This window comes from Triturus cristatus, chromosome 4_1 (assembly GCF_964204655.1).
Source record: "Triturus cristatus chromosome 4_1, aTriCri1.1, whole genome shotgun sequence".
Lineage (NCBI taxonomy): Eukaryota > Metazoa > Chordata > Amphibia > Caudata > Salamandridae > Triturus > Triturus cristatus.
This window is the reverse complement of record NC_140585.1, coordinates 256062138-256134226: the sequence shown is the minus strand read 5'-3', so window position 1 is coordinate 256134226 and position 72089 is coordinate 256062138. Positions and strand designations below refer to the sequence as shown.

Below are 72089 nucleotides of genomic sequence, written 5' to 3'. Positions count from 1 at the left end.
GGGCACGATCTTGTAAAGAGAGCAGAGCAGTCTTTCCAGTGTGTGAGAGGAAAATGTAGGTACTTTAAGTTAGAGATTCTGACTTGGCTGACAGTGAGCACAACAAAAAGCTTCTAGCATGGAGATGGTACTCACAAAGTGTAAGCCTGATGTTCAACCTCTTGTGACCCTTCTCCTGCAAAGTAGAGCAGATAAATTGAGGAGCCTCTGTCATTGAAGAAAATGCTGAGCAGAGTTGTGTCAGCAGTAAGTGTGCACTAGGTATGCACCACTGTGTCAAGCAAACCCTGAGCTGGGACTGGTGGGTTGCCCTGCCTCCTATGGCAATATTATTCAACCCCACATAGTGTCAGTTTTGAATTGCATTGTAATCCAAGTCTTCTTACATAGCGCTCACTACCCCTGACGAGGCATTGAAGCATGTTATGGTGAATAGCGCATTACCAGAACACACGGTTAGTGGTTATTTTAGTATTTTTTATAAGTGTGCTTAATATAGTATTCTCAGATTCCATATGTACCCTAGTTTGTTTGTCATGGAATCAGAGGGATTAGATGTGATAAACAATGTGCCGTATTGTTCTCTAGATGATAACCCACTGCATCCGAAATATGGGTGAGAATCCCATTACACGGGCTGCTGATGAAGGGGCACTCCCACAGCATGTTGACAAAATCTGCAGTGTTGGCAGAGCAACAGGGGCAGGCAGGCATCTCCAGTGCCTGGGTACACTTGTGCTATCCATGTGGGGGTGAGATAGGTGGGGTGCAAATAATTGAACTGGGTATATTTAAGTCTCGAGTTGGTTCCTTCCCACACACCTGTTATCTCTGGCTCAATACCCCCTACCCTCACAGCTTCAAAGATCACTCAGCATCAAGGAATTGAACAAAACTATCACCTAATCCGGATTTACAAATCATTTTAGTCCGATACATTAGGTCAAGTGGTGGTTCACTAGAACAAACCAAACTACACCTCCTGCATTGCACTGATTTCATAAATTAAAACTCAAGACGGGATTCATGACGTCCTGCCAACAGTGAGAAATCTGGCAACTCTTGAATTAGTTCAGCTAAATCCTAGCATCTCACCTGTCTTCCACACCTAAAAAAAAATTCTGAACACTTGTCATCTCATTCTAGCTCTAGAAGCCAACATTAGAGAATAATTATCAGGCGTGTCCCTGTTCAGAATTTACCACAATTAAACGTTTTCTTAAAAAGAGTCTTGTTCTCTGGGGCCATGCAGCTGACATTATTGAGATTATCAAAAGGATGAGGAGACTCTCCCTCTCCAACTGTTTTTCCGGCTAGGATCTTCAAAAAGTACCTCAGTGTCTTAGCTCCACACCTCGGAGGGGCAAATACTTCACGGTAATTTACCATCTTCCCAGTTACCTGAAAGAATCAGTCATAAACCCCTCTTAACAATGCAGAGTGTCCAATCCCTCCTACTATTGACCTGTTTCGGGCTTCCCTTTTGCTGGCTAGATTATGGAGGTAAACGTTAAGAACTTTGGGGCATATTATCAAGCCCGATTTCACCGCTTTATCGGCTGTTTTTGGCCAAAAAGCCACGAATTGAACATCGCCCTATCATTAAGCACACGCTAACGTGTGTTTCCGTGTGACAGCCGCCGTTTTGAATACGCCTCGCATCTCTAATGAGATGCAAAGTATGCATTCCTCAATGAAATACATGTGAATACCTCCCATAATCAGCTTCTCCATATTTACAAGGAAGCCACAGACCCGCATTGCGATAATGGGAATCGCACTAAAATCCCATTATCGCCTAATCTAACATCTGCTGAAATCCGGATTTAGCAGTATTCCCTATGGGAGGTGGATTGTATGTTTACATCCACACTCCCATATCAGCGAGCTGATCGGTTAACGCTGCTCGCTTATCTCTGTTTATGTGGTGATAAGGGGCTTTTCCGCCGCTATCACTGGATTATATATCGCCCTCGAGTGTGCATTGATGATAACGTGCTAACTCGGCAATTTAATTTAGCGATAGCTGGCGTTAAGGAGATCAGTGCTAGGCGTGCTGGGCGATAATTATCGCCACTCGTTGTTGATATGCCCCTTTATTTAATGCGTTTGGGTGAAATTGTTGAACAACTGGATCGGAGAGATATAGACTGGTCATTGGCTTTAAGTCTCACACACTTAGACTTACCTACAACATTTGACACAAACGTCTTCTGGGTCGATAAGTATTTTGGGCAATCTAGTGCTAGTTTCTTGGAGCGATAAGGCTTTTATTCAGCAAGAGATTATTCATATCCTGTCCCTTTGAGAGAACAGTCAAATGTTGAAGTAAGCAAATAAATGGTGCAGACACTAAAATACAGGAAGGACATCATAGACTTCAGAGAACAATATGGGGAGGGAGGGGCTGCGAGAAAATGGCTACTTAACCACTGGGTGAATGCCACAGGAAACTGGGTAGTGTTTGACCAATTGTTAATGACAACACGTCTAGTTCTGGCTGATGGACAGACAGCTGGCTCCAGCTCTTGAAGCTAAGTGGCAGGATCTGCATCTAAGTTGTTTTAAGCAGGAGAGTACAACTTCTAAAGCCCACTGCTTGATTCTTCTTCACTCCATTTATGGAAGATTCTTAAACTTAGGGGCCTATTATGATCATGGGCGGATCGCCAACGCCGGACAGGCGGTGGCGATCCGCCCGCCAAATGACCCTGTTCCACCCCCTGCCATATTAGTATGACGAGGGGCACCGCGGCAGAGGGAAAGACCATCCGCCTAGTTTCCACCAGTCAGCAATCATTACGATTGCCGGACGGGCAGAAAAGCCCATAATATGGTGGCGTGCCTTGCAGGCACCGCCATCCATATTATGATGTGCAGTTGTAAAGGCCTTTCCATGGCGGCGATGCTGCCATGGAAAGGCCAGCAGAAACTGCTGTGGGGGTCCATACTTGGGGGTACCTACGGTACCGCCCTTTATTGGCATACACAAGGTGGCAGGCACCACGCGGTGCCTGTCACGTTGTGAATGCCAATGCACAACATGATTATTTCACATTGCGGCAGGTGCTGCTTACAGCACCGCCCGACGCAATGTAAAATATGCGGGATGCGACCGCCAGGGTGGGGGTCGCATCTCAATTGCCATAGCGGGACCATCGCACCTCTGGCGGTCGGTCCCGTTTACCGTTACTGTGGCGGGTGGACAAAGTCCGCTCACCATCATGATGGGGCCCTAAGTCTTTTGAGCCACAATTTTAAGTAGTTTGAAAGGCTACAAACCATAAAAGGAGTGTTCACACAGATCTAAGTACAAGCAATAACCAGTAAGGTTAAGGGCAGCTCTTGCTTATGTCCGGAGGCATTTGCAAGTCAGAGGGAAGGCATCTATGCTGGTTGAAAATCCAGCCAACAAGGCCTTGGGTATAGTTTGCCTCCTTAGAAAGGAGTATAAGAAAGGTATGTCTCCAGAATGCAAAACAGGGGCCTCCATTGAGGGGCCAGAAACAACCACTAAGGGGGTGATCTGGCTGAAAATGTAGATTTAATCTATACCAGCCATACATTACAGAAGAACAACAGAAGAAGGGGCGATGGTGTTGTCTCTAGGCAGGATCCATCCTCCATTTACCAAATGTCCATCTTACAGAAAAGTAAATGTTCTTGTTCATTTGTTTAATTTGTAAAAAAAGGTGTATCAGCGCTGCAATATATAAAGCTTGCAGACATCACATTTATTTAAAAAAAAATGCAAATTAATGATCTTCTGCCCCATGTTTCCGGAATAGGCTTACATGGGAAGGCTATTAGGCCACTACTCTGGCTGCAACTATGCACCCCACATTCATACATAAGCTACCTCCAACCAAGGCACATGCAATATGTTCCAGAGGGACTACAGTGTGGGAGACCAATTTGTGGTCTCCTGTCTCAGTGCTCATCAACGAGAGTGACTCTGAGGAGCAACAACTGGAAGGATTTCCTTCACCACCTAAATCGAAATCTAGCCCTTGCACTTATTCTTGATGAATTTTCAACTGTGATATGCTTTGATAAGACCCCAAAATAACCATTCAATCATCCTGGATTGTATACCTAAATCCTTACTGAATGCTTTCTTTCTTTATCTTAGTTGCACTATTTTTACACTGTGGCAGTATCATGAGTCCAAAGTAATGCCCGACCCTGCTAGAGACAGTGTCTGTGGCTGGATCAGGAGTTACAAAGAAGGCAGGTCTGTAACTCGTAGAGTCTTGGTCTTGAGAAAGGTCAGGTTTAGCATGTTAAGCCTGTTCTTCCATTACTCTGTGGCCAGTGCCTTCTTCGCATTGGCCACTAGGGATTCGTTTTCAGAATTAAAAGTGGCACAAAGCAACAGCTCTGCTAAATCAGTCAAACTATGTCAGTGTGCCTGCATGAAATCATGAATATGCTGATCCATAAATATTGTATGACATGCATCAATTGGTGTAGCCCTTGTAAGTCTGGATTTAAGATGTATGTCTTTAGCACCGATGTGGGATTCACTGACGTACCAGTGAATGTAGGGAATTAATAAAAAAGTGGAAGAGTGCTTGTGACAACACCACTAGATGCTGCTCTGTAGATCCACCGGTGTTTCCATCGCATGGCACATGTAAAACCCAAATTGGTTGTCTCCCAGAATTTCACGCTCATTGAAGAAGTACTCAGCTTGTTTGGTACTGGGGTTTAGAGTTCTTCAAATTGGCAGGAGAATGGATGAGGCTCAAGAGAGCTTTCTTTAATGAGTGGGGTAATCCACTGATGTTTTAATTACCTTTGGCTTGTAGCAGAGAGGAAGTAGGCATCGATTATGAGATTTCATCAGATGTGGTATCAAGGGCAGCTGTATGAAGATACTGATACTGATTTTGCGACCAGAATCTAATTTTCAGAACTGATTAGTGGGTCGCTGTCCAGCCTACTTCATTAATATTCACAAGGTAGGTTCCAGATTGTCTCACTCTGATTGGTGACAATCACAAGGATGGTGACCTGCAGACCACCATGTCTGTGGTTCTTTTGTAAAGATTCATTTTTTTAAAGCAGCCAAATTTCTTTTAAGGAAAGAAATACATATTTATTTTTAAAACTTCTGTAAGAGTTGAGAGTGGTCCTCTGGCGATTTTTCCAGTTGAGTCACCTCTCTCTTTTGCAAAGGAGTTCCTACTTCAACTGGGGATTCAATAGATTTTTAAAGGTTTGGAATTTGGAAGGGATACTCACAACATGCCCCTTCCAAGTACTACATCGCTATCCATCCCCAATCCTATTTTATATACTCGTAAAGGTTTTACCAACATCTACAATGGCATTCTTACATGGCCTAAAAAGCATTTTTGTGGTCGTAAGCTCTAAATAAGTGTGTTTGAGACTGCTAAATTGTTCCGTGCGCCTGATCCCTAGTTCTCTAATAACATAGTTGGCAAGTCACCGAGACAACAAACAACTTGAATGCCAGTGAGAACAACAGGATTGTTTTCTTGGTTTACTATATATAATGCATAGAGCTGTTCTCTAAGCAAATTCGTCTTCTCTTGTCTCGGTTTAACCTGTATTTATACCCGGCCAAAACCAGTTGATAGATAACTGGAGGTTTCTCACACTATAACAGCTGATGGACATTTCTTACAGAGAGATAGACACTTGATGGACATCTGGAGGTTTCTTGTAAGGAAGCATCTGATGAGCTACTGGCATGTCCCTCTACGGGGGCATTGGATAAACAACTGGAGTTGTCTCTTACCAAAGACATCTGATGGACTCTGAGATTTCTCCTACACAGAGACCTGATGGGAATCTTGAGACCTTTCAAACTAAGACATCTGATGGACAGCTATTGATTTCTCATGCAAAGGGGTGACTAAAGGACAAGGGAATGTTTTGTAAAAACAACTTGAAATTTCTTGGAGCGAGCAGGCTTTTGTGCAGCCAAAGATTATTCATCCCCTGTCCCTGTTGGTGAACAGTCAAACGTTGAAGTAAACAAATAAATAGTGCGCCATAGACTTCAGAGACCAAGATGGAGAGGCTGCAAGAAAATGGCTGCTTAGTCGCTGATGGATGCTCCAGGATACTTTATCTTTTATGTGTAGTGAATGCTAAGCCCCCTCCAGCAGCTTGTTTATTTTTAGTTCATCATTCTTTACTCATGGAGTGAGGCCATACATGATGCACAACTCCTCGCATGAGTGACGTCTGTAGAGCTCATATAAGTACAAGTGTAAGGATAGCATTGGTATGTGAGGATCTAGCGTCTCGCTTTACTACCAAGCGCTTCAGTTCTGCAATGAAATGTAAGGCCTCCCTTCACACTGCTTTCCTAATATTCCTATATAGTATACTGCACAACTAATCATTAAGAACTCACACGAGGGAATTACAGATGATGATGTACACTCAGACACATGCATTCAAATATTGAGTTCCCCACTTGGCCACAAACATTTACATTCAGACAGAAAAATGCAACCAATTCACAAATCTATTCCTGAGTATGTAAAGTAGTACTTCTGTAGTACAACTTTATCTGCTCTTCAATGTCTTGGTGAGGTGGCCGCAAATCATCTATAACGGTAATAAAGTAGGAATATTCAGGAAATATTCGTATACATTTAGTACAAGTCGAAAAGACTGCGCCCTCCTTGCACTTTTACTAATGGAGAATTGGTCATTTCAGGTCCTATTCACTAAGACATTTATGAATGTGTGACGTAGTACTGCTATAGTAGTATGTATATATAAATGCCTTTTGTAAATTGACCTCATGACCTACAGTTATGTACATTAATACTCCTAATTAAAACATGGATGTCGCACACAAATGCACACTTGAATAATCACTACACCCCAGCCCTTACAGAGAAAAATAATTACTTAATCAACAGCACGTACTACCACATACTCAACTGATGTGCCCAGAGACACATATAGAGGTTTAATATGATGGGCAGGGCAAAGTTTACACCTCAGCTCTGTGCCCAACCAGCCGCCCACCAATGACCTGGAAAAAGATGCACGTTCATTCTCTATACTGTGCCTAACTTCATTTTTAGGTATCGCCTACTGATAGATTATAGCTGTATCTTGTCGAAGACCTATTGTGGACAAAAAAAAACACTAGTTACTTTGGGGGCTTTGAGTCCGCCTGTTCCTTACCATTGGTTGGCTTTCATGTCAATCTTATTTGCTTGCTCCTTATTCGTTGACTTTTCTTCCTCTTTTTCACTTGCCCCTCCCCTGGATCATAGCATATTTGCCATCCTTTTGATAATTTGCATCTTTCCACTACTCATATTTGGGAGACTATTTGTTTCTTTTGCTTTTAACACTCGATGAGAGTACATACATTTCCTTGCTGTCTCTCTTCGGTGCTGCTTCCCTCCACAAATCCCGACCGCCAAGCTCTTCATGTTGCTTACACCCTCACCCCACTTTGTCCATTGAATACCTTTATAAAATGTTATTTTTCAAGCCCTTTCCCTCCCTACCAAACCTCTCCTCCGTTGTTGCCTGACTCAGACCCTGATCCCGGTTGCAAGCAACCCCCCTGCTCCAATGCTGACTTTTCTTTGAAACTTACTGCTCCAAGATGGAAATCTGTCATGATGGAATGTTAAATAAACAAATGGCAGATGTGTCATGCCATGTGCACATGGTAATGTGTGCACGCATATATGTGAACAAGCTGGGGCACTGGAGAACCAAGATGCATATGCGTGTACACATCATTGCGCCTTTTCTCTTTGACAATGCTTTTCAGCATTATCAAACAAGCATTTTTCGCTGAGCTTGCCTTAGCAATGCCAAAATGCTTGACTTCTTGGCTTTGCCAGTGCTTATCAATGCTAAACAGGCATGGGGACGCTGTACTTTCAATAATTCATTAAAAATTTTATTAATTTATTTCAAACATATAAAGATAATTAACCCCCTCCCCCCCCCCCCCGCCCCCGCCAAAAAAATGATAAAACTAAATAGGGTGGTCATTTAATAGCTGGAGTTGTATTTGAAAATGTTAAAAGGGTAACTCGATCTGCTCCTCAGAAGGGTGCGGTGATTTTTAGCTTCAATTTAAGACAAGTTAGCTTGACAAAGGCCAAGGCTTCATTGACTGTCCAGATACACTGGTACTTGTCGCCTTCCTGTCTTAACATCATTGACATGAAGAGCAATACTATGCAAGTGGGTGACACTAAAGATAGCCACATTTCAAAATACCAGGTGGCGTTAACAGTGACAAACTGGGGCTATCTAACACCATAATCTAAGACAAAAAACACTACAGCCATGCCTTGTGCTCTTATGGGAGGCAAGTGGAGTTTATCCTTGCATCCCAGCTGCGCAAAAGGGATAGGGTAAATCGCATTTCTGCACAGATACACTGTGGAGGTAAGCCATCTGGTGCCACCATGCACCAAGTATTACACTGTGGTGCTAGCTTTCTGACGTCTTTCATTTTTTCAGATCAACAAGTGACCTGCCTGCCATCCTAAGTATGTATTTTATTTTACGCATGCCCTCAGTAGCAACAAGTTCCCACAGCTACATACCCGGGCAGATATACCGTGCAGGGAGGACTGTGCAGACCAGGTCATATGGTGTTGCCGAAGTGGAGCCCCGTATCGCAATATTTTGGACTGTACCTCACTAAGCATGACAGCCCAGAAGCTTTTGTACAGCACCATTTACCTCAGGAAGTTCCACTCCAGGTTGATCAAGTGTTAAAGAACACCCCACCGAACATCAAAAATAAGTAACAAGGATCACTCAATAATTAAGTTCCAGACCAGGCATGAGTTGAAGGGTTCTATTACAAAAATCACACAACACCAAATAAATGCCATAAAGGCTCAACTACAAAGCTAATACAGAATAGTATCTAGTACACTAGAAGTTTAATTTTAATAAGCCATTATATTCATGTCAATTGAGAAAACATTGCAGAGCCTGTGGGGAGAAGATATTTGCAGGGGAGCCGAGGGGAGGTCATGGATTGCAGGAGTGGAAACAGACAGAAACAGCATCCTTTTTAACCAGGCATGGCTGTTTCACTAAAATATGGCATGACTAAATCATGTTAAGATACTTCTAAACCTCATATTAAACTTGTTTCAACTGCATACATACTAATTCGTTATATGCTAATTTTATCCAACATAAACATAAACCTAAAACACATTCAACAAGTCCTCACACTGATTATTTATAATCACTAAAACCCTTTAATAACTGTATTAGTTAGGAAAATCAATCAGTTTAAATCACTCTCTGTTTCTTCCTAGAGCTCTCCTCAGTTATCTTCAATTTGTTGTAAGCATAATCCTTGACATCTCCCATATCGTTTTCTTCAAATTTATTTTTTATCTTTAAGCTGCTGTGTTTCTTTGTACACCTTATAAACAACTCTCCAGAATATTTTAGAAAATAAACAAGACAATTGCACACATCATTATGATTATTATAGGTGTTAATGAGCTAATATTAAATGAAAAGTACTCTCTCCTACACTATCTATTCACTCTCCTACCTTCCCAAAATCCTTCCCTAGCTCACTTAACCATGAGCCTACAGTTTCCAATAAGCCTTGTTTTTCAAACAATTGAACTTCATGCGAAAGGTTAGTCATAATAACAATGAAAGAATCAATAACTCAACTGTTAACAGAATTGAAAGTACAACTACTCTTAGCCTTTATTACCTTACAAACTCTGCCCTCTTTAACCAATAGAATATCTGATGCGAGGCAATTCTGCATTACAATGGGCTTTTGTATTAATTCACTATCTATTTCCCGCATTATAAACTCTAGGAAACACAAACGTTAAATAACAAGATCCTACCCAGTTTTGTAGCAAATTAAAATAAGCAGTTTTAGAATTGTCTTGCCTCCCAGCAGCACACTGAGGCGTTGCGGTGCTCCGGGGTTGTGGGGCAGAGTGAGGCATGTGCCACAGGGTGTTGGCCATCAGGGCCCTCAGCATTTTTTAATTTAAATAAAGCCCCCAGAGCACACTGAGACGTTGCGGTGCTCTGGGGGTTGTGGGTAGAGTGAGGCATGGTCCACGGTCCCCTCCCCCAGAGTCCCGTAGATCAGGGTGGGCTCTGGGGATCGTTGCTGACTTGGTGTGGGGCTCAATGCCCAGTTATTTATAAACATAAAGGTCCCAGAGCCCGCTGCCCAAGTGCAGGGCTCTGGGGCGTGTGCAGCCGTGGTGGCTCAAGGTCCCGTTTTTATAAAATAAAACCCCCCAGAGTCCGCTACCTAAGTGCGGGACTCTGGGGGATAGTGCGGCCGTAGTGTAGGAGGCTCGCAACCCCGTTTTATAAACAAGCATTTGCAATGCAATAGGTCTCGCATTTGCGAAAGTTGGAGCTATTGGCATTGTAAATGACAATGCCTATTATTTTTCTGTTTTCAAAACCAACACATAATTAAAAGGCATTGTCATTTACAATGCCAATAGCTGAAACTCTTGCAAATGCGAGACCTATTGCATTGCAAATGCTGGTTGTACAAGCTGTGACATTAAAATACTGGTCATGCTGATAAAAACGGCTTGGTTGCAATCCTAATGGTGTGATAAGCAACATATTTAGGAAATTATTATGTGAAATAAGTCACCTGACTGCATTTTAAAAGCTTTTTTTATTGAATCCCCATTATCAACCTGAGAAGGTTGGCCTCAGTAAATACACCTTTTCACTCGATGTTATTTGGGCAGGTACTGAATGCTGCTCTTTGATCTCAGACCAGTTTATCTGGCAAATCTAAAACGCCTTCAACTAAGACCCAGGAACTCCAGTGGAGCATCTGCAGGCATCCCTGAAGAGCTGCATAGACTCCAGCCCGCAAAAACTCAACACCGGAAAGCACCACTGCACCTGTGCCCTCTAGCCTGAGTTGAAGTGGGCCAACGGTGCCAGCCTGGTTCCCAGACCCTCCAGATTCAAAGTCCACCTTGCGTTTCCCAGCTGTGGACCTCCCGATGCCTCCTGCAGCCTCTTTGCGTAGGCCCCCACTACCACCAGCGTTTCTGGTGACAGAAACCCGATGCCTCAGGACACCTCTGCACCCAGCCGCCATGGCCTAGGGCGAAGAGGACTAAAGGTGTCTCCGAGCATCATGAGACCTGAGTCCCCCTGATGGTACAGCCAAACTGGCCCTCCCCGGTCCAAACCTGCATCCTCTTTGTGACCGGGCCAATCCCCATTGACTTCAAAGGACACCCGACGCTCTATTGCACCTCTGCTCCCAGCCGCCCCAGTGCCGCCCAAAGTTACCTGTTGGTGCAGCTTTGGCCCGTGCCCCATACTCACCTTAAGTCCAGGAGATTGGTCTCATCAGTGGCTGTAAAGAACTTGTATGCAGCATTTGTTTTTCCTCTATAGGATAACAATAAATACCGCCTCTGAAAAATGCACTGCATCGACTTTTGAAAACCATAAATATTTCTGTCTCGAAATGTACTTACCTGATCGTAATGATTTGGGTGCCAAATGTTATATAAAGATGCGTGTTATTTTTATAAATTGGTGTGGGTTTCCTAATTGAGTCATGTGCATCGTTTATTGACTGTGTGTGTATTGCAGATGTTTAACACTCCTTTCTGATAAGCCCCAGGCTGCTCGAGCACACTACCCCCTAAGAGAGCAGCTTTGAATTGCTAGAGCAAGCCCCTGTCCACTTATAAGAGATACCTGGACTCTTTGCACAGCATACCTCTTTTTGCTTTATTATATAATGAGCCAGCTTCCCACACACATCAATTGGGAGAAATCAGGGGCGGTCCTCTTATATGGGCGGAGGGGCTACGCCCCCCCTTATTATTTACCCCAGAAGTGGTGCTTTCTATTTCCCATAGTACTGAGGCTGCCAGTATTTTAAAAACAAAGATAAACTGGGCAGCGCTTTAGAAGCACTCACCTCGGTTTATATTTTCTGACCTGTTCCTCCACCTTGTTTTAAATAGATTTCATCACACTGCCATCAGTAACTAATTGCCGGGCTAATGAGCTCACCGCCTAGAAGCGTGTGAGGTCATCAGCTAGGCAAAATCATTGCTTCCTGGGCTTCACTCCTCCCCCTGATGACGTGAGTGAAAAGTTAGCCCGGTACCACCAGGAGCTGCACGTCCATCAGGAGCTGGAGCCAAGCCACCCCACCCTTTCACAACTCGTCACAGGATGGGGTGGGGTCTGCAGCCTCAATGACCCCACCTCAACCTGTTAAGAGCTGTGAAAGGGTGGGATTAGTGTCTGCAGGCGGCAAATTGGGCATTGGAGTCTGCGCAGCATGATAATGTTTTGTATGATGGACTTAGTCGGTTCCCGTGACTTGCTCGAGAGAAGACTGATTTTCCTGCAGTGTTCCCACTAATATTTGCAGGTGAGTCTCTTTTCGTAATTTAAATTGAATAGCATTGCCATTAAGTAAAATGGTTATCGGCTACACGTGTTTTTTAATGTGGTAATTTATGGTTCTTTTATAGCAACCGAACTTTAGCCTCATTTCCGCTCGTACTGGGGTCAAATTGAATAAAATATTCTGTCAACTTAAGGCAGCGGCACATAAATATACCACACACACCTAAAATGAATGTAAGTTAAACTAGTTGGAAAATGCGTTTTAAAGTTGCGAAATGCTCTGGCACTTGATTAAAGCGTTGCTACTGTTTAAGTGTGTAACCGGAAAGCTCTGACAAAATGTCTTTAATTTCATATTGTAATATGCTTAGTTTAATATAGACTACCAGGAATTGTGAAAAAAAATCCTTGGATAAGGTAAAATGAGAACTTTCAAAATGTATATAATTTTGAAACTCACAATCACTCTGTACCTAGTGCTAGGGCAAACTTTTTTTGAATTAGAAAGAATAAACTCCAGAACTCAGCTTCTAACACCCTGCCTTTCAAGAATAATAAATCCAGAGGTGCAGCAAAGTTTGCACTAACTGTAAAGGAGCGGCTTTATTACAAAAATGCTGTTCATGTGAAGTGCGTTCACAGACAGAAATCACAACACTCTGCACGTGCCAGCAGGTCTTCCGGAGAGGAGCACTCCACGCGCAAATGCTGTTCATGTGAAGCGCGTTCACAGACAACAATCACAACACTGACACTGCGCGTGCCCCAGGCTGTCTCCCTTGAGAGGCATCTCGGCGACAATAGGTCTCGAGAGCGAGACCTAAAAATTAAGGCCCCCAGAGCACACTGTCCACTAACGGGGCTCTGCGTGCGGCTGTGGTGGGGGTGTGGGGCTCACGGCCCCGTATTATAAAAAATAAAGGCCCCCAGAGCCCGCCGTGGGGAGTGGTACTCTGGGGGCTTGTGCAGGCGTTGTAGGGCTCGAGGCCCTTTTTATAAAGTAAAAGAACCACAAAGGCCGTTGTGCTACAAGCGGAGCGCCGGGGTTGCTTGTGCTGCAGTGTAGGAGGGGTGGGCTCGAAGTCCAGTTTCCTGGCGTGGTACTCTCGGGGCTTGTGCAGGCTCGGTGGGGCTCAAGGCCTCTTTTATAAAATAAAAGAACCCCAGAGACCGCGAGGGTCCAGGCGGAGCTCTGGGGGTTTGTGCGGGCACTGACTCTGGGGTCCAGACTTACGGGCGTGGGCCCCTGGGTGGTGTTTGGGGGGCTGGGGAGGCTGCAGTCATATCCAAGGATCCCACGTGGATCTTGATGGCAGAGCAGGGTGCTCCCTCTCCGTGTCTGCGGTGGAAGGACTCACCCCTTCAGTGATGTCACCGGGGACTCCCCTGACATCACCGAAGGGGCGGGTTCTTCCACCACATTACCGAGTTGAAGCTCCCGGCAAGGATTCCCCAATGGTGCTGGGGCAGCGAGGATCGGCCCCAGAAAAAATAAAAAAAAAATAAAGCATATTTTCAGCCGCAGGGACCAGTTTAGCAGCGTCCCTGTGGCTTTTATTTTTGTTTTTGGGGCATATTTATATAGCGCAAAGTCGACCCGAAGGTCTTGGAGCGCTTTTAGGAGCCACGGTGCCTACATAAGCACACATTTGTCAGTCAGAATAGGCACACATTTATTTTAGAAGGGCATGGAGAGATTAAGTGCTGTGCCCAGAATCACAGAATGTTGAGCATGGGAGTGCTTCTCATGCTTTTTGCGAGCCCCATTTAAAAAGCAAATGGCATGCAGCATATCTAGAAAGTTTCAGGCAATGAAATAATAAATTAAATAAATAAATATTAAAAAACATTTACAGGCGTGCGCATAAGTGAATGCCAATCAGTCTAGGAACGGCTCCCATGTGGTTTTAAAAACCATCTTCTGTCAACCCCTGGCAACCAACAATTATGCCTATATGTCTTATGCACAGAATATGTACCCTGTAGACTGCGCAACGCATTAACGTATTTGGGGTCAGATTGTGGCTGTTTGTTTCCTAGGAGATACTCTTTTGATACTTGCAGTTTATAAGTTAATAACCTAACATAGAACGCTGAATTTTTAAATCTGTGTAAATAACAGCATGTGCCTTGTATAGTTTAGATTATAGTTGTGCAAGGGGTTGGGCACTGGGGTGGTAACCATGATTTCTTAGTAAAAAGTAAGAGGCATTTTGATAGTTGTAGTTTTAAGTATACCCCATGTCTAAGGATGCGTGTCTCTAGGTAATATGTATTTACGTTTTCTAAGGTGTATGTAACAAACTGTAATGCCATGTTTATGACCTCTAGTTTTAAAACAGTATTTTTTTTTTTATTTAGCCCTGAACACAGGACCTCCCGGAATTAACTATCACCGACGAAGGAATGCGAACCCTCCAACCAGGTATGTGTATTTAGAGTTGTATAGTTTTGGGTAGTTTTTGTACTAGGCTGTCTCAGAAACTCTGCTTTTCTAATGGTATTCTCATGTATGTGTGATGTTATAGGTTATGACCCCGGACAGCAACTAGATATTGACGGTTTTGAATGGTACATGAAGGTTCAAGGAACGTCTTTGAGAGTGCAGGATAACACAGTTCTTACAGGTAAATAAAAAAATGTCTGTGTTCTTTATAATGTCTAAGACTTGGGGAGGGGCTAGTCCCAAAAACCCCAGCTCTGAACTATAGGAGAACTCCTCAGGGGTGCCTGCTAAGGCCTGGTTTATACTGCAAATATGGTTATGTTTGTCTTTACAGGACCCACGGTGTCAGGCTGCAGAATCACAAACAAAAAAAAAGTCCGCTAAAGAGGAAATCTTCACCATCTAGAAAGGGCTCGGTGACAAAGAAAGTAGCGAGGAAAAAACCTCTAAAAGGTGTGTGTTTCACAAAAGGGTGACAAAAAAAACAAAAAAACAAAAACTCTCTGGGTTTTATTCTCTCAAGCAGAAAGGGGCCGGCGATACGTAGTATTGGATGTATAAAGTGGAGGTGGGGTGTCTGTGGTTCCTTATTTTTTTCTAATATATATTCCCTTATCTTACTTGCATCACGATCCTCTTACTCGCACCATAAAATTGTATCAGCACCGCTGTTTGGCGGGTCCCGTCATTGGGGAAGTGTGGGTGACCTGCGGACGCCATTTTGGCTTGGGGAACTGCCGGGTCATTGTTGGGTGCCATATTGGGGGAGTAGGCGGGCAATCTAGGCGAGGACGGCGCATTTAAACCAGCCAATTGCACGCGCAGCGGTGACGCGCAGTGTTGGGCGCCTTCCCTGCGCCGGAGTTGCGCCAGAGTCCTGCCCGTCTGTGCTCACCCGCGCTTCGGCAGGGCAAGGAAGGCCGCGCAGGAGGCTGATCATGCTTACGGCAAATAACATACGTAGCTACAGAAACAGGGTGAGTGGATGTGTGCATGGGCCACTTGACACCCTTTCGGGCCCTGTGCAATGCACTGGGTGGAGGTTTGAACTCCCTACGCCCATGTCCATTAGGGCTTTACAGCCCCCACCAAACGCTATTAATATTGCTACTCGTCCTCTGGTCTCTCGCTGCCCATCTACTTTCAAAATACTTCACCTAAATGTGAGGTCCCTAGTGTGTCATCATCTAGATGTATTTACTTTGCTCACCGATGAAAAACCGGACATATTGTTTCTAACAGAAACTTGGCTACACGACAATGCCACGACGGCGATTAACCTTGCCTTGCCTACAGATTACACTATGCATACCTTACACCGTAATTCGAGAGGTGGAGGGATTGCGGCTGTAGTAAGGACGTGCTATCCCTGTCTATGGAATGCTGTGAGTATAGTGGGCTGTGAAAGTGCTCACTTCGCTATCTCGTTGACCTCCCAGCTCACTTTTTCTGGTTTGGTTATTTATAGACCCCCTGGTCCTGACGACGCCTTTCGGTCCGCTCTTCCAGAGGTGGTCTCTGCCTTAGCCCTTAGATCAGCTAATTTCAGCGTAATAGGTGATCTTAATATTCATATGGATGCTCCTCTATCCCCTGCGGTGTGCAGTTTCCTCACAGATCTTGAGGCATTAAGATTACATCAGTTAATTTGCGGTCCTACTCATGTTGGGGGTCATACTCTGGACCCCTTCCTGACGAATTTGGATAACGCGAAAGCACTGCCACCTAAACCGATTATCTGGACAGATCATTATCTGATTGATATTCGGATCACTTCGATTGTTTCTCCTTTTAGAAATACTACACCTGTCATTTTTAAACGACCTTGGAGGAACCTGAACTTGGAGGATTTTCAGCAGCTGCTGTCACAACATCTACCAGAACTCCCTACTGATGCTACCTCTGGATATGACTATTTTTGTAATTGGTTGACTCAGGCCCTCGACACTTTAATACCAGCAGGTTGGAGTAAGACTAGGCCTGGCCATTCTAGCCCATGGTATGATGAATCTCTCAGGCTCCTTAAGGTTGCCTGTAAAAGGGCAGAAAGAGCCTGGTGCAAGACATATGACCCTATCCTTAAACAGGGTTATCAAGCCAGCATTAAGTTATACCATCGAGCCATCTGTAAAGCACGAGCTTCTTTTATTCCTTAGAATTCAAGAACTGTGCTAACCCAACCAAACTAATCTTTAAGGTTCTTAAAGATTTATCCAACAGGAAAACCGCTGTGTTGGGGAATGGTTCTCAGGCTCATTGTGAAGAACTAGCGTCATTTTTTGTTGAAAAAGTGGATGCGATTTACAGATCCTTTCCCCCCCCATGCCACATCTATTAACATTGTAGAATCTATGAATGACATCTCTAGTCCATTATTAGTGCTTCCTGTGCCTTCTCAGGAAGAATTTGATTCCCTGGTGGTGAAGGTCAAATCGGGTTCTCCGATGGACCCTCTGAGACCTGCACAATTCAGGGATTTGTCAGAGATCTGTCTTCCGTTTCTTCTCAATCTCATTAAGCTATCTCTCAGTACTGGGATGGTACCTATAAAATGGAAGCAAGCTATGGTTATGCCGGTATTGAAAAAGGCTACATTAGATCCAGCAAAGCCAGAGCATTACCGGCCCATTTCTTTGCTTCCATGGGTCTCTAAGATTGCTGAGGCTCATGTTAATAATATACTATCTGGCCACCTTTTAAATACAGGTATCCTTCATTCTTCCCAGAATGGCTTTAGAGCAGGCCATAGTACTGAGACAGCCCTGGTGGCTATGGTTGAGCATCTTCGAAGTTTGTTAGACTCTGGACAGACGGCGGCACTGATCCTTTTGGATCTCTGTGCCGCTTTCGACACTGTTTCCCACCCGATTCTGCTCCAGAGACTGAGAGAAGCCGGAGTGGACGGCACTGCTTTGGATTGGTTTCGCTCATTTCTGGCCGAGCGTACTTTTAAAGTGTGTACTTTCCCCTATGAGTCTTCTCCCCGCCCTATTTCCCAAGGAGTTCCGCAGGGTTCGGCACTTAGTCCGACCCTGTTCAACTTGTATGTGAGGCCGCTGACGGAAGTTGCCAATAAATGGTGTCTTACTATGGTGTCATACGCTGACGACACTCAATTAGCGGTCGCACTTAATGGGAATACTATGCTGAATGCCTCTAGTTTTCAAAAAGCTCTTAGAGAGGTGGCAAGCTGGATGACCGACAATCGTCTCCAACTTAATGCCACTAAAACCGAAGTCTCAGTGCTGGGCAAAGAAATTCATCTCTGGGGAGACGACTGGTGGCCTTCAGAGCTAGGCCAAACTCCTACACCAGTCACTCAGGTGAAGAATCTTGGGATTTTGCTTGATGCCAATTTATCATTTACCCCCCACACAAAGAAAGTGGCGGGCACCTGTTTTGGCGTTCTTCAGAGTCTTAGGCCTATTTTTAAATTCTTCGATGCCTCTACTAGGCAACTTATAGTGCAGGCCATGATTCTTTCCAGATTGGATTATGCCAGTGCACTCTTATTGGGCACCAATCAAGCAGAGCTCACATGCCTTCAGCGTGTGCAAAACGCGGCCGCACGAATGCTGATTGGTTTGCCTAAATTTTGCTCAGTCAGGAGCTCCATTTCTGATCTTCACTGGTTGCCCGTCAGGCAGAGGATAAAATTCAAAGTACTGTGCCTGGTTTTTAAAATTCTGAAGCTTGCTTCTCCTCCTATTTTAGCTCAGACCATTTCTTACTACACTCCGGCTAGAACACTTCGTTCAACGGGTCAATTCCTGGCTAAAGTTCCCCGTTTTAAAAAAGCCAGAATGGGCGGCCGCTCATTTAGTGTTTTGGCAGCCAGCCTCTGGAACACATTGCCTGTCAGTATTCGATCTATTCCGGACTTGCTTCCTTTCAGGAAAGCGGTGAAAACATTCTTGTTATCTTTGGCTTAGTGGTCATGGCTGGTACGATACATCTGTTGTTGTGTTGCTCGTCCTTTGTAGCGCCGGGACGCCGCTTGGCTGTGGCATCTGTGCGCTTTATAAATATAAAATACCATAACATATAAAATAACATAACATATATATTTTCATGTTTAAATTTTAGGAGCAGTTCAAAATAGCAATGGAGAAGATTCATGTAAGGCGAAGAGGTCGATGACACCGTTAAGCGACATCACAAAGACAGTCCAGAACACAAAGCTTCAGCAAAAGGCCCTTAAGAAGATCCAGATGGCCTCAGAGTCCCAAGCAGCTCCTTTAGACCCCAAGAAGAAACAGGTGGCCCAGGAGTCCCAAGCAGCCCCTTTAGACCCCAAGAAGAAACAGGTGGTCCTGGGGCCCCAAGCAGCCCCTTTAGACCCCAAGAAGAAACAGGTGGTCCAGGAGTTCCAAGCAGCCCCTTTAGACCCCAAGAAGAAACAGGTGGTCCAGGAGTTCCAAGCAGCCCCTTTAGACCCCAAGAAGAAACAAGTGGTCCTGGAGTCCCAAGCAGCTCCTTTAGACCTAAAGAAGAAACAGGTGGTTCCGGAGCCCCAAACTACTCCTTTAGATCTATCATTAAAAAATGTTGTTAAGCCAGGGAATGAATCCTCTACCCCCACAATCTCTAAGGGGGTGATGGCTGTAACGGCGGTTGCAGAAGATCTGTTACAGCCCTAAGCCTCTAAGGTCAACCGCCTCTCAAGAAAATATCTTAAGAAGAAGCAAGGGCCCCCTACGCTACAAGTAGAAACAGTGGAAGGGTTCTTAATTGAGTCCATAACACCGCAGGGCCCATCCCATCCTCTGAAGCCCTATGTAGTTTCAAATAAACTAGCGGCGTCAGTAGAGGAGCTCCCCCTAGACCAGCCCCCAAAACCTTCTATAATCCTTCCTGACGGGTTTAGGAACCCAATGCTTGAAAATGCTCAACCCTTAGGAGCACCTTATATAGCCAACCGGGATTTTCTCAAGGCCCTGACAGGTCTAGTAGACAGCCTTGATAGACCCTCAGAAGCAGCGCACGATGGTCCTCCTAACACGCCTGTTATGCATTCAACCGCCCCCATCCCCGACAATTCCATCCTCTATTATTTCGACCGTCATTTACACTCCCCAGGCCCTATTTCACCTATCCCCCGCCAGGAGCGTACGACCCAACCAGCCCTGCGTCCAGTGTAAGCCCCGCATCACCCCCATCAATACATGCCGATGACAGTACGGCAGTTGGCGACTGTCCAGATCAGGGCTTGGAGGGGTCAATTAGTGAGGCCCCTTCCCCTGCCATCCCAGGGTGTTCGCACTGGGACCCTGTTTCTATGATCCCCCGGTGCCATCCTTTACAGACTGGTACTGCGACGGCCGGTGTGAGAGAGGCCGTTATACAACCCATCGGGGTGTTCATCCCTAACCCGCTGCAATACGATTCTGTAAACCCAAAAGATGTACTAGGGGAGTATGTTAAAGATATACAGATGGTGGTCAGAAAGCTAAAACGGCAAGCGAATACCACAACCTTAAAACTGAGGCTGGGGGATAGCGAGGACATGGTCAAGATGGGGGCGCAGCGGAAGATACCGCAAATGGTTGACAGTTGTAAAAGGGTGCTCCTCCAAACCTGTCAAACAACTGTGTCAGACATAAGGGGTATACGGGCGTGACTAGGCCTACGCCGACCCCTAAAGACCCCACGGACCCCTGGTATTACTAAAAGAACACACAGATTAAAATATAGCAGTAAGGTCCATGCTGTACTGACCAAGTCCCTGCGCTTTTTACGCTTTCTCAGGCATACAAATTACATAGACCCCCTCAAACAGAGTCATACAGGTTCACGAACGGCGCCTGAAGCACATACAACAGTATCAGCCACCCTCCAACACACAAGTTCAGGAGAGAACACCCCAAGGGGAGGATGTATGAAGGGTTCAGGTGGTAGAGCGGCAATACTCATCACCAGGAACACATAGAAGGACCAGGGGATGGGTCTGTAGCAGAGGCCTCCATGAGTACGTTGCACACATGTACAAACCATACTGTTCAGATAGGCGGAGAGAGGTATTCTCGAAAAGACTGGTCCCGTAAAAAGCAAAAGTGAGCTAATAGCGCTAAGCAACGCAGGCTTTTTATAAGTAAACTCAATAAAGCCAGAATATGCGCTACACGGCGGCTTAAAAGACACTCCGAGTCAGTGCTAAGCCAGGACCCCCAAAATAATACAGCAGTGTGCTCCCCAGCAAGATAATTTCCTCAAGATGAGGATTCCGAGGCCGTCTTTTTAGAGAGTGTTAGAAGTTACAGTCGCACTGTAGAGAGATTTAACGCTACAGAGCACTACGAGGAGTTTAGGTTTGCTAACCATCACCAGATAAGGTCCTCCGATCGTGGGGTTTTAGCCATATATCAGGCTGTGCAAACCCTCCTAGAAAGGTTGTTACGCGATGTGGGTCCTAATGATTTTTTCCAACTACTCTTCCAGGGGCAGGGTTTTGACAGCCCCTTGTTCACCAAACGAAAGTCCTGCGCTGTGTTTGATGCCGTGGAATTTTTAGAAAACCTCTCACTGCTTTTACAGAGTAAGGCTGAACTAGTCGCCTATGGCACTTTCAGAGTCATAGCCCTCCTTGTACGGGGTTGTGAGGGGGTGTTTCCAGGCCTTTAAAGAGCATACTAGCCAGCGAGATAATTGGTAAGAAACAATGTTGGCTGCTCAACTTTAACAACGGAGCAGCCAACACGTGTCTGGCGGCCAGCATCGTGGGGTTGCTGATGGGGCGCAACACCCCCGACGCTGTCATCATGTCTAGAGCGGCTGAAGCCCATGAGGTTCTTGAAATACCTCCAGATCGGATGGTCGGCTTTGGTGACATATGTCTTTTTGAGAACTATTTCGCCGTTACGGTGAAAGTTCTTTATCACAATGGTTCTTGGAAGTACTTTACAACCAGTGAACGTGTGAAAAACAAGATTGTATATGTCCTTCACCACGAAACCCACTTTTACAGTATCTTGAACCTTAAAGGTTTTCTGGGAGTCAAGTACGTGTGTACATATTGCGACCATATACACAGCACTAAGTCCCATCATCAGTGTGAAATGCACTGTAAGATGTGTCAGAGGGGTGGTTGCGTCGTAGACGCCGCCCTGAAAGTGAGGTGCCGCACCTGTAAGATGTTTCGTCGCACGCAATACTGCTTGAGCATACACAAGAAGGCTGTTAAGTGCACCCCTAAAATGGATTGCTTTGAGTGTGTTAGGTACGTGCCGGAAGATCACAAATGCAAAGGCATGAAATGCCTGAGGTGTCGCACTCCTTTTAGGGCAGGAACAAATCACCGGTGTTACATGGTTAAAGGCAGACCCCAGACCAAAACTGAAGACTACATAGTGTTCGATATAGAGTGCACACAAGAGACGGGTGTACACCAATCTAACTATATTTACGCCCACCATCTAACTTCCGACAACAGCTGGGAGTTTGAAGGGCGAACGTGCATTGGTGATTTCCTTAACACTTTCATTCAAACCAAATTCAAAGGGTATACCATGCTGACCCATAACGCAGAAGCATACGACTCGTTCTTTATTTTACAAAATTTGATTCGTGAAAAGGTACAAGTAGAACTTATGACTCAGGGTTCCAAGCTGATGTTGCTAACGGTCGTCCAGTTAAAAATAAGATTCATAGACACCCTGAATTTCCTGCCCATGAAATTGAGAAAGCTGCCAAAAGCCTTTGGTTTCCTAGGGTGTAAAGGTTATTTTCCACACTTTTTTAACACCTGGGCGAACCAGGATTATGTGGGGCCTAATGCCGCCTCAGGACAGCTACAGGGTTCAATATATGATGCCGGCCGAGAATGAGAGCTTTCTGCAATAGTACTCTGAAAACATTGAAAAAGAGTTTAATTTTCAAACAGAGTTGAAAGCTTATTGTCAGGCGGATGTAATGATCCTACGACAAGCCTGTAACCTCTTCAGAGACGTTGTGGTGGTGATGACTAAGAAAGTCAGGGCTTTGAAGCCCAAGATCCCTGAATTGACAAAGACGGTGGAATACATAGACCCTTTTCAAAACATCACTTTGGCCTCCATGTGTATGTCTATCTACAAGCACATGTTTTTAAGACCAAAAAGTATTGCTCTAGTGCCGCCAGACCTCTATAACGGTAAACAGAAACGTTATTCAACCCCCTCTATCCAATGGCTCATGTACGTCTCTAAAAAGGAAGACATACATATTCAACACGCCTTACAGGGGGGGCGAATAATGCCTGGGCCCCTATTACATGGATGGGTACGCCGTAATTAAGGGCGTGCCGACGGCTTTTGAATACAATGGTTGCTTTTACCACGACTGCCCCCATTGTTACAAGCCCCACGAGATTAACAAATTGCTGGGTGCCAAGTTTGAGCACTTACACAGATGTACTCTGATGAAGGCCCAGTATGTTGAAAAAGGTGGCTTTGCTCTGAGGGTCATTTGGGAGCATGAGTGGTTAGAAATCCTAACAACCGACACCAAGCTCTGCTCTTTCCTTCAGAGTCGTGATTTACCACAACCTCTGGAGCCCCGTGATGCCTTATTCGGGGGTCGTACAAATGCCATACTACTGTACAGGGCCGTTGGTGAGGGTGAGAAAATACATTACTATGATTTCTCCAGTCTGTACCCATTTGTGAACAAAATGAAGGTATACCCCTTAGGGCACCCCACCATCATATATAGAGACTTTAAGCCCCTTTCCGAGTACTTTGGGCTAGTCAAATGTGAAATCTATCCGCCAAAGCATCTTTACTTCCCTGTGTTACCATACAGAGTCGATAGTAAGCTGATGTTCCCCCTCTGTCGAACATGCGCAATGTTTAAAGAGGTTGGTGGTTGTAGACACACTGAAGAACAAAGGATGCTCACAGGGACCTGGTGTAGCATCGAGGTATAAGCTGCCTTAGAGAAAGGTTACAGACTCGGGAGAGTACACGAGGTGTGGCATTTTAATAGGACCCACGAAACGCCTCTTTTCACGCTTCATTAATTTGTTTCTCAGAAACAAACCGGAGGCCTCAGGATATCCCGACTGATATACTAGTCAAGATGCAAAGCAGAACTACATCGATGACTACCACGCTCACGAGGGTATACGCTTACGACCCCATTTGATAGAGGTCAACCCTGTCCGCCGACAGTTAGCCAAACTCTGCCTCAACTCCTTATGGGAGAAATTCGCACAGGGTACAAACATGTCAAATACAACCTTAATAAAAGATCCTGATGAACTGTTTAAGTACCTTTTTGCCCCTTGTTACGAAGTGTCTAGCTGCAAATTTATCGATGACGAGACCGCGGCTGCATGTTGGAAATACACAAACGAGTACCCCACAACGTGTAACAACATAAACATCTTCATAGCCTGCTTCACGACAGCCCACGCTCGTCTAGAGCTTTACGGGGTTATGCATAAACTCCAGGACCGCTGTTTGTATCACGATACTGACTGTGATTTTTCTGAGTAAACCAGGGAATGAAGACCCTCCTCTTGGGGATTACTTGGGTAATTTGACCATCGAACTCGATAAGGATGACCATATAATAGACCTATGCCTACAAAACAAACAACAACAAGGTCAAAGTTATGACATTAAATGTCAACACCCTAAAAATCCATTTTGACAGCCTGAAGGATCTGGTGCACAAATACTCTGCATCGGACGACCGTGAAAATGATAAAACCATAGTTGTGAATCAGCCCTGCATAGTCAGATCCAAAAAGAAGTGGGAGATTACAACACAGCCCCTACATAAAACCTTACGCGTTGTTTTTGACCAAAGGGTCCTGACTACGGACTATAAAACACTGCCGTACGGTTATTAGGCGCATTAGAGAGGTCACCACAGCACTATGGACACCAGATTACAGCATCCGTTCTTCTTTGTGCTAGCAGGGCCCTCAAACTGCGGTAAAAGCTACTTTATAAAAAAGTTCTTAGAAAATGCAGCCGGTGCTTTATCCCAAACACCTAATAACTTTGTGTGGCTTTATTCGTGCTGCCCCCGACCATAGTAAACCTGGTAATTGTCAATAACCTTATGCGTGAAGGTGGAGATCATGCTGAGCTAGAGCGAGCTTTTACTCAATATTCACACCACCGCAATCTAAGTATATGCTACATTGTGCAGAACTTGTTTTACAAGGGTAAGAACAGTCACTCTATAGCACTGAATGCCTCATACCTTGTTTTATTTAAAAACCCACGTGACAAACAGCAAATATCCATCATAGCTAAACCGATGTACCCTGGAAACACACACTTCTTCATGGAGGCCTTTAACGACACTACAGCAAAACCCCACGGTTACCTGCTGGTGGACTTCAAAAATAACACGCTAGAAGACTACAGATTGAGGGCTGATATTTTTCCCCCTGATCTCCCAGTCGCTTACACACCAAAGATCAAGTCCGAGCCTATAAAAAGCCTCTCTGAAGACCTTTAGAGACATTTGTAGTACGGCCCTTATAACCCACGGTGTTGAACATGTCTGAACGCCTACGCTGCAATTTGGCCCTCCTGAAAATGCTGGTCTCAGATAGTCCCCAGCACCGAAAGGCCATCCTCTGCGCAGCTTCTGACGATTTAGTGGCGGCCATTTCAGAAATAGCCCTAAACACCCTAAAAGGTAACGTCCCTATATCAAAGACTCAGTAATAAAAGGGCCTCACTCATTACCAAGAAGAAACTGGTAAAACAGTCTGGGGGATTTATAGGATCATTGCTGGGCATTGCCATACCCTTAATTACAAGCCTCCTCTCGGGACGCTGATGGAGCATGCAGCAAAGATGTATTTGGTTCCTAGACAACAGTTGGAGCAGCTGGGCTCTTCTACGGACAAGGCCTCTATGCCTGGATGCTGAAATTAAAGACATTTTGAACCGGACAAATCTAAACCCGTACGCCAACGCGACCCTTTACATCAGCACCCTTAAAATTTTTCTAAGCTCTTACAAGCAGTGGGATACTGAAAAAAATAAGCTAACTCTATATGCTACGGACTCTGAACAGCCAGCAACGCCAGCGCCTGCTCCGCAACCCCATCAGCCGCAGCCGGCCCAGGCCCCGCCCTCGGATATCTTTGTTGATGACCTCTTAAAAAAGATAAGTCAGAGGCACAGGGGGGCAGCGCAAATGTTGCTGAGTAAACTCGCCGCTTCTAAAGACCTAACAGCGTGGAATGAGCGAGGCGCATTTCTCTTCAAGGGCTAGCCTGTTGGTTCACACATGTACGATCTAGTCAAAGGTCTAACGCACCCCAAAACCCTAACGCATCACAATGCTCCCAGAGGTTGGGATCAATTTCCACGAGCAGCTGCTGAACTCAATATCCCTTCCACACTCGTGGTTGATAATGATCACCGCCATATGCTTGAAAGCTTAAAGGCCCCCCCTCCCTCCATCGCCAGTTGCCTCTGATGTCTCACGCCTCTCCCCCTCTTGGAGCACTCCGCCGGCGACGACTATACCGAGAAAAAGGCCTATGTCCAAAGCCCATACGTGGATTAACCCTTAATGTTTCTACAGACTTTTTGAATAACTATGCCTATTACGTGTATAACCGTGTCATATATTTCTTTAGTAATGGATGTCCTTGTAATGTACAACCTACATAACAGTTTTAATAAACACCTTTATAACTTTTCAATCAGGCTCACTCGTCATTTAAAACATTTTAATTATGGTGTATGTGTAAGCATAGAAATACTGAGTCTGAAAACATGCTTTAAAAATGCCTTTATTTTAAACGTTCATCATTAAACATACATCTGTTACATGCCTTTACAATTTTGACAAACGCTATATTCTGTTTTCACAGGTCTGACCGAGGCCCTTTTACATATTTCACAACTAGACTGTCATTGTTAACAAGGTCACTTGAATATAGATTTAAAAAATTTCTAAACGCAAGCCCTCCGACATTTTACTGATAAAATAAATACAGTGTTCCCCACATGTGATGGCTAATGAATCCTGAACCCTTAGCTTGTTATACTCAATCCGAGCTGCGGCTTTTTTCACAAACTTGAATATGGGCTGTGTATAGATACTGTGTTTGGGGAACTCGGCTGTTCTGTCAAACACTGTAACCTTGTCACTCTCTATAAACACGGCAGCCCAGTGTGTTCCAGCCTTGGAATGCGGATCTGTTAAAGACTAGGGTGTGCGGTCTTTCCAGCCCTATTTCAGATGGTAACCCATCGCTAGGGAAACACCTAGAAAGTATTTCCTAGCGTATTTATGCCTGCTTAAGAAGGCATGTATCTGCACAGTGTCCATTTCACAAACGCTTTAAAGATAGTCAAACAAAATCTGTCTGGCGTGGTTGATCTGAATGACGCTGTCAAATTCAGAGAATACGACCATGTTCACATTCGCAATAGCGGATTACTAAATCGTATTACAGCTTTTAGATTGCCATTTTTGACCAGGTTGTAGTGATCGCCGTCTTCCATGTTGGGAGTCAGGTCGAATGCGAACAGTGTGTATCCGGTCCATAGTCTTCTCTTGACACGGCTACCTCACAGTCCCGTAGATTCTTCCTGGTTATCAAAACCAGCCCCTGATATTCCCTGATGTAGTTGGAGGTTATAAAACTGGGGGTGTAGGGTTTTGTAGGAATCACAGTGCCCTCATGGACCAGCGCAGCGTAGTTGATGCCGTAGTGCTTAAAATTGAAGGGATTTGAGGTGTAGACGCCGCTAAAAGCTGTATTGTCCACAAATCCTATGATGATAAGCTTTGGTAGTTGTCCCAGAAATAAATTATGTTGCTGCATTAATCGGGTACCAGCCGGGATGCTGAATATCTTCAGAGCTACTCTTTCCACCGCATACTTGGCGTTTGATATTTGCAAAGCTTCGGCCTGAGCTAATCTGACGCTTGGGGACACTTTCACCCTCTTTACAAACAGACTCGCTGACAGTATGTCCAGCTTGTACTGGTCCGCATCCCCGCTGATGAGACAGAATGAGTCCTTGTTGCGAGTGAGCTTGATCTTAAGATCAATACCATTGAAGAGCAGTTTATCTTGGAAGAAGAGGTCTGGATGTATGCGGCCCAGGAGGTCAAACTGACGACTGCCTGACGCAAAACATGCTCTTTTTTACAAAACCCTGATTGTCACTGTCCAGGTCCTTGGCTTCAAAGTGGCCGTATATGTCCTTGTAGAAGAGCCCCTTTAAAAGCTGCGTGTCGAGGGCATCACTACTGTAATTTAGAATGCTTTCGAGGTAGGCTCTGTAGGCGTACATGTTATCGCTCTGTGTGATGAGACGATCACCCAGGGTGATGTCCACCTGATTAAACAAGGTTGCTAGGGGGTAAGCGATCGTCGCCACTTTAGCGTCTGCTGCTATGTGGGAATCATCCGCTTTTACGATTTTACACATAAAATGGATCAGCGTGTTGTTGAGATCTAAATACATATCCGTGGACCCTGATACATAAAACTCTATAGGGGCCAGCGGCGTCAATGTTGCTAACGGTGATACCTCCATAAAGAAGCTGTTTTCGATGCTTGTCTGCGTGGGCTTTAGAGTAAACAAGTCTAACTCTGATTTGGTGCACTCGCCCGATGCACAATGTACGAAGGCCATGCTTTAGTTTGCACCGCTTCAAAAAATATTTACTTTAGAGAAGGTTCTCTTCTTCTTCGAAGCTCTCTTCCGTCTTGGGGTTTTTCTTTTCTGAGCACGCTTTGAAGAACTCCTTTTTTTTTATAGGGGGCAAGAGGGCCTCTGCGTCTCGAAGCGCGGCGTTTCCTTTTAACAATGGCTCAAGGCCTGAACACCAAACCAGCGTCTTCTTGCGGCTGCTTGTTCAAGCGATCGGCAACCACCGAAGTAACAGACCCTACAACGTCCTGGGCAATGTTTGTAGCCACTGCTTTAACATGCGCTTTTGCAATTTCATAGCCTCTTCTCAAGAAGGGCATAGCTCTTCTAAACAGACTGCGGAAGAAACCTCCTAGCCCAGCCCCGTACATAACCGGTGAACCTTGAAAGTACGGAGGGCCTCCATATCCGGTCTGGTTTCGGTAATAATCCTTGTACATAGACAGGTCCCCGTATGTTTTCACAACCACCATGATGCCTGCTTAATAGCCTCTGTCGCGTCTCGGCCTTAAATGAAGCTTAACAATAACTTTCCCATATTTAAAGGACACAGGGACGGACTGGTCATCGAAGATCATAAGTGAAATAGTGTCAATGTTTTTTAGAAACTGCGACGTAGTCTGGTTTGTTGAATTGAATATTGACCATCGTATTATTTTCGCCCTGTACATGGACCCATCTCAACAATAGCGAGTAACTATCGCCGATCCTCTTGGCCTCTACAATATCGCTATACACATAGAGCGTGTAGAACTCACCGTTAATATCGGGGCACATGTGATCCTGTTTGATCAAGTTGTTCGCATGCTGTACGTTGCCTAAAACACTTCTTAATTTACCGGAGCAGTTAAACGACGTGGTGCTATTAGGGGCTTTAAGAAACACCTTCCTTCTGACGTTATCTAGCGACAGATGTATATTTGTATATGTTTCGATGCTGGCTATGGATTTCTTGATGGCGTCGACAACACTTGAAACGGTTGGGTAGTAGCCGTATGGGATGCTATCGTGCATGATCAGAGTCTTGCTCACGCTTTATGTAAAACTTTGCCCCACTCTGTGTAAATGTATTCCATATTCTAGGGTATTGGATTTCGGTTAGGGCTACCTCCCAATTCCCTTTCAGGTCCACCGGCTTAGCCAATTTCACAGTATAATTAGATATCTGGTTGTCGGGGAACATCCCCTTAGAGGCGTTGGAAGGCAGGGTGATATAAAAGGGCGTTGTCTCCATCTTAACAGCGTCTTTTAGACAGTCTTCAGCTTACACACCCTTCAGGGAGCTGGCCAACACCCAACTGTTAAATTTCTCCGGACAGCCCCTCCATTTGACATATGCCTGACTATTAGCACCTCTACCTTTCCTTTTCAGAATCTTTTCAAACCTATACACCCTGTGTGGCTTGACGGGTATCCTTTGTAACTCTTCCTTGTAAAAGACGCCCAACACTGCTTCCCCCATCGTATTCCTTTAACCTGTAAATATACATCCTTCTTTAAGCTCCACACTTTCCACTATAAATATTTAGTCGCTAAAAGTCTGTTGGTAGCCCTTCGTAAAGACACCTTTCAATTTTGAAATCCTTACGTGATCACCTTTTTTAAAAATAGGCTTCTTCACCTTTGTAGCGAAATTACAAGTTACCTCCACGGGCGCTGTTTTGATGGTCCTGTGATAGCTGGCATTATCTACAGCTAAAAAAGCTTGTAGATCATCAACGTATCTGTAGGTCTTGTGGGACGTAAAATACCTCCACATCTTAGACTTTAAAGTTCGGTTAAACCGCTCTACAACCGCTGCTTTTACCTCCGTGTGTGTTAAAAAATGTTGAACCCCATGGTGCTTTAATAATTTCTGAAATACCTTGTTTAAGAATTCTTTACCGGCGTCGGTTTGTAGTTTTTGCGGAATTCGATCCTTCTCGAAGATGGCTTTAAAATCGGCCTTGACGCTAGCCCCACTTTTATCGCATAGCGCTTCTGCGTAGGCGTACTTGGACAAGACGTCTATGACGGTTAATATATAACGAGCGTCGCTATTATGTTTTGCTATATCTTGAAGGCTGATGATATCCGCCTGCCATTGATAATCTATTTGTACATTAACGATTGTAGGGCGCCTCTTAAAGCGTCTTCTGGCGGGTTTATGGAGTGAATACGCCTCCTCTCCTGATAACCAGGTCTTCACTAGGCCTCTGCTTACAGGTTCATTTTCATCTACAGCCCTTCTATACAGAGCTTCGGCACTTCCCAAGCTGCCCACACCCCTTGTATCATAATAAAGTTTTCTTAACATGGCCCCCGGCATGTTATCATCCGCTGTACCACAGGCAATGAATGACGCATGTTTTGCGTAAGGACATTTTATTAAAATAAAGAATATTAACAAAACATAAACATAAGGTACTTTACATTTTCATAGTAAGTTGCGTCAGGATGGATTAACACAGAGACACCTCAAGGTGTAACATTCTACTACTTTGTTCTAAATACACACTATCATGTAACACTTATTTATTTAAAATAGTCTTCGGGGGGCCAAAGACCCTATTCTTCTATTTTTTTATATACAGCTTACACATACGCCTTTCTACGAGTCTTTCTATCATCTTTCTATCAAAAGCCGTACACAACCCTTGCAAACACAACAGTTTTAAGCCGGGTTAAAGGGCGTGTCGGGTCTCCTCTAGTGTCACTGCCATGAGCTTCAGCATATCGGAGTGGACATATTTCTTTTCTGCGGACAGGCCGTACACCACCCTTAACAGTTTATACATCTTGGACGGGTCTAACAAACTACATATATAACGGATTACTCTGTCTCTGTATGCATCGCCCAGACACTCGTGCGTGGCCTGCTGTGGATCGTTCATTTAAGGTCTGTGACAAAGGCCGTTATAGTCATGCTTGACACAAGCTTGTACCACCGCCGCAGCAAAACCTTTAACAGCCATCAGATTGGTGTGGGGTACTTTTTGAATTTCTTTTACATCCACAACACCCTTAGAGACATTGTCACGCTTCATGGGAACATCAGTACTTTGTCTTGTGCACTTTCAGTCTGTTTTGCACAACATAGACAGTAAAAATGTACTCTGTCCGCTTTTGTAGGAGACCCCATGGCATCAGCTCTTTTTTGCATTGCTCCCTAGGGTCATAAGAAGAAAGAATGACATACCATTAGTTAAAGAAATAAAATACATCATTATGTAACTGACTGCTCATAACATTTTTTTTTAATAACCTCAGCATTTTCACTGCCCTCTGCGGCGGCTCTGAAATCTTGAGTCGCTAATGTCCTGCGATGCCCCATCATCTTCGGAGCTTGTACCGGGTTGTTGCACAACAGCCTGCTCTGGAGCAGCTTCCTCCTAAAAACCCATGTCTTCATCTGCGGGTGAGTTAGTTGGTGCTCCAGTTTCTTTACCATAGTGCTTTATGAAGAAGGCACATCCAGCTGGGGTTGCCCTCTAGGGTCAAAAGAAGAAAGATTGACAGTCTTGTAGTTGAAGAAATAAACGACCTCATTATGTAACGGCCTACTCATAACATTTATACTAACCTCCTCTGCGGCGGCTCTGAAATCTTGAGAGTCGCTAATGTCCTGCGATGCCCCATCATCTTCGATGCTTGTACCGGGCTGCTGCACAACCGCCTTCTCAGGAGCCGTATTTTCTTGAAAGCCCATGTCCTCACAGATGGAGTAGTCGGGCGGAACTATTGTATCTTCCAAATCGTCCAGCTCCATGAAGCTGGATCCTTCATATGCGCTGCCATTACAAGAGTCCGCACTCCAGCTGCTATCGGCCTTAATTGGGGACACCCGGTATACGCAATCCTTTAGACGGCTTGCTTCCGTATGCCGACAACGGTCATCGCCAAAACCAGTAACGTCGCAGACCATATCCTTAGGTGCTTCTCGTCCATTACCAGGGGTTTTCAGCTGCAGTAATATCTATCGATAGTGGGCTGTATGCCACCCCACATACGACCATTCACGATCGAGCTGTATCTCTTCATTTTGCTGTGGGTAGCTTTTCGTATTCAGGAGCCTGCTTGCTGTACATGACTCTTAAGACGATCTTATATGTATCCTAAACAAACCCTAAAAGGGGCGTGCACCTCTACACCACAACATGTCCAGCCTCCGTCATAGGGCTCTGGTTTGCTGCTGTCTCCAAAAACAACAAAAAAACAGACCCTCCCCTATGGCACACCGCCCCTTGGGTCAAATGGTCACCTACATCCAACATGTCCCCAAACTTTTTTGTACCACCTGTCACTTTTGGGGACACGCAGACCTGTCATTTTTGGGGACATGCAGACTTGTCACTTTTGGGAAGGCGCATGGTGACGAAAGGTATCAAGATATACTACTTATGTTCATCAAACATCAAAAGTGTTTCCATTTTCTAAATTCCTAACAATCTTTAGTCCGCTCTTACTGTAGTCTCTAAGAAAAGTATGCTCTACACCACTCAAAATGCATGTATTACCATAGTAAATTAAATATCATACCTTTTTGTGCAATTACCTTTAATACTTTGCTATGCTTAATTTCTCTGTTATTCTCTTTTATAGGTAGATTCTCTAAAGATACATTAAAACCAGTCAAATACGAAGAAAGAAATTCCACATTGTTGAAAAAGTAACATATATGTTACAGAAAAGATCTTATGAAATCAAAAGCTGTACAAAGGTTGTGCCTTCCCCAGCAGAGGTAGGAAGAAAATGTGCAAACAAAACACCCACTTATTTTCATAATATCTATATGCTCATAAATCTTTCTAGTATATATATTATCCTGAAATCTACTTTGTAAACTTTCTTTATGCACAGGTATATTATGTGTCAATTCACACTTTATCAGTAGTAAGTTCGAATCGATTAGAAATGCACCCCCTGGAGTAAGTAAGCGCCTCAACAGTCCCACCAAAATTATTATTATTGTTTTTATTAGCATTAATCCTACATTTTGTACAACATTTGCTGTACTCCATCTTCAGTTGAGACAAGAATGAAATTATCGTGATACTTCAAAAATTCAAAGGCAACAAAAAATCAACACAATAATGAGTTTATTATTTTCTTATTATCTATTTAAAAACAATAATCCCCCCCCCAAAAAAAAACAATCAAGAATTCCCAAAATTATCTCAGGTTTTTTTTCAAAAGTTCATTTCAATTAATTGGTCATTTCAAATTTATGTTTAGTCTTTATCTTGGTTGTACAGCTTTCTTTAGACTTTTTCTATTTTAAAAGAGTCTCTCACTAATTCAAGTTAGTGTTCTTCTGTTTCAAGTTCGCTGTCAGAGTTGTAGTGGCATGCATTTACTGTTTCATAACTTTCTAACTCCGCTTCATCTTCTATTCCTGAGACTGTAGCTAGATATACCCACTCAGGAGGTGAAGTATATTTTCTGTTTGTAACTCTTCTTCTAGTTCTTTTGGTAACATGTGATTCACTGCCACTAGTTTCAGACTCAATTGGTCTCTCAAACATTTCTGGTTCACAGGTTTTTGTTTTACAACTTCTCTTTCTTGAGATGTCTTCTTTATATTTATATGGTTTACCAACCACCTTTGTCAAAGCCTCTTTACTCTGTGTGTAACTTGATCTTGAACTTGAATGCTGGCTGGAACCTTGATCAGTCTTCTTACTGCACATATCATTCTCCAACTGGGGGTTCATGTAACTTGAATCTTCAACTACAATTTCTTGTGATTTGGATCAGAGACTACTTCTTCTTGTTGCCACTCATGCATTTGGTTTTTGTACTGTAACAACCCTTCACTCTAATCACTGTTTGGGAACTGGACTTTTAGCATTTCTGGTTCTTCTTCAGAGCTTTCAGTGACCGGAAACATTATGATTTCATGTTTTTCTTCACTAGTTTCTGCACATTTTCACCCACATTTGGACCCACGATGTGAACTTGGGAAGGACAGCACTGGCTTATGCTTGACTTTGTGATCTTGCATTTGATTAAGTGGTTGCTTCTACCACTTCTTTTGCTGCTCGCACTCTCTTTGTGTGCGCAACATGGATCCAATGCAACACTCCAGCACAATTTACCGCAGTGTTCGTTGTTAAAATTACTTGGAAAGATCACGCCACCTCTCACAAAAATAATTTTTCCTGATGTATTTCCGGACCACTATATAATCTACTGGGTTGAGGATGTGTCAAGCAATGTCTGTTGCCTATTTTGGTGACACATTCAGGTGGTGAGAAACAGATGTAACCATATCAGTCAGACCTTTCTAGTCACCCAGTATGATATAATCAATTATTGAAACTAGTGCAGCTGAAAGAGTGTATGCTAATTTATTTTCTCTTCCCATGTTTGTTTTTATTCAGGAGTGCTTCTCATGGTTATCAAAACAAGAGAAAGTGAATCAGGCCACTTCAAATCATTTGAAGCACACACTTTTCCAGTTTATTCTTGAGAGTACCATTTGCCTTCTCTACTATTCCTAACTACAATAGAAGTTCCGCTTATTTTGAAATCCTGTACAGATGATTTCCAAAACATAATTTTTTTAATGAGTACCACGCTATGTCTCAACTGAAATTGGAAGACCATATCTTAGAATTATTTCTGTCAACAAAATGTTGGTAACTGTAAGGCTATCTAATCTCTGAGTGGGATAAGACTCTACTCATTTTGAGAACAAGCAGATAATAACCAAGATGTACTTCAAACCAATATAATTTGGCATGTCAAAAGAGTGCCTGGAGTCTCGTAAAAGGGCCTTCTAATTTGGCAATGTAGTTCATCACAGTCTGTGTCCTCCTTCCTTGACAGTTTGTTTGGCACATCAAGCACCATGAACATATATCCTCAGCTACTCCTCTAAACCCATTATTCTTCCAGTATTTTCTAAAGGTTCAACCCTATATCTATGCCACCTGCTGGGCAGGAGACTTGGCAACGGACCTCTTTGGATCATGATCAGCCAAACCCACACAACCCCCATTTGACCACCCCCAACATACAGGCAATTCGTCCACCCATCCTCTCACATTCCCCAGCCCCTCTTTCCAAGCTTTCAGGAACATTGCAAATTCTCAAAGGCCAACTCCCCATCCTGGAACTTAGCAGTATCGCCTTAGACCTCTCTGGCTCCCTTCGTGGCCCCACCTCTCTACCTGATCCACCCACACATCCTTTACCCTTCACCCAGCACTCAGACATGGTGGCACGCCTTGATGCTATATCTCTCCAGTTGCACCTTCTTACGGCCGAACTTCATGTCTTGAAAGCCCTCTTAATTGAGCATCTCCCCTTGATCAGCTCCCTCTTCTCCCTTCGAAATTTGCCCAGAGTCCCCTCTAGCGTGATATCTCGCCCTGTCCAGCATCCTCCCCTCTCCACATTTAATACCTAACCTCTCCCTAACGCCCACTCCCGACCCAGAAGGACAAAGACCGATCTTGCGTCTAATGATATCAATGATCTGCTCTCCTCTTACTTTAGACACCAACAAGACTCCTCTCGGTCAAGTTCAAGCCATTCACGCTAACTCGAACAGAGAACCCCCACACAACCTCAGAATCATAAATACCGACAACCTCAAGCAGGTGAACATCACACAGACGCCTCCCCCCACACACCGGGATGACTTAAATGCGTACTGCTCAACTGCAGATCAGCCAGTAAACACGTCTCAGATATCTTTGACCTCATCCAACACAATGAGATAGATATCATCCTCACTGAAACTTGGTTGAATCCCTCTTCCACTCCTATCCTAGACCTCCTAGTGCCTCCTTCCCATGACATAATTCGTCTCGACAGAGCAGGGCGGTGGCCTAGCTTGTATACATCGGAGTACACTCTTGGTCTCACACTCTGAGTCCTCTACGCTTTCCTCCAGTGAATACCTCTGTCTCAACATCTCAAGTAACCACCTACCGGCATGTAAACTACATACATTCTATCAGCCCCCGGGATACAATCTCTCCTTCATCGAGCAATTAATGGAAATCATTGCCGGAAATGTCGATTCCATAGTGTCCAAAATCTTCCTTGGTGATTTCAACCTTCACTTGTCTAACACCAATGACCAAGCTGTTACATGCCTTAAATCTTTCCTAGGTGATCACAAGCTGATTCAATACTGTGACTGGCAAACGCATAATAAAGGAGAAATCCTGGATCTCATCATCTCCAATGGAAACACCATCTCACTGGATAACATCTCCCCTTGTGATTGGTCCGACCATCACATCATCCTCTTTTATATTAACCGGAAGGTGTCCCTGAGAAAGGTTCAACTGAAGAAGCTGAAGATATGGAAAAGGGGCCTTAGACATATCAATTCAGCTGAACTAGCAACCCAATTTAAATCTGCCCTTTCCTCCCATGCTGACATATCAGAGGTTCATTTACTCACGGACTTTTACAACTCTACTATCTCAAGTATCATGGATTCCATTGCACCACTCCAATAAAAAAATGCCGCAACAAAAATCTCCAAACCATAGTTCAATGACAACCTAAATTCTGAACGACGCAACCTAAGGGCATTTGAACAATCTTGGAGATCCAAACCATCCTCGGATCAGCTAAAAGTCCTTAGGGGACTTTTAGCTGGAGGTAAGGAGCTCCTATAACAAACAAATTAAGAGCGCCAAGGCCGACTACTTCAGATCACAACTCAACCAAGCCTCTAATCGCCCCAAGAAACTTTTTGAAATTGTTAAACAGCAATCAGTTGATGCACCCATTCGCTCTGACCCAGGACTCAGCCCACCCTCATGCGGCGCTCTGGCTGCTTTCTTTACTGAGAAATTAAGACTCATCAATATCGATCTGGACTCTAAGAAGGCTTCTTTGCCATCCTATTGGTTTGTGCACCCTCCTTCCCTCTCTGAACAGCTCAAACCAGCTAGTCTGAGCACCAAGAACAATGCTTCATGGGGCACCTTTACTCCTTTCAGCGAAAGAGACATTAACAAGATTCTTCAGAGTATCAACCCATCCAATCATTTTAGCAACCCGTTACCAACCCCCGTCTTCAAAGAAATCAAGGAAGTCATCACCCCCTTTGGACAAAGATTATCAATGCTTCACTGTCTCAAGGTACGATCCCTGATTAACTAAAAGCAGCTCAGGTTTCTCCTATTCTAAAAAACCACCTCCTTCTCAACACTTCCAAAACCGAATTCCTGCTAATTTCTCCTCCGAATCATACCCCCAAGTTAGAACACTGGATGAACCATCTCACTGCCTTCACCTGCTCTCCCCTCATTTTTGATTCAGCCAAATCTCCCAAAATCACCCTGGACAAGCATTTAAATATGAAGAATCATATTAGCAAGGTGTGCAAGGGAGCGAATTACCAGATGAGATTACACAGGAACCTCAAACCTTTCCTTCCACAAGCTGACTTCAAGCAGTTGGTCCAAGCGCTAGTTTTGCCAAGGCTTGACTATGGCAGTGCTACGCTCTGTGACCTCCCTAAATATACCTTGGCCCCACTTAGGGCTGCTTTGAATGCTGCGACCAGACTGACCAAGGGCACAAAAAGAAATACACACATTTCCCCAATCTTAAAATGTCTAAATTGGTTGCCTTTTGAAGCAAGGATATAGCTAAATATTGGCTGCCTGTCTGACAAAGCTCTCCATTTCTAAACCCCCAAGTATCTAGTCCAAAAGTTAGAATTATCCGGAGGTGGTAGACCCTCAAGAAGTGCTAGCTCCTTACTCCTAAAACCACAGATCTTTCGCAAAAAGAGAACTTGTCAAAGAGCTTTCTCCTGCTCTGCCCCGAGGAGCTGGAACTCTCTCCCTCCTGAAGTTTGCAGACTCACCTCCACGGTTGTTTTCAAACTAGAAGTAAAAAGATTCCTTATGAGCAAGTTCTTACCTTAATTCGGGTTTGGATCATCTGCTGTAAGATACTGGACTTATACCTTCACGTCTGGTACTGACTTGCTATATTTCCTTAATTAATCTTTTCTTCCCTTCCCAGATCTGCTATTCTTAGCTATTGTGATGTTTTGATGCACCCTTTGTAACTATTTCGTTTGATATGTATTTGATGCCTGCACATCCCTGATCATCCTCCCTCCCCTAATTGTGAAGTGCTCTGATATCCCTCGGGATCATGTTCGCGCTATATAAACTTTTATAAATCAATACATAAATAAATATAAATAAATACTGCTTCTTCCTGCATGGCTTTAACTATGAATGAATTTCTACATTGTATACTGCATTTCATCAGGGAGGATGTACTTTTTTTCAGCATTAACATACAAACCCAGGTAATTTTTCTTGTAATCCAATTTTTCACACATTCTTTTCTCTTCTTCTAAAACATCTTCCTGCAAATCTCTCAGTTCAGTCAAAGAAGTATGAAATTGAATTCACAAAGAAGCAATTCATATTTTCTGCATTGTGCACAGTATGTATTTCTGGATTCATCATCTTTATTTTCTTGTATCACTGTCTCCTCTTGTATTGTACAGCATGTTGGCACTTGATCAGCATATTCATTGTCAAGTGTGACTACATCTTTTCCACCCTTATAGGCAATATGCTTGACCACTGCAATTTCATCTGACTGCTGTATTGCTTCAACAAATCAAGTACGTAAACACTATTTTTAATGGGAGCTCCAGAAGATCACAGTTGACCGCAGTCATGCACAACCCCAAAACCATATTGGCTGTCTGTATAGATCGTCACTCTCCAATCATTTGATAGCTAGAAAGCTTTTGTTAATGCTACTAACCCTGCCACTTCTGCTTAAGTTACATTTTACAAATAAGATGCTTCAGCGGTTTCAGAAATGGAGCATACAACATAGGTAGCTCTCAGTGCTCCATACTGAGCTGCTAAACAGGAACCATCTGCAGACTCAACGCCAAACATTTTTCCTTCACACTCCTAGTTTTCGTAATGCGTTTTTGCTGCTGTTACCACTGCTATCCAGTGCTAAAGTGATTTGTGCTCACTCCTTAAAACATGGTAAAATGGGCCCACACCTGATTGGCATATTTTAATTTAATTATAAGTCCCTAGTACAGTGGTATACCATATACACACAGCCTGTAAATTAAATGCTACCAATTGGCCTGAAAGCAAAAAGAACAGATGATAAACAGAATGCTGAACATTCACCCACTGTCAACAGCTCTGGGTTTAATCCATTGTGTTTGTTTTTTGACTACCACGCCACCCTCCTGGGAACAGTCAAAGTCCGAAACTTGAGACTTGGAAACAATTTGGCTAAAAAGTGCTCTGAGAGTCAAGAGAAGACTGGGTCCTACATGCTCGTCAATCCGACCAAGGTGCATTGCCGGTTGGCTTGACTTCGCGGCAGCTTCCGCTATGTTCTTCTCCACAGCAGCAAATCCTCTTCAGTGGCTCTTCGCCAAAGAGGTATCCGGCATCAAGGAGCCATCGCCAGATATGGCTTGCAGCAATTTCCTGCTGGAGATTTTCAACTTCCCAAAAAGAGAGTAAGTCGATGTGAGAAGGTGGTTCTGACCATCTAATCGGCCTGGAGTTTTTTGCTTTTTGACCACCTGATTTTTGATCTTTTACTCTGGGAGAGCCTCATAACCTGGGTCTCACCCACGGTAAACTCATAGTAAAATGCACTGTACATGTTTACCATCAGTGTCTGCTTTCTAAGATAAGGCTGCTGCGATGCAGCAAGTATAAAACGCAACTGGCTGGTTACATGTGTGTGCATATGTGTGAGGGCTGCACCTGAGTGACACCTGTCGTGCACAGCCCAAAAACTGCACACAGGTAGCCTGGCGCAGAAGGGACCATTCAGAGTTGGGTGGTGTCCTAGAAAATGCCATTTAATGGGGGTACGCATGTAGTGAAAGTCAATGTGCTTTACTATCCTTGACTGTAGTGACACTCTAATATAGTCCTATGGGAAAGGCTGCCTTAGGATACAGCTAGAGTTGTCTGGGGGTCATAGACTCTAGGGTCGCACCAATGCACACTGTAATCTGTTTGAAAATAACAATTCTGTAAAGTCCAAAAGAACATTCGTACAGCTTATGGGTCATCCTGGAAAGTCATATTTCTCTCACTCATCTCAGGATCAGAGGCCCGGTCTTTGATGACCCTGCTGGGCTGGGTACCTACTTTTCTTCCCAGCTGCAGGAACAAAGACCTTGCCCACAAAGAAAGCAATTGACAGTGCTTAGGTCAACTCTCCAGGAGTAAGGAAATGAGTGAAATTGCCTGCTGTCATCCTATGCCAGGAAGATGGCCAGCCCCAGGACATTCAGCAAAGAAGGGAGCCCAGACCTCTGTAGCCAAACAGGAGAGGGGCTTCTTTGAAGATTTGCTGGACGAAGGCCCTTTCAGATGTCAGTGAAGGGGGGAGCTGAGTCCCATCTTAGCAAATTTGGCAAGTGACTCCTGGGTGACGCCATCTTAAAGTATCCCAGAAGCCTGTGCAGGAAAGTTGAAGCAGGGTGTGGAGAGGTGATGTGGAACCTCAGGATAGGCCAGAGGTGCATCCCTTCTGGCAATTCCCGCACGCCCTTAAAACGGCTAGTGCGGGGAGAGCGCTCTCTTCGATGTTCTTTTTCTGAAGAACATTAGGACAGTAGGCTGATGGAAGGAAAAGTTAGAAGGAGGAACACCCTGGCTGTCCCCTGGACTAAGGACTCTGCCTCTGATTGACCCCAAGACTGGTGGGGTCCTCCAAAAGGACCAGGGACGCTGGTCCCCTTACAGACGCTAAAGGCCAGATGTCCAGATGAAGAGAAAGCGAAAGGGTGGTGCTGCAAGCCAGTGAATCCAACTCCCTGCAAAGTTCATCCCCCTTGGAGGCCAAGAGCCCTCAAAGTTTTCTAGGTGGGTAGGCTTCACCACCAAGAGTAACACAAGACAAATAGCATACAGATTGGCCCAACGTTGCTCGAGATATGCCCCCATGAAGTTTGGCGACCTTTGTTCTTAGCACCAGCAACGAAGTGCATGGGGCTCCTCAGCTGTGTTCAGTTGTGCTCCCAGAGTGGGGCAGGGCCTGGAGGCTGCCCCCAAGAGAGCGAAAATGTGGGAAGCGCAGTTGCATTTTCACCGCGAGATGTGGTGAGGAACCCAAGACACCTTCCCTTGGCCCCGTAAGGAAATGCCCTGACGATGGCGCCTCCTCCACAGACACTGCCTGCAGCCTTGTATGCTGAACGTTTCCTTCTGAGTCGTTTTTCCACTAAATTTCTTCCAAGTCCGAAGATAAGAGCGGACAGGGCCGAATCTACTCCTCATACCCGACCCACGCTCCATCACAGTCAGAGATACATTTTGACTTTGTCCTGGTCTCACACATATAGATGTACACGGTTGGTGCTTTGATCTTTTAGGTGCTAGTTTTTACCTTAAACATTAAAAATGGATAACTCTGATTCTACTGATTGGATCATTGTTGTTTTGGTGTCAAATTATGTATTACAATTTACTCTATATTTTTTTTCTTCTATTGTGTTTGAACGTTAGTACTGTTTGGGTGCTGCATAAATACTTTACATATTACCTCTAAGTTAAGCCTGACAGCTTTTGTGCTAAGCTTCCGAGGGTCATACACAGGTTAATTTGGTGACTTTAGTGGTTCACCCTAACAGGAATTGTTGCTGTTGCTTGAGCAGACTTTCCACCTTACTCAACCAATAACCCAATTTTTCACACCACTGCTTTACTCTCTGCTGACAAATCACTAGGAACCACAATTTCAAATAATTAATTCAAATCACTCCACAGCTCCTGTGATATGTTTCTCAAGCTATGTACCTCTCTAAGTTTAGGAAAACTTGTAGTGAAAGCATAAATATCAGCCCTTGTCCATGGATCATGAACCAAATTCTCTCCTTGTACTTATTTTAAATGAAACTCCAAAACCATTCCCATCCCTCTGAATCACTGGCCACGCCTCTCGCTTTGCCCTCTACTCCCTTCATTTTATTGTTACCCGTTGTCCCTTTCATTCACCTCTTTGTATATCTTTAAATCATTCTGGTGCCTTGTTTTCTCAATCAAATCTTTAATGTAATATCTCAAGGTAATTAAACCCATTTTTGAAGTTTGTTTCACGTTTTCTAATTTTTGAATGTCAAAAGATAATTAAAGAACTTATTCCCTTCATCTGAATCATCATTTTGTTTCTTTTCCTCTTTTGTCTTCCTTTGGTAATATGTCTCTTAAACTATTGCAGGATAAACTCCCACCCCATCCATCACATCCTCTCTCCAGCATTTTTCTTGTGGGTGCTTTCTAAATAAAAATGTATTCTTTATTAGAAGCAGCATAATCATGCAACTCAGAACTCCAGGTGCACGTATAGAACTTGATGCCAGGTATGTTCTTACACTCTAATGTGCGTATAACAGAAACTTTAGGCTTTTTCAAAACATTCCCAGTGTTCTTGCTTAAAACGAACTGAAAATCACAATAAACGAACTAGTGAACATCAACCAACAAATCCTAGCACTGCTCTGTCAGCAACCAACCCATAACACCATGGCTTTTGCATTGACATCCACCAATCACAATGTGACTTGTCTGTGAAAACGGAAAACAACTGCAGAACCTTCTAAGGTAAATTAAATATTATTAAACTCGTCTGCCTAACCTAAATAGGAAGAAAGTCAACAGGCTACAGTAAAACAAGTCAAACCTTACAACTAATAACCAAAGCAAATAGAGCAACAAAACTGCACATTTTCACAGTGCTGTTCTAAATCACAATTCACACTGGGCAGACCCTGTCCAGCTGTAATCCACCCTGGTTATTGCTCTTTACTCCTGTGCACTTAGGAACAAAGATACCCCAACCTAGATTAAGCACACCACCATAAAAAAGGAAGTCTTGTTAGTTCAGAACCCTCCTTCTGTGAGCATTTGAACCTCACACTACACACTACTTTATGCAAACAATTAAAATTGCAATATCACGAGACCTTGGATTTCGATGAATCCGATAACTAAACCAATCAAGAATAACAAAGTAATTCTCAAATATGAGTAAAACATCAACAATACAGTGATTAATCCATCAGTGGAACCATCAATTAACACTACATATACAAACATCTCACAAAATGCACGACAATCCATCTAGCAAACTCATACTTAACATTCTTCACAAATATCATACATCAATCAGTTTGCCATTTTCATACTTCCACTCCAAATCACTCAAGAGTGCACTACATTGGCTTCTCTGGGAAAATCTCCAGACAACTGACCCATCCTGACGACTCAGGAAAAATCCACTATTCACTCGAAAAGAACATTAAGGAAATCTTTTGGGGGCCTGAGTCCTACTAGCTATAGTGCCTCACTTGCCCTCCTAAACGTTCCAGAGAGACAAGTGATTTTGCACCCAAGAACACTCTTGACCCTCACAAAATCACTTTAACAGCACACACACTTTCGCCCTGTCACTTGTATTTGTCCACAACAAGATAAAAAAGAGACAGGAAGGAAGTTTACAATGTTTATTTACACTATTGTGCTCTAAGATGCAATAATTGCAGCCCAATTATTAAACAGATACATGTCAATAATGTCATCAGCATGCTTAATAAACCATATACAATAAACAGCCCTGCCATGTTATCTGACAGATCTGCCTAAACCCTCCCCCGCTTCTAAAGCTAAGTGGTTATAGATCTCTGGATTTGACTGCGGACACCGTATCTTAGCATACATAGATGGACCCAACGCTCTTGTCTCAGGACCCTCACTCGGTGAGTCAGTTGTTTTCCAGAACACCTGTCCCTAGTTATATGACAAGATATGTGCATTCAGAACAACAGCTTCATTCTCCTTTTATGTCTTGGTACTAGGGTTTGACCAAAGAAAACAACATGGAGCAATGTTGTTTGACCTTGCTTAAGTTGTTCAGGCTAAATCCCAGGAAAATAATAAAATGTGAAATCATGTACTGGCTCTATGTGAAAATACAATGTGGCACAAAGCACACATGATATTTAGTAATGTGTGCAAAACCAAAATGTGCATGATTAGGCAAATATAGGGAAAACAACAATGAGCCATGTGAGAAACACACAAGAGGAGTTGCTCTTATGCAACCATCCATTTCTGCTAATTTATTAAGGTGGAACCCTGTACTATAATATTTAGGAGTGTACCATAATAATAATGAGACCCCCAAATATTTTAGTCAACCACCATTTATCTATGCAAGTTCCACTCCTGGTTGATCTTGTGTTAAAACAACAACCCATCCAACATCAAGTTTGCATCCATTTTAAGTAGCATGGTAGTTTCACTAAAATGTGGCATGACTAAATCATGTTAATAAACATTCTTGTAAACCTCATATTAAACTTGTTTCAACTGCATACATACTAAGTCACAATATTTCTATTAGATCCAACATAGAAAGTATTAATACTCAATATTAATTGTCTCACAAATGTATAAACCTAAAAAACAACTTTAAGTGTTTAAAGTCCACCACACCAGCAGCCAAATTCTTTACATTACTTCAATTACTTCACAGCGACCATTTTGCAATGTGTAACACTTCACAAAACACACACACAAATGAATGTGAAAACACTAATCTGTGCATGCCAATCAAGTTACATTGAAAATAAATCTGCTTTTATTGAAATAAGCTTTAAAATTATGTGCAGTGCCTAAATAAGAGAAACAGAACTTAGAACAAAAAGTATACTATAAATTCATTGGGTTTAAACATTCCTCTAAACCTCCATTTCGATCAAGATGCCATCTATTAAAAAGCTCAAAAATATATTAAAAAGCATAAAAATGCAATCTGGTTAATACAAACCTTTTACAATGAGCCTCATTTAAATCTGCAAGAGCCGCACTCAGACACTTGTACCGAAGTTGAATGTACAGGGATTCAAGCAATAAGGCCTTTTGTTGCAACAGAATTGCTAAATGTCAGCTGCAAATGCATCTCATTTCCTCCCGTGCACAATCTGCAAGCTCTTTCAATCAAAAGAATGACTCAACATCCTATATTAAATAATACTTGCATGCAAAAATGTTCAACACTGCGCGCAATATGAGCATCAGACTATTATCATTCTAGGGCTGTATCAGTTGTAATACTGGCCCTACACTTCTGTAGAGAGTATAGTTGTGAGCCCAGACAAAGCGTTTTTTCAGGCGTGTAGGCATCTCACCCACTTCATTAATGGCTTAAATTCATTTTTAAATGTTTTAGGTTGAGAATACACAGTAAAGACCTCTTTCCAGAATTGGGAAGCAACCCTGCACGAGAAGGGTGTCAACAAGATAATGCCAGCCGTTGACCCGGTGGACCAGAAACCCCTTATTAGGCAGTTGGAGAAGTACCTGGCTTTAGGTGGAAGGCTAAAAGATGGATGGAATCTTCATCATATGCTGATAATGTAAGGTGAGACAAGGATCTGGTTACTCTGGGTCTGTGCCATGAAGCTGTGGGGTTCCACAAAATGTTTGTTTCGTTCCGGAGAGGTAACGTGGAGAGACACAGTCATCTTATCGGATTGTAATCAAAAGTCACCTGATGAAGGGTCTTTGACGACCCGAAATGCATTGGGTTTTGGAATGATTTCAGTCTAAACTGCTTACCACTGCCTATCACGAAGGATACAGAATAACAAAGAATATCACAACTAATAAACAGTGATGATAACTGATTGAAAGTTTGCAATCTACCGGAAACATTGCACAGAAAATGTGAAGTTTGGATGAAACACACGTTTGTTTTGAAGTTAAGTGCGCCCGTCAGCTTGGGAGCGGTTGACCCGCACCCGGCAAACATTTGATGGGTTCCAGAAGACTCCACATTCTCCTCATCCCTGCTCAATATTTATATTCATCAGCTAACTGGGGCCACCCAAAAGCATGGTCTTGATTGCCTGATATATGATGACTATGCCCGGATAGTAGCCGGTTGTGAGACAATCAGCCATAATGCAGGCTAGTCAACAAATGATAAATTAGGCAGAATATGTTGTGGCTTAACAGGACAAAGGTTAATATCATGGCAGAAGTTGCAGTAGATCTGGCACACCCACATTAGATTGATAACCTACAAAATAAACAAAAGTTGAAATTTAAACCCTTGGATTCAAGCTTAATTAAGACCTCACAATGAAAAGACAAGTGAAGGTTTGCAATAAATATCTGAGTCAAGAAAAGCAATATAAGCCTACCCCCGGATTTCCAGCACAGGACTACTTTGGTTGGTGACTCGATCTCCTTGATGATCGACAATGCAAAGTTCTTGTATGCAGGTGGCAATGAAACTCAATATAGAGTTTGGAAGAGATCAAAATAGGGGCACAATGACAATTTTCAAACCTAGCGATAAGAACCAGAACCCCCAGCAGGTGGCTCATATATACTGAGTACCATTAAGAACAATGGGGTCACCCCGTTTCCCTCTGAACCTGGGTATAGATATATAAAGGCACAATTGGTTCCGTTGGGTAAACACTGAAAAATATTTTTTAGAACCTAGACATTCCTTTACAAGGCTCATGTCCAGGCTCACTATAACTAGGAAATAAATAGACAGTGCTTGTTATAGTGAAAGACCAGAGGAGGACAGAGAATTTTTGTCATTGTCTTGTGTTGTTTGAATTTGATAAGACATTTGTTTGACTTTTTGTCACTTTAGTCACTTATTTAATTGTTTTTGCACTGTTACTATGTTTTTGTGGTTTATTTCTGACAGCTCGTATCAATTGATTTCATAAAGAATTTTATGTGATAACAAAATTCAATTTAAAAATAAATTCATGTATTTTTGGTAAGTTGTTGCAGGTGTGCGGTATCTAGTTTTGTTAATCATTATGAAGGTTCACATTTGATGTGTATTCAATTTATACTGAAATCAGCTAGGAGCACATCAAGCACAAGCTAGGAGATGTCCTTGAGGTTAGAGAATGGGTCTGGTTTATGGTTCTGACTATTACCCACCGAGCACTATGAGCAACAGACCCTACGAGTCTGTAAATGTTCCTTGTCAGATATTTTCTGTCTCAACAATTTAGATAAGCTGAGAAACCGTATGCAAGAAAAACTGGATTTATGAAGCTCAAGCTCAGCTGAGCTGGCTATTACTCACCTCATACTTCAATACAGCCACTTACTATGACCGCAGCTCAAATCTGTTTCCTTCTCCCCAAACTGAGCTGCTTATGGAGGGGTTCCAGAATAGAAGGGACTTATGATACCAGTAAGAACGCCTGTGGTGATTTCCCTCCTGAATTCAGCAGGCCACTCTAGAAGAAGGGGTAAAATGGAGGCATGAAAATTGAGCCTGCTTGGTGACTGTAAATCAGTTGCAGACTTTCTAAAGCAACCAGCACCACCATACCCATGTGTTCACATCTCCTAAATATGCATATAGCTCAATAGGTTACTATTTCTGAAAAATACATGCAATTTTGCAAAATAAGAAAAGGGTTTCAGGAGGCCTGTCACCTCCAAAAAAGGCGCTTGGTGAAGACCGCCGGCACCCGCTGCGGGGGCAGGGCTGAAGGCACAGGCTATGGAGTCCAAAGTTGCATCTCAACATGGAAGGGATAAATGTGACAGGAAAAGAAAATGACTTGTTAAAGCGAAAATATGCTGAGGTTCCCTGATTTTAATTAGCCCCATAATTAGTGTATTATCCTGTCAGGCGCACGCTAGGCATGGAGGGGGAGCTGTCAGAGCCTGCTTAGGAAGGGGGAGAGAGGGGATTGTACCAGGAGGCTTCCGTTGCCAGAGCCGGCTCTGTCAAGCCCTGGTGGGCCTCAGCGTGGACAGCTGAGCTGGCAGGAGGGAGATGGGAAGAAGGCAAGCCATTCTTGCTCTAAAATAAGATGCAAACATTTCACTCTGACTGGGCGTATTCTGAAAAATATGTGTTTTGAAGCGGCATGCCGTTGCCATTGTGCGAGAACTATGAAAGTTAAGCATTTATCCAGAACAGCAGGTTCCGGCAGCTGTTTGGAGCTGCTGTGATTTCGCTCTTCCTCACCAATGCGGGTGATATCAAAGTGCCTGCAGCTGGCTTCCATTGCCTCCCCAGGTCACCACAGACCTGATGGAAGTGGAGGGCATGCTGCTGACAGGGTCAGCCAGGTACGTTGCTATGGTATTTATGCGTTTTTATGACATCTCGCCTAAAGGCATCTATTCTCTTTAATTTCCTGGGGTAGCAGAAATGACACCATGCACCCTTTGACCAATAAATACATCATCATATGATTGACCCCCTCTCCAAGCCTCAGATCCTCAACAGTGCCCTATTTGCTGCTGAGATGGTAGGGGAAGATCAAAACACAGGACTCATTGAGCAATGTTTACCCGCCACCCCCCTGATGTCTTCTGAGACCACGGGTATCAAGGATGTGACCAGGGTACTAAAAGGTAAGTCAAGGGTGGTAGCCTGTACCCCTATAGCCTTAACTGATGCCTATGAGTCACCTCTCTCGCTACGCTGATTGTCAACAGAGCTTCGAAAAAAGGAAGGAGAGTCCAGAGATGGGGCTTATGGTATAGGTTTTACACCTATACCATGCGACAAGTGACACTGATAACCTGATATTCACTCACATTGTCTAGCAGGAGCCCTTCTAAGGGAAATATACCCATTGTTGATACTCACTGAAGTACAATTCTAGCTTTGTAAGTAGCTCTGCACACAGAATCTATCTTATTGTTGTCAAAAGATATTACAGTATTTTTAATTTCAATGATTCTCTTTATCACTAGCCTCACAGTGTGAATCTCCTGCTAACCTGCAGAAATTTGAACCTGTGACTTCCAGGTTTCACATTGATCTAAAGAGCAGGCACTGAACAATTACCTGTACTAGGATCCAATCCATCCTGAAAATCTGAACAAATTACCCACTTCAAAAACAGAGTAGGTCGCACACTGCTCGTCATACTAGCAAATAGCCCCATAGAACTCTGGATACTGTAGTGGCAGCGGAGAGTACGCCTATGCCACGAGTGTAAAAAATAATGCCATCCCTGGACACGTGTTTCGAGGTAATTGCCTCTCGTCAGCAGGGAGCAGGTAGGTGTGAGGGGTGCCAAGTAGACTGCCAAAATATTAAAGGTAAAATACCTCTCACGGCGCGCAGGTGCGGTACCAAGGCTCGTCAGCCCAACGCGCTCAAGGGAGCTTAAATACAAAAACAGAGTAGGTCGCACACTGCTCGTCATACTAGCAAATAGCCCCATAGAACTCTGGATACTGTAGTGGCAGCGGAGAGTACGCCTATGCCACGAGTGTAAAAAATAATGCCATCCCTGGACACGTGTTTCGAGGTAATTGCCTCTCGTCAGCCCAACGCGCTCAAGGGAGCTTAAATACAAAAACAGAGTAGGTCGCACACTGCTCGTCATACTAGCAAATAGCCCCATAGAACTCTGGATACTGTAGTGGCAGCGGAGAGTACGCCTATGCCACGAGTGCGTTGGGCTGACGAGCCTTGGTACCGCACCTGCGCGCCGTGAGAGGTATTTTACCTTTAATATTTTGGCAGTCTACTTGGCACCCCTCACACCTACCTGCTCCCTGCTGACGAGAGGCAATTACCTCGAAACACGTGTCCAGGGATGGCATTATTTTTTACACTCGTGGCATAGGCGTACTCTCCGCTGCCACTACAGTATCCAGAGTTCTATGGGGCTATTTGCTAGTATGACGAGCAGTGTGCGACCTACTCTGTTTTTGTAAATTACCCACTTCGGTTGAGCTCAGTTTATTGGCGCAGATGTTCCAACATTATGGGAATACAGTGGAATCTCAATTTGCAACAGTGAAAAAGAATTATTTTAATAGGTGTTATAAAAGTTGGACTTTCCCCAATGTTCGTGTTTGCAAAAAGGAAGGCACTTTAATATCACTGCAAAACAAAATACTACACACAATAATAAGAAGTAAAATAATCCTCACAACATCCAGGAGTGAAGCGCAGGACCCTGCATCCCCTGTTGTGCAGGAGGGCCCCCAAACCTTGAGGGGGACACAACCCTTGCTTGGGCCCCCAATCAACCCAAGGCCAACAAATATGCGAGATATGGGAGACTAAGGCTCCCCTCATCACATTCTGCAGAGGAGGGGGCGGCATTATTTTACATTCTCTACTGACAATCAATCAATCAATCAGGGGTTTATAAAGCGCGCTACTCACCAATGAGGGTCTCAAGGCGCTGGGATGGTGGGGTGCAGCTCCGCTTCAGCCGAAGAGCCAGGTCTTGAGGGTCTTCCTGAAGGTGTGCAGGGTCGGGGAGCATCTGATGTTAGCTGGGAGCTCGTTCCAGGTCTTGGCTGCGATGTAGGAGAAAGCTCTTCTGCCTGCTCTGTTTCTGTGGATGTGAGGCATCTCTGCCAGGGCGAGGTCGGCGGAGTGGAGGTTCCTTTTGGGTACGTGGAAGGAGACTCTCTCGTTGAGGTATTTGGGTCCGATGTTGTGGAGGGATTTGTAGGCGTGGGTGAGGAGTTTGAAGGTTACTCTCTTCTCAACTGGGGACCAGTGGAGGTCCCGTAGGTGTTGGGTCATGTGCCGTGGGGTTCCGAGGACGACTCTGGCTGCGGTGTTCTGGATGGTTTGGAGCTTGTGTAGAAAAGTTCTGTTGATTCCGGCATAGAGGGTGTTGCCGTAGTCGAGTCTGCTGGTAATGAGTGCATGGGTGACAGTCTTTCTGCATTCGGGGGGTATCCATTTGAAGGTCTTACGTAGGATGCGAAGGCAGTTGAAACTGGTGGAGGTGACGGAGTTGATCTGGCGGGTCAGGGTGAGGGAGGAGTCAAGGATACTGCTGAGGTTCCGTGCATGGTCTTTAGGGGTGGGTGGCGTCCCGAGGGCGGAGGGCCACCAGGTGTTGTCTCAGGCTGAGGTGGAGGGTCCGAGGATGAGGACCTCAATCTTCTCAGAGTTGAGCTTTAGGCAGCTATCTTTTATCCAGACGGCGACTTCCTTCATTCCTTCCTGGAAGCAGCATCTGGTGTCTTTGGGGTTCTTCGTGACAGAAAGGATGAGCTGGATGTCGTCGGAGTAAGACACTATGCTGAGCCCATGCTGTCTGACGATGGTGGCGAGGGGGGCCATGTAGATGTTGAAGAGCGTGGGGCTGAGCGATGATCCTTGGGGTACTCCGCAGTTGGTATCAGTGGGTTCTGAGAGGAAGGGAGTGAGTCTGAGCCTCTGGGTTCTGCCGGAAAGAAAGGATTGGATCCAGTTGTGGGCGGTTCTTCGTATCCCTGCGTTGTGAAGTCTGGCTGCGAAAGTGCGATGTGAGACGGTGTCGAAAGCTGTGGAGAGGTCTAGTAGGATGAGGGCTGTAGTATGTCCCTGGTCGAGTAGCATGTGGATGTCATCAGTGGCGGCGAGGAGGGCGGTATCGGTGCTGTGGTTGCTGCGGAATCCGGACTGGGAGGAGTCTAGGATGGAGTTCTCTTCGATGAAGGTGGTCAGCTGAGCGTTTACGAGTCTCTCTGCAACTTTGGCAGTGAAGGGGAGGAGAGAGATGGGCCGGTCGTTTTTCAGGTCCGTCGCGTCGGCTGTGGGTTCCTTGAGGAGGGGTTTGACCTCTGCTCGCTTCCAGTCATCTGAGAAAATGCCTCATTTGAAGGAGGTGCTGATGGTCTGTCCTAGTTCGGGTGTGATGGCGGCGGCGGCCCTGTGGTAGATGTTCGGTGGGCAGGGGTCCGTGGCGGCTCCTGAGTAGGGGTTCTTCATGGTCGCGGTGATGTGTTTGATGGTGGAGGGGTTCCAGGTCGTGAGGGTAGGCTCGTTGTCAGTGGTGGGGAGGGGGGTGGTGTCCGGCGTCTGTTCACTGAAGTTGTCGTAGAGAGCCTTGATCTTCAGATGGAACTAGGAGCTGAGCTTGTTGCAGAGTTCCTGGGATGGTGTGACGTTCGTGGCTTCACTGGGGGGTTTGGTGAATTGCTGTATGACATTGAAAAGTTCTTTGGCGTTGGTTGCGTTGGTGTGGATTCTGTTCTTGATGAAGGACCACTTGGTGTCTCTTATGCGCTGGTGGTATTCCTTCAGGTCTTCCGTGGTTTTCCTGTTTCGCCAGGTTTTCTTGAGGTGTCTGCAGACGCGCCTGGCTTCTTGGAGTTCGGTGGTGAACCAGGCGGCCTTCAGGGGACGTTGTTTAGAGGGGTGGTGGAGGGGTGCAAGCTTGTCGGCGCATTTGGAGATCCAGCGGTGAAGTTCTTTGGCTGCGGAGTTGCTGTTGTCGTGTCGGAGGGGAGGGCGTGGAGGAGGGGGGTGTTGAGGTGTTGCTCTGTAATCTTGCTCCAGTTCCTTCGTGGCGGGCACGGGGCAGGCTTGGGTGCGGTGGTGGTGTTGAAGGTGAAGTGTACGCAGTTGTGGTCCATCCAGAGGGGCTCCGTAGTGTGGCTGAAGTGGATGTTTGTCCCTCCTGCGAAGATGGGGTTGAGGGTGAGTCCTGCTCTGTGAGTGGGGGTGTTGACGAGCTGCTTCAGTCCGAGGTTGGAGAGGTTGTCGAGGAGGGTGGTGGAGTCAGGGTCGCGGCAGTTGTCGAGGTGGAATTTCAGGTCTCTGAGTAGGATGCAGTCCGTAGAGGTGATAGCGTGGGGTGTGACGAGGTCGGTAATGGTAGTTGCAGCCCGGGTGCGAGGTCCCAGGGGTCTGTCGACGAGGGTGCCGCATAGCGTGGTCCTGGGGTTAGTCTGGATCTGGAAATGGAGGTGTTCTGTGTTGGAGAGGGGGTCGTTCGTGCTGGAGGTGGAGTCGGAGGTCTTGTGTGTGCTGGTGAGTCCTCCTCCTGGGCGGTGGGGGCGGTCCTTTCTCTGGATCTTGTATCCATCGGGGATGGCGGTGGCGATGTCAGGGCCAGAGGTGGTGTTGGTCCAGGTTTCCGTGAAGAATGCAACGTCGGGCGAGAGGCTGTCAATCAGGTCCCAGATCTCTACTGCGTGCCTCTGTCAAGAATACAATCAGGCAGAGGTAACCGGCTTAGGCTCAACGGAGGAAACAGGCAAGCTGGGGGCTCGAACACCTCCCAGGCGAAGGAGCGGAGGCTCAACGGTGGTGGATTAGGCACGAGTCTGCTGGGGAGAGAGTAAGGCCTTGACCAGAGTCAGGGGACTTTCTCCCATCTACAATGCATAATACCACCCCTATGATGCCAACAATATCTTTAGTGTCACAGCAGTGATAGACGACCATAAGCAGGAATCAGGTGCATGCACGATCTCACAATTTGGCCGTTCAAGCAAATACCAATTCACTATGTTGTACAAGTGAAAAATTTTATTCAAATGATAGTGCCTAATTTAAATCATTATTTGAATACCAACGCTCAGGAAACCGGTTCCCAAAAGTCTATGAAAAACACCACTTTGAAAATCAAAAGGGCACACATGTGGGAATTGTACACGTTGCAATAATGTGATTTTGGGTAACACAGTGGCTCACCCACATCGAGGATTTATGATCGCGTTGTCATTCATCTTGCTGGGATCCCATTAAATGTTTATACTCTTTAAAGTGCCCATGTAGATTTTGTAAAAGCTACTCATAAATCAAGGTGAGAATTTCAGAACACAAAGGCAATATTAGCCGTAATCTAAAAACATTTAGTGTTGCCGCATGGCACAAAACCTGTTATGGTTTCAAATTTTGGAAATTGTTAGGCATAATGTGGACATTGATACAAATAAGAAATTGTTTGGGCACCTTTAGCACCAAAAATTGCCTTAAACTCAACTCAGCAAAAACTGAGATATTAATCTTTGGGGCAAAACCATCCTTTTGGTCTCCATCTTGGTGGTCATCCAAGCAAGGCTCTCCTCATGTCCTTGTTAGGATGGCAAGGAATCTCGGAGTGAATTTTAATGACGCACTTAATTTCATGGATCAGGCAAATATAGTCACATCAGAGGCTTTTCATACGCCGAGGTGCTAAAAACAAGTTCTACCATTCATCCCAGCACAATTGCGTAAACTTGCCGTCACCGCTTTTGTGATAGCAAAGATTGACTATTGTAATGGCTTATATCTTAATGCACATCAATCACTTATAAAGAAGTTGCAGATACTGCAGAATGAAACTGCCACTCTTCTGCTCAGGATTCCTAAACATCAATCTATCTCCAGGTATCTGAGGGAGCTGCATTGGCTTGTGGTCAGACAGAGGATTGTTTTCAAAGCACTTTGTGTCACGTACAAAGCACTGCATGGCCAAGGAACAGCCTTTCTGAGAAAAGGTTTTACCTAGAATAGCCCAGGCAGAGCACTCCATTCAGTCACGGCCCATTTGGTGACAGCTTCTAGATTCCCGCGTATGTCCTGGGGAGGCAGGAGCTTTGTGATCGGAGCATCTAAAGCTTGGAATGCACTCCCTCTTCAAGTAAAAACCATGCCAAACATACTAGCTCTCAGAAAGGCTCTGAAACCTGGATGTTAACATAATTTCAGATCGCATAGAAGGAATGCACACATGGACAGTTTACATTTTATATAACATGTATGGAATAAACATGCGGCAGCTTTCAGCCAGCGCCAAACCGCCCTATGGGTAATTTTTTTTTTTCTTCCCAGAGTTTTATATAGTGAGAACTTGACCCGAATCCAATCAGGTATCCGAGCGCTTTACATAGCACCAGTTATGTTACATTAGGACACACATTCATTCTTTGTTAGGCACGGGGAGATTAAGTGATTTGCCCAGAATCACAGGATGCTCAGCGTCATTACCGAGACTCGAACCCAGTTCCCCAGATCCGAGGTCGAGCGCCCAAGCCGTTGGGCCAACTCCTCTCCCCTAATTGAATGCTTTATAAAAAATAATACCATAACATAACTTCCAAAGATCCAGGACAGGCTGCACACCACTCAGAGTGTGAGACTCACTTAAGGCAGGGTCCAAGTGCAGGGTTCCTGTAGGTCAGAACAAGAGAACAGCCAATCAGCCGTTGGAGTCACCTAGGCAGTCCTGGGTTCAAGTTACAAGGTAGTTCTCCAGCAGCAGGGCAGTGCTCTGAGGGTTCAAGGCAGGTTGCCAGTAGCAGTGCAGGCCTCAAGCAGCAGGGCAGTCCTCTGAAGTGCAGGTCAGGTGCAGGTTAGGCATTCTCAGTATCCTCTGCAGATCCCGGAGTGAACTGAAGAGTGGGTCTTAAAGTCCTATTTTTACAATGAGTGCCGGCTTTGAATGGAAGAAGCTTCTGTATTTACCCCCCTCACCCCACAGATGGTTCTGGAATTTACTTCCTCCCTGTCCTGGCTCCAAGGGATCTCAGGTGACAAAATGCTAATGTGAAGTTATTTGTGATTGTGCTGAAACTGCTCCCTATGAAACGTAAGTGGGGCAGGGAACAGCTCTGCCCCACACATCCTGGCATGTTGGCCTTTCCTGCCAACACCTGATCTCTGTTTGGCCCTCTTTCTGGGAGGAATTCACAAAGGCCAACTGCTATGCTAATCACAGTTATTTAGCACTTTAGCACAGGTTAGCAGAGGTAAAGTGCATAGAGCCAGAGTCTTAAAGCCAACAAAAATGAATGTCCGCTAACAGGAGGGGAGTGGACAAAATGTTTGGGGTAAGACTAACCTAAGCCCGACACGCTTAACTTGTGTCTCCCCTAGCTGAAAGTGGAGAGAACTACCCTACCTCATGGGAGTTCTCATCACTAAGGCGGAAGAACCTAGATAGACCATAAGCACTTGAGTGGTCTGACCCAGGGTGGTGTTCCACAGTCAAGTCCATTCCCTGTAGAGAGATGGACCACCTCAGCAGTTTGAGAGCTCGGAAGTGAGTCCCAAACAGGTATGGTCTCAGCTTCTTCAGTGTTCCACAGCAAAGGGTTCTTTCTCAATAGCACTCCACCTCTTTTCCCTGGTGAGTAACCTCCTACTTATGAAGGCTAAAGGTTAGTCTAGGCCCTCCTCATTTAACTGTGGCATTGGACTGCACTGGGAATTCTTTGGAAAAGTCAGAGGTCATGAGTAAAGGTGCAGTACATATGGCCGCCTTGAGGGTGTCAGACACTTTCTGGCAGGACTCAGTCCAGATCACCTTTTTGAGCTGCTTCTCATTAGTCAATGGTTCCATAGCCATTAACAAGCCTCCTATGAAATCCAGTGAGGCCTAGGAAGGCCCTCAATTCAATCTGAGTTTTGGGGTGTTCCCAGGCCAGGAAAGTCTCAATCTTGGCCTGAAGGAGCTGCATCTTCTCCTAACCCACTGTTGCCTTCAGATACACCACATATCCCAGATACACCACAGATCTCTGCCCTATCTGGCACTTGCTGGCCTTGATAATCAGGCCTGCCTGTTGCAGAGCATGAAGCACCTCCTGACGCTGCAACAGGTGATCCTCCCAGCTGGAACTGTAGGCCGATATATCATCAATGCAGGCCCCACTGAATGCCTTCACCCCAGCCTGGACTCTGTTTACAAACATCTGCAATGTGGCAGAGGCATTTTGCAATCCAAAGGGCGTCCCCCTAAAATAGAAATGGCCCTTGGGGATAGAGTATAATTTCAAGAGCACAAGGACTTTAGCACTGGTTAGCAGTGGTGAAGTTTGCAGAGATGGGGCGGGGGGTAAATTCCACTCTGCCGGTGGAGTTCGCAGTTTTGCCACTCCGCTTGGAGCACAGAGTTCGGCAAAACTCCACCAACTGCTGCGTGGCGGATTTTACCCGTGCCCACACCTAAGGCACCGAAGCGAGGAGTCTCATTTGACTTTGTCTATAAATCTAGTGTGATTTTCCTCTGATTTCTGTGACAGGGTGGCTTTGATTTGATTAGTTTTGTTGTTGCCCATTTTGTTTGTTCCCCTCCATAGACCCCAGAGCTGCTGGGGCAGCAGAGAGCGGGCTCGGTTGCATCTATCCTGGTATCATGCACTCGCCATCATAGTTGTCCATGTGACACTCACACTGCACTTTGAAGCGCACTGCCCCTGCATCAAGGGGAACCTGTCCTTCGAACGTAGATGCGGGATTGTGGGAGGTGGAGCTGCTGGTGCGGTGCTCCAAGCTGCTGTTGCACAGCGCCAGGCTGTCAACAAATGCTTTTCTTACGGTGATCACAAATGGCACAAGTACCCCAAAGGCTCCAGACCTAGGTGGTCTTTTAAATTACTAAGGAAAATGAGCCAGGTGTTGATGTGGAGGAAACTTCTTCAGGAGATGTGAAAAATCAACACAGGCCGGTGTATTCTTTCACGGCTAGTAAAAACAACATCCTTAAAGCAGTACGTTCTTCTCCACATTAAAACCTGTCTTACTGCTGAACACAATCGTGTTTTTTTGTCTCTTTCCTCCACGTAACTGTCCACCAGTGCTCATTGTGTTCCTGTAGAGTGTGTGGGGTTGGCATGCATGCTGGCGTGACGTGCAAATACTTCCCTCTGTGTTTTGAGTGTGAATGCAAATTAGGTGTAGGGTGCAAATGGCACGCATTTGTATCTGTAATATATGGCTTGCACAAAGTGCACATTTGTCTGCGGGTGCTGCTATCAGTCATCCCTACTTTTGTTATTTGTTTTCTCATACCCTCTTCCTTCAGAGGGTGGACGATGTTCTGACTGTTGGGAGTTTGTATCACCATGCACTGACCTATGAAGGGGAAGGATGCACTGTCTTCTTTTAATTTCATGCCTCTGACTACTGTACCCCATGCCTACACTGGAAAATGTAAAGATGGCATGGACTGAATCACCTTCATGAGTGACAATTCTTGGAAATGCCCTCTCTTGTGCAAGGACAGTGATTGCCTTTCAACCTTCCATCCAGCTCTGTGCCCTCCTCTCCTAGGGCACGCCCCGAATTGTCGGTAACCAATGGGCTTGTTACAGAAACCGTGTCCCCCCTTCTCTGTTCATTGACACCTTTTTCTCACAATATTTGACAGGGCTTGAATACCCTTTTCAGAACTGCTCGGATTTCATTTGTGCCCCACATTAGACAGACACAAGACAAAAGCACTGCAAAGTAGAGATAATTGAACTGAATATTAATTCATTTACTTCAGTCCATATATAGAATGGCAAGTTAATTCCCAGCAGTGGAATCGGCCTTTCCCATCGTGCAGGTATTGGCCCTGCTTGGCCTTGAGGCGTCTTTAGACCAGCGTACTCTGCAAGCAGCACCGTGTCCACTCGAATAGAGCAATGGATGGTCGAGTGTCCAGAGCTGCTCACTCTGCAGCAGCAGCGGGACTGCTGTAGCAACGCTTCTTGCAGTATAGTCGATGGAGCATGGTAGGGCACCGAGAACACAACAGGAGGGCCGCAGCACTCAGCAGACTGAATACTCCAGGGCTAAGCTGCTTCAAAAGACCAGTTGCTTCGAAATTATCTGGCAGCCCTGCCAACTAATACTGCAATTAAACACGAGGCCTGGAGCACACCTAAACTGCAAAGTCATATGGATGGGCATAAAACGAGGTGTATATGAGTGGATGTGACACTCCTGTGTAGTGTTAATTCATTTCCCTCACCAGGCAGGTACTATATGAGGCTTGAGCACCACATCAGACGTCAGCGGCCAATCACAGCCCGCACTCCTTGGGAAGAGCAGACGTGGTCCTGAGTGAGGGGCCAGGCACTCCTGCTAGAGAAATACACTGATCTCGCGCAGCACGTGCTAAAAGGCAGCTGCAGGTTTTATCTTCATTTACTACTAGAGACATTCTTCAGCAGGTATGTTTGCTATTTTGTCAAGCTAATTTGTAAACACAGCAGCACATGGCATTGGAGATGGTAAAGTCCAACCTAACTGCTCCCTGTACATTAGTTAGCTGCAAAGCTGTGCAGATTTACTTCAGAAAATGCCCTGCATAACTATATTACACACTCAACATGAAGAGGGGTCATTGGTGAAAGCCCAGGAGCTGTGGCGAGTGCTGCAATTGGTGTGCCAGGCTTACCCGTTGCCAACAAAAATGAATTTAGCAAAGCAGGAGGATTGAACGCAAAATGTTTGGGGAAAACCACCCTAAGGCTGACAGTCCTAACTCAGCCTTTGAAACTCCAATGGTCCAGATTGAAGAGGCACCTGAAGAGGCCACCCTCGAGCCTACTGGGAGACAGTGCAGCCCTGGGAGACCTGCCTGAGCATGCTAGATGGGAAGTTGATGGTGAACCCATGAGGGAGGAGTTCTGTAGATTCCAAAAAGATTGCTGCACTCTGGAGGGCTTGAGGCCACAAGCTGAGCCCCAGGCAGCTGCCGACAGCTCTGAAGAAAACTTTATATATTGGGAGAATTATCTCCTGTATAATAAACCAAAGGTTTATGGACCTGGGGCAACCACAGTGATGGTGGTCTCCCAGTGTTACAGGGCCTTCCTACTGCGACTGGCTCATGATATACCCCTGGCAGGACAAGACCTTGTCAGGCTTGTCCCCCACTTCCAGTTGGCCCTGGATGAATACAACCCAAGATATGTCCGGTAAAAAGCTAAAGGCTCCCCTGGTTCCCTTATCCATTGTTCGCACTTCACTTTGAAAGAGTGAGCATTGACATTGTTGGGCCCCAGGACCCACAAACTGCCCTGGGCAACAGGTATATTCTGGTTTTGGTGGACCATGCCACCAGGAACCCATAGGCCATCTCTCTGAGGTCAATGACTCCACTTGCAGTTGTCAGGACCCTGATGGGGTTTTTGTACCCGAGTGGGGTTCCCCAAAGAAGAGGTGTCGGACTAAGGCCCAACCTTTATGTCACTATACATGAAGTCTATACGGTGATGAGACATCTGAACTCCCAATTACCTGATACATTGGGCGAGGATCACTAGAAGACCGCTGAGGAATACCGGTGACACCTCGGAAGAAAAACAAACTCAGCATTAGGAAAAGGGAAGGGGTTAACATGGGCAGAACACATTGACAAAACTGATGAGGGACTATGATCTACAGGAACGAAGGGAAGGAGCTAGCACACAGAAAAGCAGAAAAGGATGCCTGTAATGAGGAATGGAGTGTCGGAGGAGAAGAACCACGTGGAAGCGGAGAACGAGCGAGAGGAATTCCCAGACTGGCAGGAGAGAGGCAAAGAGATGCCCTCAGAATGGCAGAACGCATCATGGAGAGGGAGGCAATTGGCTGACTCCCCAGAGGAAGAAGAGGCGGAGGACGCTGAGAGCTGGACGGAGGAGTGGTGTTTGTCACCGGCCCATGCGGAGACAACTGCCACAACTCAGGAGAGCTGTGCCTATGGTAGAAAGTAAACATGGCTTGGGCACCGTATCACAAGAGGAACTGAGGGTACACCTGAGGTGGGAGGAGCCAACGGGGGAGTCAATTGTTGGGTTTGTATTGGGTGACTCAACGACCACCAGGATCAACTTCCATGGCTTGGGCACCGTATCACAAGAGGAACTGAGGGTACACCTGAGGTGGGAGGAGCCAACGGGGGAGTCAATTGTTGGGTTTGTATTGGGTGACTCAACGACCACCAGGATCAACTTCCACAGATACATGACAAGCGTCGCCGACTGGATGAAGAACAATTGCCTGAAGCTGAAAACTGACAAGATGGAAGTACTGATCTTTGGCAACAACAGCAACTCTTGGAGCAAATCCTGGTGGCCCCCTGACCTAGGACCCGTACCCCACTGACCACACCAGAAACCTTGGAATCATCATTGATAACAAGCTCACCATGAAATCACAGATCAACGCCGTCTCCTCCGCCTGCTTCCTTATGTTGCACATGCTACGGAGAATATCTAAATTACTGCCCCTGCACATGAAATGCACAGTGACTCAGGCCCTCATCACCAGCCAACTATATGATGGTTTGGTTATGGCAATGCTCTCTACATAAGGATCGCCACACACCTCCTACAGAGACTTCAAAACAAACACACTTGTCCTCAACTTCCTCCGAGGAGCTCCCATCACACTTCAGATTAGGCAACTCCACTGCCTCCCAGTACTGAAGAGATGCCAATTCAAGCTGCTGACCCTCGCACACAAAGCCCTACATAACTGTAGTAGCATAATCTTGGCTCCATCCTTTTATGTTTGGCTAGGCAACATATATATTTACTTTTGGCCTTATGTACTCGTATGGCAAAATAATACAGATGAGATATAGTGCACCAAAGGTATAGCAAGTGCATCTATTGTGTGTTTTGACATATATGTGTGCATGTGCATATTACGTTTTTTCCTTTTTAGCTACATCTGGATTGCTGATATTAATTTTCTGTAGGTTTAGATTGTAAGGTGGTGCACTAAAATGCATTTAATGCAGTGCATTCACCAGGGGTTAGTGAGAGTGGATCATATGTGTGTTTAATGTTTTTATAAACTGTGACTAGATTGTCGTGTTTAATTAAAAATTACATGTATTAGTTGTTGTGATACATAAAAGATTACAAATGCAAAAAGAACAATTAGTGCACAGAATTCTGCTCAATGGTAAACATTCACCTCAGTACAGAGATCTGGGTCTAAATCCATTGTCTTTTTGACCCCATGCCATTCCAGTTTAAACCCAGCCATATGTAAATCAGTCTAGTGCCCGCTCCTCATGGGAACAGTCCTACCCGAACTGCCAGGCCAGGTCCTCCCTGGACCGGAAACAAGCATCCTGGGACCAGTTCTGGGTTTCATCGCTCATCAGCCAGGCTAGCTTGACTCCAGTTGCATGGAGAGCACAGGACCCACCTCTGGATATACCCATCCCACTCGGGGTGACAAATGCAAAAAGAACAATTGATGGGCAGAATCCTGATCAATGTCAAACACAAATCTGTTGCTTTTTGCTCCCCATGCCATTCCAGTTTAAACCCAGCCATATGCAGATCAGTCTTGCCCAGCTCCCCATGGGAACAGTCCAGCCCGAACTGCAAGGCCCGGTCCTCCCTGGACCGGAAACAAGCATCCTGGGACCAGTTTCAGGGTTTCACCCCTCATTAGCCAGGCTAGCTTGACTCCAATGGCATGGAGAGCATGGGACTCACATCTGGGCATAACCGTCCCACTCGGGGTGACATAAGCAAAAAAAACAATTAATGGACAGAACGCTGATCAATGTCAAACATTTACCCCAGTACAGAGATTTGGGCCTAAATCCATAATTTTTTCTCCCCATGCCATTCCAGTTTACACCCAGCCATACGCAAATCAGTCAACCCTGCTCCCCATGGGAACAGTCCAGCCCGAAATGCCAGGCCAGGTCCTCCCTGGGCTGGAAACAAGCATCCCGGGACCAGTTTCAGGGTTTCACCTCTCATTAGCCAGGCTAGCTTAACTCCAATGGCATGGAGAGCATTGGACTCACATCTAGGCATACCCGTCCCACTCGGGGTCAAAATGCAAAAAGAACAATTGATGGACAGAATGCTAATCAATGTCAAACATTCACTCCAGTACAGAGATCTGGGGCGTAAATCCATAATTTTTCTGCCCCCATGCCATTCAAGTCAAAATCCAGCCATATGCAAATCAGTCTTGACCCTGCTCCTCATGGAAACAGTCCAGACCGAACTGCCAGGCCAGGTCCTCCCTGGGCTGGAAACAAGCATCCTGATACAGGTTTCGGAGTTTCAACCCTCATCAGCCAGGTTAGCTTGATTCCAATTGCATGGAGAGCACGGGACCCACATCTGGGCATACACGTCCCAATCGGGGTGACAAATGCAAAACGAGCAATTGATGGACAGAATGTTGAACAATGTCAAACATTTATCACAGTACAGACATCTGTGCCTAAATACATCATTTATTTGCTTGACATGCCTTCGGCCATCACAAACAATTTACTTTTAGCAATGACCTAACTCTGAGCCGTATACATATCAAGCGTTTGTTGATTATTTTGTTCTTCATAATGTCCCGGGTTTCAAGTAGCGTAATTTTTTCTTGCGCCACTCAAATATTTTTACTCTAATGAGAGTGTTTTTTACCTCCCATAATAAACGCGCACACTGCAAACTCTTCTTGCCCCTGGTTTAATAGGGAGTGCAGAGTGGCCAAGCAGTGGCTGATCGATGCCATAAGATCTGGTTCTAAACCTGACTTAGCCATTGCCAGAAACGTATAGAAGTCCACCCTTAGGGCATGTAGGAAGCTGAGTGATGAAGCCCAATGGGTTGAACTCATCAACACTCTTAAAAAGAAAGATACTAAAGATTTTCGGAAAATCATGGTGTTTGATAGTGGTAGTAGTGTCTCTCAACCTGATACATATGTCACTGCAGATCAGTAGGTTACCCACTTCACCAAACTTTTCAAGGCCAAAGAATTTGTCAACATTGAGTCTAGTTTTGGCACCCTGAAGCCTCAGAATGTTGAAAGTCAACATGCTGGTATCTTTTCACTTACAAAGACTGAGGCACCTTTGTACTCAATGAAGCGGGGAAAAGCTCCAAGCCCTGATTCTATACCTGGAGGCCTGTTCGTCTCAGAGGCGGAAGTCTGGATTCCCTACCTAAACACAATTACTAAGGCTGTTGCCAGGGATTTAAACCCTCTGGATTCATGAAAATGGGCCATTAAAGTGCCCACATATATGAGAGGCCCTAAAGATAATCCAGCAAATTATAGGCCCATAAGCCTTAGAGATACATTCCAAAAAATCTTTGCTGGACAAGTTTAAGCTAGGCTCCAGACTTGGATAAAGGACCACAAGATTCTGCCCGATTTCCAGGCTGGTTTTTGAGAGAAATTCAGCACCTTGGATCAAGTGTTCAGATTTTCTGCCATCTGCTGGAAATACGTTATCCGGAGAAAATACCATCTTTATGCGGCCTTTATGGATTTTAAGGCAGCTTTTGACTTAGTCCCTCGGCACATTCTGTGCGAAGTCCTGAGACAGCTTACTATCCCTGAAGACCGTTTAGACATTTATATTAAAATCTATACTCATACATTTGACCAAGTCAGATGGAACAGCCAAGTCGACCTCACTGATAGGATTCCCATCAACTTCGCAGTAAGACTGGGATGCTTATTAGCTCCCACGTTATTCTGTCTGTATATTAATATACTGAGGGGGTGGGTAAAGAACTGATCACACGACACCTGTAAATTAGCAAACACCAGCACTCATGTGCTTATGTTTGCTGACAATACTCTACTAGGCGATACTCCACTTATTTCACATACTCCTATGGGTCTTCAGGTTCTGCTTGTGGAGTTCCAAAAGTTTTGTGAATCAAGAGGTCTTGAAATAAATGAAGGAAAACCAAAGTTTATGGCCACTAACCACCACCGTTCATTCAAAGGCAGGATGAAGGTTGATGTGACATTGATCAAGATGGTCAGGACCTTTGATTATCTGGATGTGAGACTCTCTGTCAAACTCTCTTGGGCTCCTCAACTTGGTAAGAGTGACACTCAGCTGCAGCATAGAGCCACTGTTATCCTAAAATGGTATAGACTCACATCTAGTACGGCGATATCCCCAGTCTCCAAGGTCTATAGAGCTGTAGCACTGGGAGGGGCTCTCTACGGGGCAAAACTCACTCTGGTCATACAAGGACATGGATATCAGCTTGCTGGTAAAAACTGAAAACAAGTTTTTAAGGTCACTTCTTTGTCTACCCAGTAGCTCTTCCATGTTACTCTTAAGATGGGATCTGAATATTCAGAGATTTGACTATATTATAAAACTAAGGATGTTGAAGTTCTGGATAAGACTTTGGACCACCCCAGAGCCTACCCCCTACAGATTGATCCTGAATGAGCTGACTGTTCTCGATACAAATTGCTCCACACCTTGGCTCGAGGCAATCAAAGATGTATGTCAACGCCTACACTTCCCGATCGGTGGGAAAGGTTGCAAACATATGAGCAGCAGCATGGGCATCCAGATCAAGAGCTTATATTGGGAGCAAATTGCTTGGGACTCCTAGTGCGAGGTGCGTCCTGAGGGTCTGATAGACAGTTTCTTGACACATATGTGTGTGCCACATTACGAGAACTTTAAGGATAGGATCACTCCTCATTCAGCGGAGTGCCTGTACTTTTGTTTCAGAATGGTCACACTTCCTTTCAATACATTGACTGTCAAATGGAAGGGAGCTAGTGATTGCCTGTCTTGCACAGCAGTCAAAGGATCAAAGGCACATTTTTATTCTTGTGCCCCAAATATATGACCTCCCGTAAAAAGTGGATTATACCAATTTGTCGAATTGTGGATGTTACCCAGTGTGTTTAGGCATTGCGTCTGTTTAGATATAATACTCACGAACCCATAGTTTTTGCTCTTTCGAGATTTTTAAATTGGGCCTGGAACATAAGAGCGAGAAGCTTGAAGCAGTGATCCATTTTGCTTAAAACGTTTGGGCGCAATCTGCCCTTAATGTGTGCCTTGAGCCATAGCGGGTATATGGCTTCAATCTCTCGAAAATGACACTCTATTAAGCCTGTGAATATCAACATTTTCACACTGTTGGCTCAAGCACACACCCTTCTAAACTGTATACTATGCCTTCCTATGACAGGTTCTGTTGGAGTTGTTTATTGGAAGCCTATCATGCACTGGGAATTTCTGTTGCTTGTTGTTCAATTATGGCTACCAGCTTATGGGGCTTTTCGCTTTTTAACTGTGACATTAGTTAACCTTAATGAAAATTAAGCATGACTCACTTTATTCGCAAATATGTGGCTGCTAATGTTGGTCTCTAGGGAGGCTCTATTACTCTACGTTAAAGTGCTTTCATGACTGTGGACATTCGTTGTACCTAAGGTTATTTACCATCCTTTGCAGCTTTTTGTCTTAGGTCATTATCATACTTGTGATGAGATTTTATTGTACTATATTTATTGCACTCTACTCTGTCCCTTTTTTAGTGTGGTTTATGTGTACTTTTATGGTTGCAGTTATTCGACTGAAATACAGTTCTATATCCTTCCGTTGGGTCACTCTACCCTAGTCATTCATAATAGGTTGCTGTTGATCATGTATCTGGCTTGTTCCACCATCTCCGGATGACGTTAGCACAGAGTGGGCAGAGTAATTATTCATGTAGTGGACTAGTGCTTAGGTGTCAAGGCAATATGACCCTGAATAGAACTGCCCTGATGGGCTATGAATGTAACAAAATTGATCATGTCACAATCAATTTGCAGTCTTACTAATCGTACACACAAAAATAATGTATAAAAACCCTCGGTTTTGGGAGTGAGTCAGAAGACTTTCCTGAAGACTGAGGTGCTACACTGGATGCTGTCAGTTTCTCTCTTGATTTTGCTGCCTAGTTGGGACTTGGAATAATTTCGATTTTGCACTTTCCTGTAATGTCCTATTTGCTGACAGCCTTCATGGCATTGACTCTCTATTGCTTTGCTTTCAAATTTTATATTAAAACCCTTTAACTATACTGCTGATCTATAACTCAATTATTGAGTAATGCCCTTTATTTAATTGACTTTAATTTACATTTTTGATGTATTGGGAGGTGCCTTACCACTGGGACAAACTGTCTCATAAAACTAAGGTTTAAAACCGTCTCAGATTCATCGAATTATGAGTGTTCTGTTCATGTAAACTTTAGGGGTGTCAAAATTGCAGGGTAACCCACACCCATGATGGTGCCCTTAAATTCACTACAACTAATGTTGTTTCCAGCAAGTGTTTGTAAATAAGCAATATAGTTGGTTCTACTGTATAATTTCCATGAGCATATCTCTATTATAGCGTATATATCTTGTTTCTCTTTTTTAGCATGTACAATTGTAAAGCTTGAATTTGTGCAGCCATATAGCAGGCGTTTATTGTTACCAAAGTCATTTGCACTCATTTTATCAACTTGAGGATGAAAGGCTGAGTGTATACCTTGTTTGTAACATACAATAATGGTATCAGACACAAATCATTGCAGCCGGTGCATTTGCCCACTAAGCCATCCAGTCCGTTTTTTTTAGGTCGAGCATTTGAGACCTCTTGTATATACTTTAGTGTGTATGTTCTTTGTGGGCTCTGGAGATTAGCCCTAGGACTTGTCTGCTTCCAGTAGGGACTTTTTTTTCCTGTTCAACTGTCTCTATTTAACTGTCTTGATGGAAAACGATCAGTAGAGGTCAGTAAAATATCAGAATTGCTTTCTGCTGAGGGACTTTCTTTTTCAAAATGTTTTTGGCAACTGCCTCTATTTAACTTTCTTGGTAGAAAATGACCAGCAGCGGTCAGTAAAATAACAGAATCACTTTAGCATTCTCTAGATTCCAGTCCATAGAAATTGTCTTCCACGAGCACCCGTAGACAATAATATTTTTTTCAAATCTTGTATTTTCACCGAAGGCCCTGATTTTATATTAAAAACAGAGCTTTTGGACTATATACCACATTCTGCTGAAAGGCAATATTTCTCTCCATGTGTTCCCACACCTGGCGTGTTCCGCAGTTTGGTGCTTATTTTCCCTCCATGTTAAAGAACAGTAGATATTTCAGCACCCAGGCTAGTGTGCTGCACAGCTAAATACATATAAGGTCCCAAAGGCGAGACCGAATGCATTGCAAATGCTTGTTTTAATCCACATCTACCATCACACCTCTTAACTTCTGCTCCCTTAAGTCAGTGCCTGGTCTTTTGAAAGCGTCTTGGACCGGCTTTTCTTGTTTGGTGCTATGAAAATCAAAGAGTGCGTAAACAAATGTATATTCGTGTAAATGTTATTTTTTTTTATTTGATGTACAGCTATTTTAGTTCACTACCCTCCTTTCTGTCACTTCCCCCTCTTTATTAAGTATACATAGGTGTGCATTTTTTTAACGTGAATGCCTGAAAAGTGTGCAATTTATTGAATAAAAGGGGCAACAAGGGAGCCCTCTGTTAGATTCTCACACATGCACCACTGCAAGTCCTCGCTGACCCCTTTCCCAATGCACACAGCTGTCAAACATCAACAGGCAGAGACGAGGAAACAGGGATGTTTGTAAGTGCTAAAACCCAGAGCACGAGCTCTGGGGTAAAGCCTTCATGTTTCAAGAATGCTGTCCTTTGTGGGTCTCCTCGCCGACGTGTGACTCTTTACTTCGCTTTCTTTCCAGCCAAGGGGCCAGGTGTCAGCCATGGCTGGATGGGAGCGCCAGCCGTCAGGGTGGCCTGCGGGGCCCGGCTGCCATGCCAGAGACAGCACGAGGGCATTGCCTGGTAACTCGGAGCACTGCAGCGGCTGCTCTCTCGCGCCTCACTTTTCCTCAGCATCCAGTCGATGTTTCATCTTCCCACGTCAGTGTTCAAGAAGTGTGGCGCGGCGCGCGGAGCATCTGGGAGCGGCCGTCTGGTGCCTCGCGGGAGCCCAGGACAGATGGAAGGTCTCACAGGACAGCTTTGTACTTCTTTCCAGGAAAACGATGCACGCGTCTGCTTCTGGATGGCCCAAAACTGCTTTTCAGAAATCTTGCAAGTTTTACCCCTTGTGACTTTCACTTCTCTAACTTTTGCCCACTCTTTACGAAGCCGTCCTGGCTTATCGCCTCACTCGCTACTTCAGACACAGGCTGAACCATATTTACAAGGATATGGTGCAGCTCTGCGTTTCCCCCTGCACTGGTATTACACTTAGCAGTGTAGCGCCAATGCAGGCACCCTGCAAGGGTGTATACTTGCAAGGGAGGATTGTTTATGTGTAGGAAGGTGTCCCTTCCTGCACATAAACAATCCTGAAATGCCATTTTGTCACTTCTATGTGTTCTGCTTAATGTAGCACAAATGGAAGTTACAAAATGTCATTTTTTTAACGGATTGTTTATGTGCAGGAAAGGACACCTTCCTACACATAAAAAATCTAAGGCAGTTTGCTTTTTCCATGAGTGCTGCACAAGGCAGCATACATGAAAAAAAGCAAAAACGAGGAGAAATAAAGCATTTCTCCTCATTTGGCCAACTAAAGACCTGTTTTTTCCTGGTCTTAATTTTGGCACTGCCTCCTATTTCCACTGCCCTTGTTAATAGGGGGCAGCGTAAAAAACAACGGGTGTTGCAGTGGAACACTCACCGCCACTCTCACTGCCCAACCCTTCAAGATAAGCATAGCGTGAAAGGGTGCCTTATTTACAAGGCAGCGTTAAGCCACACTAAGTGGCTTAATGCTGCCTTGCAAATAAGGCGAGGCCCCTATCGCCACCACGTCACTTTCAGTGACATTGTGATGGAGACAGGGGCTTGTACATATGCCCCTTGGAGTGTCTCACCATGAACAGCACCTTCATAAACTACCGGCAGATAGGTCCTCGGTGATGTGAGGTATTAGTCATTTTAATGTATATTGAATTACTAATTAACTGTTGTTGTGGTAATCTCTAAATTAGTCAGACAACGCATCCTTGTGGTGGACTGTCACAAGCGCCAGTGTTTACAATTAAATGTTGTCTGAACATCCGAAACCACCGGCTCAAATTAAGCACAGGGTATTTCCGTTTCCTGAATATCAGACATCCCTCTGACAGCCTTTAGTTACTGTGAGGAGACATGCAGTAATGAGCTGCTAATTATTTACTAGCATCTAATTACGATAACAAAATGGCTGTAGGTAGTGTAAAGATTGGCAAAGCCATATGTGGCCTTTTTAAAGGACACAGCCCGCAACTTCCCCCCCCCCCCCCCACTCCCTGTCACTGTTATACATATTCCAGGATTGTCTTTTTGTGTTCAATCAAGACTTAGTGTTTCACTCTATGATAGTCGCTTTGATTAGCTTCTGATCATTTCTCAAAACGCTTGAAACGCCAAGATGTCTTTGGGTAGAACAGCGTGTAGATGTTTTTGTGAGTTTAATATTTATTAACAATGTGCAGCATAGTATTCTACACTCAAATTCACATGTGTACATTAATGGAACTTTTTAAAGGTTTTTCTCAAACCTGCGAGCAGTATTGCATGCATTCACAATAGTTCATTGCTGTTTTGAAACTGCTTTGCTCTGACATCTCCGGATGACATTAGCATAGATGGGGGCTGAATCAATAATCATATAGCTGTATAGCGCTTAGGTGGTAAGGCTCTATGATGCTCTTTAGTAAAATATTCTGATTGGTTGAGGATGTATATATTTTGCTGACACCATGATGAACATGCAGTTTCCATTATGTTCAAAGAGAAGATTTCCTATAGAAACCCCCAGATTTGGGTTTTAACATGACTTTACAACACTACTAGGGATGCCTGTCCGATTTCTTACTGATTTTGCTGCTCATTTAGGACTTAGAATATTCATGATTGAACTTATCGTTCAGTATAACTTTATTACTGAGAACCTTAATGGCAATTTTATTCGCATCTGCACAATTTCTGTATTGAACCTTTTGAATTTTTGTAAAAATCATTCAGAATACTCCAATTCCATCCTAGAACTCATTTACTGTGTTTGCACTTAATTAATTGACTGTATTTTTTATATGCTGACTCTCACCTTATCTTGGGACACATTGCCTCATTAAAAGTATGTTTAACACCATCTCTGATCCCCCCACTCATGGGGATGCTACTGAGGTGTCTTTTGGGTGTAAGATTTAGGGGTAGGGCACATGCACTATACATGTTCACTTTTATTTCATTCATTCATTTTAACTAGAACCCTTGCTTCCTATCCCTGCTTGTACTATTTTCTTGCATTATTTCGTCTTGGGACCCTCTCCTACACTACTTCTATAACCCACCACCACCCTTTCGTAAATTCTGCTTCTAATCTCTCATCATGTATATCTCAATTTCACCAGTACTCTTTCTTAATTTGTTTTCTTCATTTTTACCTCTCCCTTTTTGTCCATTTTCTCGATATAAGTTTGTTTTGTTGTCTGATACAAGCTGAATAAACCTCTTGGTAGACTTGGCAAAGGTAGCACGTTTTTAATAAAGGATCATGTTTCATTTACTTACGAGCAATTTCAATAATTTGATTATTCTTCCTCATCTCAGAAAGAACATCATGAAGTATGTCCACGCCCTTGAGACAGGCATCTATCTGCATACTTAAAAGTAAAGCAATAACTTTAAATACCTTCTCCATTAAGTCTACATCTAAAGGATCATCTCTATCAAAAAATCTCCTGAGTTGGCCACCAAAGGAGAAAACAGACCACAATGCACCGTGAAGATGAATCCGGATTAACAAGATTATTGAGAGATAATTAATCAGACCATTGCCTCCCCACCTCTTCCTCGTCCCAGTCAAACCAGATGCAGCCGTCATTGATCACCCACCAAGACATCCTACTAAAAAAGGAAGAGTCTAACCAGAAAAAAAGAAAAGACTGAGCTAAGAATGAAATCTAATCCCTGAGTACCAGTGGTAAAGTTATCTGGGAACACTGAAAGACTAAAAGGCCAAAAGCAAAGACTGTGATCCCAGAAGAGCAAGTTCCCAAATGAGTGGAAACTGGCAAGATCTGATCCCGGGGGGGGCAAAAAAAGATTTAAGAATGTCTAAGCCAGCCATGAGGTACAGAAACCATTACACAGAGCAAGTCACACTGTAAAGAAATGCAACAAGCATTGGCATAGCCAATGGGTCTCGCCTTTGGGACCTGCACTAATAATAAACATGCTCTTCTCCTGAAGCCGCTCCTAATGTAGGGCCCGATTCACAGAACTAACTTAAGACAAAATCCTAAACTTACTACCATTTTGGTATTCACAGAAGGCACTTACTCATTTTGGTATTCACAGAAGGCACTTACTCATTTCGGTATTCACAGAAGACACTTA

The 72089-nt window shown here is 44.5% G+C and overlaps 1 long non-coding RNA gene across 3 annotated transcripts; it reads left to right on the top strand.

Moving 5' to 3' along the window:
- The first annotated feature begins 12285 nt into the window (after positions 1–12285).
- Positions 12286–71676, top strand: LOC146854220 (uncharacterized). Of its 3 annotated transcripts, XR_014980747.1 has the most exons (7): positions 12286–12409; positions 14749–14812; positions 14916–15014; positions 15168–15286; positions 33040–33178; positions 45670–45861; positions 71301–71676. It is a non-coding gene; the product is annotated as an uncharacterized LOC146854220 (long non-coding RNA). The 3 variants fall into 3 exon arrangements; XR_014980745.1 differs by lacking the exon at positions 71301–71676 and having other exon boundaries at positions 45670–47252; XR_014980746.1 differs by lacking the exons at positions 15168–15286; positions 71301–71676 and having other exon boundaries at positions 45670–47252.
- Positions 71677–72089: the final 413 nt, after the last annotated feature.